Source organism: Hypanus sabinus, chromosome 8 (genome assembly GCF_030144855.1).
Source record: "Hypanus sabinus isolate sHypSab1 chromosome 8, sHypSab1.hap1, whole genome shotgun sequence".
Lineage (NCBI taxonomy): Eukaryota > Metazoa > Chordata > Chondrichthyes > Myliobatiformes > Dasyatidae > Hypanus > Hypanus sabinus.
Genome location: NC_082713.1, coordinates 77,040,465 through 77,112,553, shown reverse-complemented (window position 1 = coordinate 77,112,553; position 72,089 = coordinate 77,040,465). Strand labels below are relative to the sequence as shown.

General features: G+C 43.3%; 3 pseudogenes; 1 reads left to right on the top strand and 2 right to left on the bottom strand.

Annotated features, from left to right (window-relative positions):
- LOC132398241 (interferon-inducible GTPase 5-like) overlaps positions 1-5,630 on the bottom strand; it is a 6,532-nt pseudogene extending 902 nt beyond the window's left edge.
- A 35,317-nt stretch (positions 5,631-40,947) lies between these two features.
- Positions 40,948-43,978, top strand: LOC132398242 (interferon-gamma-inducible GTPase 10-like; annotated as a pseudogene).
- A 12,869-nt stretch (positions 43,979-56,847) lies between these two features.
- On the bottom strand, positions 56,848-64,232 carry LOC132397640 (interferon-inducible GTPase 5-like; annotated as a pseudogene).
- Between the last annotated feature and the right edge of the window lie 7,857 nt (positions 64,233-72,089).

Genomic DNA, 72,089 nt, shown 5'->3' with positions numbered 1-72,089 from the left:
TGGCTTCATTGTAGCTTCAATGACATCAACTTCAGCAGCTCCATCATCATTGTTCCGAAGTCCTCTCATGGCATTGATGAAGGTGGACTTTCCTGTACCTGACTCTCCTGTCACTGCAACGTTAAGCTCTCTCTGATCCAGTTCGGCCTTATCAGAGATGTAACTTTATTCACTCCACCTGTTTCAAAGAAGGATTTCCGTTTGTTGAGCTGTTCCATTGTGAAAAATGTGGCATTCTCAGACTGAGCGACCTGTTGCCTGAAAGGAAACAGTTTCCCTTAGAATTTCTAGACACAAAAATTTCCATTTCCACAGATCCCTATTTGGTTGTCAACAATCTCATATGGGACAACGTGCGGTAAACAACTAACCCAAAAGTCAGCTCGGCTTTGGGATGGCATGGTAACATACAGGCAAACCTGCAGGACAAAGAATGCTTGTAAATTTCATGTGGATAACACCATAGGTCAGGCTGTAACCTGGCTCTCTAGAACTATGAGTATTGGAAATTTATCCATCCATACAAATCTATCCATAAAATCAGTTCATTTCCCAGAGAAGGAGGAATTCAAAGGGGGGAAAGGGGCCACAGTGGTTGACAAAGGAAGTCAGAGATTGCATAGCATTAAAAAAAAGGAAGTATGACAGAGCTAAAGTGAGTGGGAGGACAGATGATTGGGAAGTTTTTAAGGAACAACAGAACTTAACTAAAAAGACAATATGGGGAGAAAAAAATGAGGTACGAACGCAAGCTAGCTAGGAATATAAGGGAAGATAGCAAAAGCTTTTTTTTGTTCATTTTTTTGGTATGTGAAGAGAAAGAAAATAGTTAAGAACAATGTTGGGCCCTTGAAGAATGAATTAGGTGAAATTGTTATGGAAACAGAGAAATGGCAGAAGAATTTAATGAGTACTTTAGATCGGTCTTTACTAAGGAAGACACAAGCAATCTCCCAGATGTATGGATGGGCCAAGGACATAGGTTAACAGAGCAAATTAAACAGATTGACATTAGGAAGGAAACAGTGTTGAGAAGACTGATGGGTCTGAAGGCTGACAAATCCCCAGGTCCAGAAGGTCTGCATCCTAGGGTACTAAAGGAGGTGGCCCTGGAAATTGCGGATGCATTGGTAATCATTTTCCAATGTTCCTTAGATTCAGGATCAGTTCCTAAGGATTGGAGAATGGCTAATGTTATCCCACTTTTTAAGAAAAGAGGGAGGGAGAAAACAGAGAACTATCGACCTCTCAGCCTGACATTGGTGGTGGGAAAGATGCTAGAGTCCATTATTAAGGATGAAATAGTGGTATATCTAGATAGCAGTGATAGGATTGGGCCGAGCCAGCATGGATTTACCAAATCATGCTTGACTAATCTGTTGGAGTTTTTCGAGGATGTAACCAGGAAGTTAGATAGGGGAGATCCAGTGGATGTAGTGTACCTCGATTTTCAGAAGGCATTTGATAAGGTCCCACATAGGAGATTGGTGGGTAAAATCAGAGCTCATGGCATTGGGGAGAAGATATTGACATGGATAGAAACTGGTTGGCAGATAGAAAGCAAAGGGTAACAATGAATGGGTGTTTCTCGGAATGGCAGATGTTGACTAGAGGGGTGCCACAGGGCTCGGTATTGGGACCACTGCTGTTTACGATTTACATCAACGATTTAGATGAAGGCATTGAGAATAACATCAGTAAGTTTGCTGATGATACTAAGCTGGGTGGCAGTGTGACATGTGATGAGGATGTTAGGAGAATTCAGGGTGACTTGGATAGGCTGGGTGAGTGGGCAGATACTTGGCAGATGAAGTCTATTGTGAATAAGTGTGAGGTTATCCACTTTGGGAGTAAGAACAGGAAGACAGATTATTATCTGAATGGTGTAGAGTTAGGGAAGGGAGAAATACAAAGAGATCTAGGGGTCCTTGTTCATCAGTCACTGAAGGTGAATGAGCAAGTGCAGCAGGCAGTGAAGAAGGCTAATGGAATGTTGGCCTTTATTACAAAGGGAATTGAGTACAAGAGCAAGGAAATCCTCTTGCATTTGTACAGGGCCCTGGTGAGACCACACCTGGAGTATTGTGTACAGTTTTGGTCTCCAGGGTTAAGGAAGGACATCGTAGCTGTACAGGAAGTGCAGCGTAGATTCACGAGGTTAATTCCTGAGAGGTCTGGACTGTCTTACGCAGAAAGGTTAGAGGCACTGGGCTTGTACACGCTGGAATTAAGGAGATTGAGAGGGGACCTGATTGAAACATATAAGATTATTAAGGGATTGGACAAAATAGAGGCAGGAAATATGTTCCAGATGCTGGGAGAGTCCAGTACCAGAGGGCATGGTTTGAGAATAAGGGGTAGGTCATTTAGGACAGAGTTAAGGAAAAGCTTCTTCTCCCAGCGAGTTGTGGGGGTCTGGAATGCACTGCCTCATAAGGTAGTGGAGGCCAATTCTCTGGATACTTTCAAGAAGGAGCTAGATGGGTATCTTATGGATAGGGGAATCAAGGGATATGGGGACAAGGCAGGAACCGGGTATTGATAGTAGTTGATCAGCCATGATCTCAAAATGGTTGTGCAGGCTCAAAGGGCCGAATGGTCTACTTCTGCACCTATTGTCTATTGTCAACCTCATGATATCAATGTAGAAGTCCTTACATGAGAGCTGCCAGTTCAACCAGTATCAACTCCATCATAAATGACCTTCCATTCTCTACAAGGTCCAATATCAGACAAGATTCATTTCACTTCACTTCACAATGGAAACTAAACAAATTCATGCCTGCTGTAACAAAGTGACCAAGGTGGTGAGCGGGTGGGGGGGGGGGGGCGGTGCAGTGGCACTGTTCTAAAAATGGTGCAGCGGACTGACACCACCAGTGACCTGGCTTCATCCTGGCCTCTGGTTCTGTCTGTTTGGAGTCTGCATGCTCTCCTGTCACAAATTTTCCATGTGTGATCCTGCCACTGTGTTAGTTGATAGGTTAATGTGCCTCTGTAAACTGCTTGTCCTGCAGGAGGAGGTAGGGAAGTTGGAAACTTGATGTGTGTGTGAGAGAGAATTTGTTAGATGGAAATAAGCAGGTGCATGGAAAAGGTGGGAATGCTTGGGGGGGTGGTGGAGGGTGGCATCAGAGATGAGGCTGGGTATTAAAAGACAAATAGAAAAATATTAGTGATCTTAAAGTATGAAAAAATCTATAAAACATTGATGTCTGGGATAAACAAAGACTAGTAACACGTCCTTATAGCAGGCTGTGACCATCTCCAAACAAGGAGAGTCTAACCACCTACTCTTGACATCAATTCCACACAGACTTGTCAGTGTGTGCCACATACACGTCTCCTACACTGTTTCTTCTTGGCTACTCTGACAGCAACTGACAACCCCCTGATCTCCACTAATAAAACAGGGCACTACTGATCAGGGACAATATCACAGCTGCTCTCAGAGGGAGTGGATAATGGATGGATTATCCTCTGAGCCCATAGTGGTAAAGTTCAAGGAGCAATTACTCTGAGTGGATTACATTATGGAGCCCCCATTCACAACCAAGACATTGAGGAAAAAACCTGCAGGCAGCTGAGGAAGAATTGCAAAACAGCAGGGTTGTTTTATTGTGTAACTGCCACTTCACCAACTAAACTGGGTCTTCTTTGTGCAAGTGAGTTAGACAGGGCAGGATTGCTAGGTGCATCAAAGACAGTTTGTTAAAACAATATGTGGGTAGCCCAACTAGAACGGCATTCATACTGGACCTGAGAATGGGAAATGTGATTTGTCAGCTGACTGACCTTTCAGTCAATGAAAATAATAAGAATCAGTAATTACAATAGCTTAAATTCTGATATCTCTAAGTATAGATGTTGCACAAAAGTATTATTCAGCGGGAGAATAATTCTCTGTTTTAAGCAGGAACTAGGTAGATTTATTCAGGAACAGTTGTTCCTGGGCAAATCTCTTCTGAGTAGGGTGTTCAATGGCCAACATCACAGAGTATGGAATTGATATGATCCAGTAGGTTGGAAGGATAAGTGTGGCAAGATAGGGGAGCATTTGAAAGAGGTCAAGAGGGAATAGGAAGCATATGTACAGTTTATGAAGTTAAAATAATCAGAGTCCTTGAATGAGAGAAGAACTCAAGAGGGGAATGAGGTGAGTCAGAAAGGGCCACAAAAACTCCTTGGCATGTTTGATTAAAGGGAATCCTGTACATAAATCAAGAGAATGACTGGGGATTGCTTAGGACTAGTCAAGAACAAATGATTAGAGATACAGTATGCTTTGAGGTAGAAGATGCAGAGAAATTCTAAATGAGTACCAGACAACATGTTGGAGGAACTCAGCAGATCATACAACATCCAAGCCTGACCTATTGAGTTCCTACAAGATTTTGTGTATTGATTCTGATCTCTCACATCTACAGTCTCTCTGGTGTCCCGTGAATGAGTAGTTACAGTAAGCATCCAACAAGGGGAAAGCCATGGAGAACTGTGTGCGGCATTGTGATGTGTTTGAGCATTTTTAGATAAAGAAAAAGGTAATGTTTGATCTTTTGAAGAAGGTTAAAGTGAAAGGGGTGTAGGCAATAGAAACGATCAAGGTGTTTAAAACGTTGTTTGATAAGCATGTATAATTGCAAAGATTAGAGAGTTATGGATCACGAGGAGGCAGAGTGAAACTTGGAAGGGGAAGGATGAAGTAAAGAACTGGGAAGATGATTGGTGAAAGTGACAGAAGGCCATCCACTGTCATAATGAGGCTACAAAAATGCTGGAAGAAAAACATCTTATATTCCGTTTGGGTAGCCTCCAACTGATGGAATTAACACTGATTGCTCAAACTTCGCGTATGGCCTCCCAGTCCCACCCTGCTCCCCCCCATCACCATTTTCCATGCCCTTTTTCCTCCCACGCCTCATCTTCTTGCCTACCCATCACCTTTCACTGCTGCTCATCCCCCACTTTTTTTCTTGCTTCCATGTCCTTGTGTCTATTTCACCAATCAACTTCCCAGCTCTTTACTTCATCCCTGCAAGTTTCACTGGTGTTTCTCTCTCTCTCCTCCTCCCACCATTTAAATCTACTCCTCAGCTTTTATTTTCCAGTCCTGAAGGATTTTGGCCTGAAATATCAACTGTACTTTTTTCCATAAATGCTGCCTGGCCTGCTGAGTTCCTCCAGCAGATTGTGTGTGTTGATTGGATTTCTAGCATCTGCAGATTTTCTCTTGTTTGCAGGCAAGAGAATTTGTTTGAGGTGTCATTAGCTTAAATGGTGCAGCATAACATCGTGAGCTGAAGGGCCTGTTCCCATGTTGAGACATTCTGTGTTCTGTGTCAAGGGTTTTGATGGAAGGGAATACCACCACCTACAGCTTCCCCTCCATCATTCACTGATATCATTGCTCCACACGGTCACTGGGTCCACACTCAGGAATTCCAGATCCAACCCCACAATGGGATCAGATTTATCAGGATGGCAGCTGATCAACAAAGCAGATCCCATGCACCAATGAGAATGCTGAGCACTCAGTGTGCAGTGCACTGGCAGGAGTTGCTGAGGTGGGGTTCATTGTAGAGACACACGGTGTGGCATGTTCTGACCTACCTGGAGCTTGCTCCTCCCATTCTTCATCACTGTTTCTGACAGCATGGCCTGTGTGACAATCCAGTAATCCCAGCACCAAACAGGGAGAGAGGTTGGGGGCTTGGGTCTCCTCTTTGTCTTCGTGTAACTATCTCCTTGAAGGAAGTATAAAGAGTGACTGTCGGTTCTTTGTTTCACAAGATTATTTAAGGATGCTCAGCAAATCACCTTTAATCACTGGAGAATAATGTGAGAAAGCAGTGACTAGAACAGTACAGCACAGGGTCCTTGGCTCATATTGTTCCTGCTGACCATGATACCAAAATAAACTCTTCCCATCTACCTGAACAAGATACATCCTCTGCATTCCCTGCATGTTCATGTGACTATCTAAATGTTTCCTCGGTGTTATTGTTGTGTCTGCTCCCACCACTAGCTGTGGCAGAAAGCTCTAGGCACTACCAGTCTCTGAGTAAAACATTATTTTAAACATGCCCTATCACCACATCACTACCTACTAATATTTGATATTTCTTGGAAAATAACTCCTTCTGGCCTACTCATGATTTTATATACTTCCAACAGGTTTCCCACATCCCTCCAACTCCCACAACTACACCTCTGCCACTCCCAGCTTTCAACACTCCGGAGAAAACAATCCTGGTTTATCCAAATTTTTCTCACAGCACATTGCCTCTCACCTAAGCAACATCTTGGTAAACCTTTTCTGCACCTTCTCCAAAGCCTCCATATGCTTTCTATTATAGGGCCAATGCAGCCTAAACAGAGCAGATCCAGGTTTGCCCAACTTTTCCGTCTAGCTAAATAGAAAAAAAAATGCAACTGTATTGTCTCTGCTTATTTAGTTATCCAGACAGAGGAGATTATGAGGGGAGTTATGTTTCCTCCTCAAGGTTTTAGGAAAGAACCTGCTAGAACATTGGATGCTCAGAGCTGAAGGTAAATGGAAATAAGAAAGAACATTATCTGTAGTGCACTCTACAACATGGAATCTGCAAATCAACCGTCATCTCCAAAAAGCCACACAGTTGTTTGTGATAATCACTATGAATAGTTCTAATACTAGTTATGGTTAATCTGCTTTGTTACCACTTTTGGGCAGTTTTTGAATCAAGCAACATCTACAAAATGCCGCACAGTTGCCTGTGATAATGACTTTGAATAGATGGTGTTTTTTACTCAAACTCCAAGATTCACAGGAACTTTTAGCGTCTGTGGGGTGATGATGCATTTTTGAGGTTGCAACCACAATCAAATACCACCCAACTTGATGAACATTGACACTGACTTTCAGAAAGGGGATACACCTGAATGTAAAGATAAATGAAGAAATGATTATTGAAAATACTATCACATTGGGTCAACCTGCAGAGAATGAGCACTGAGCTGAACTGTACTGAAATGTACTTTTTCATTTTCTGTTTTTATATTCCATGCTTCTGTTCATTTTTTGTTGTCATTTGTATGTGGGATGGGAGGAGTTTGATATTTGATGTTTTTGCTTTCAAGAAGGAGCTGGATAGGTATCTTATGGATAGGGGAATCAAGGGATATGGGGACAAGGCGAGAACCGGGTATTGATAGTAGATGATCGGCCAGATCTCAAAATGGTGGTGCAGGCTTGAAGGGCTGAATGGTCTACTTCGACACCTATTGTCTATAACTGGTTGGGTACATAGTCCTTTGTTTCGTGACTGTGTGTGGGGAAGATGATTTCCAGGGTTGTGTTAAAGCATACATACTTTGATAGTAAATGTAATTTGAAGTTTGAGAATTTTGAGATTAAAATATAAATATACTCCCACTACCAAGATGTTCCAAGCTCAACATGTGAGAGATGATGCTCTCATGATCTTCCACAGCTTCCCTGATTTGGAAATCTCCCTCGGATTGTAAAGTTATTTCTCACACTATTATTTCACACTGGGAAGAGAAAGAAATAAGACTGATGAAACTGACATCTGCTGTGGGAAATGTGGACATGTCAGAGTGGGACTGAGAATTTGGACACCATGTAGTGATGACCAGAGCATTTTCTCAAGTGACAATAATAAACAGGGATTCTGTAACTGGATGAGGGATGAAGCTGTATGAATTGATGATTCAGAATAAAGTGAATTTAGGTCACATCACATCAACAGGGGGATATAACTCAATGGATTGAAGTATGGTGAAAACAGCCAGCTTGCATAACAGTCATGATTCAATCTCCAGATTACCATCAACACTGAGCTTGTTCATCCTTTGTCCTTCAGTGAAACATGTGGTGATTGAAAGTCTTCAGATATCAGAAATTAATCAATGATTTTCACCTGCTCTTTTAGCCAAAATACTAATATATTCATAGAATCACTGGTACACAACAAGAGGAGAGTTCACAAAGTCAATGACACTGTGTGAAAAAGATTGATGTTTGGGCCTTTCCTCGATGGTGATAATTATTCCAGGCCTCTTCAGTTGTACAGCTATTACTGGACACTTTTTTTCTTTTGATTAACCATTGCTTTGGCCTTGCTGCAGGCAGTTGATGAGAGCAACGTTTGCTGAGAATATCTGAACAGAATGAACACTGTATAATCATCAGCAAACATCTCAATCCAGACATTAGATGTTGCAAGGATGTGGCTGTGGGGCAACTCAAGTGCTGGACACAGGCACGGAGACAGGATCGAGAGGCATTAGCACAGTTGTGAGCGTGGAATAAGTATTCAGGAGAGTCTTTACACGGAGACAAGTTTCACATAGCGAATCCAGGAAAATGATGCAGAACTTAGAACTGACAATACTAAAGAACCATGAAATGAGGTTAATCATACAAGAGTTGACCAACAAACTGGCAGCTCCTTGTTGTGATTCCAGGTTTTTTTATCCTGAATTTACTGATGGAAGGCAGGTGTGTGTAATTATTGGTACTGGGAATGATTGGAAATTAGAGGGGATTGAGGCCCAATTACTGAGCAAGGTGGGGAGTTACCAGATGGGACCATGACAGTAACCCCCACCCCCACCAGGAGCCTCCAGGCTTGTCTGAATGGACCCAATGAAAGTCCTGGATGAGGGACGGGTCCAGGATGAAGGAGCAGGGAACCCAGGAACTCTCTTTTGGACTGTAGCCTTCCCAGTCTAACAGGTATTGGAAACCCCTGCCCTGATGACGTACATCCAGTAGTTGTCAGATGATGTATGCCAGATGGTTGTCGATGACAAGGGCAGGTGGAGGCATCTCAGTCAGAGGACACAAGGGGCTGACAGAAACTGGGTTTAATTGGGAAACATGAAAGGTAGGACGGATGCGCATAGGTCTTGACAGTTTAAGTCAGACTGCTGTGGGATTGATGACCCCTTCGACCTTCAATTGTCCCAGGAAATGAGAGGCGAGTTTCCTAGGCTCATTTTTGAGCCGGATGCCCTTGAACAAAAGCCACACCATCTGCCCAGGTCAGTACACAGGTACTGGAATCTGGTGTCAGTCAGCGGTCTTCTTATTTTGACTTGCTGATCTGAGTAGGGCCGTGGTGTCCCAAGCCCTGAGGCACGGATCGATATGGTCCTGAACAGATGGCACCACAATCTCCTCTTCTTGTGCGGGGAACAGCAGGGGTTGGTACCCAAGGGAACAATCAAAGGGAGAACTTGCAATGGCAGAGCTCACCAGAGAGTGTGGGTGTACTCAACCCACAGGAGGTGGTTGCTCCAGGTAGAAGGGTGGTTTACCATTACACAATGTAGCATCGCCTCCAGGTCCTGGTTGACTCATTCCATCTGCCTGTTTGTCTGGGGTTGGAAGCCGGATGACAGGCTGACCGATGCAAATAAGGCTTGACAGAAGGCCTTCCACACCTGTGAGACAGATTGAGGACCTCGATCAGAGATTATGTCCATAGGGATTCTATGGAGGTGGAAGACATGGCAGACAAGACAGTCTGTGGTTTCCTGAGTGGAAGGGAGTTTAGGAAGGGCTACAGAGTGCATCACCTTGGAGAACCAGTCAACCACAGTGAGGACAGTGGTGTTTCCATGGGAAGGGGGTAGACTGGTGATGAAGTCTAGGGCAATGTGCAACTAGGGACGACCAGGTTCACGTAGAGGATGAATTAACCCCGCAGATGGCTGATGAGAGGCTTTCCCCATATAGATGGAATATGCCGAGACATAGGAATGGGTATCTGCCTCCATGGAAGGCTACCAAGTGTCTTTTCAAGAGAGCCAGGGTCTGATCACTCCCGGGGTGGCAGGCAAACTGAGATGAGTACCCCACTGGAGAACCTGAGATCTAATGGAATTGGGCACATACAGGGGTCAGGGTAATCCAGTTGGTCTTCGTTTACTTTGGACTCGATCTCCCAAATGAGGGCTGCCACCACTCAGGATGGTGGGAGGATGGTCTCCAGGATGGAAGTGTTCTCCTTGGAGTCGTATTGGTGAGAGAGAGAGTCCAGCTTCCCATTCTAGGACCCTGGATGGTATGTGAGGGAAAACTTGAACCGTCCAAAAAATAATGCCCAACGGGCCTGGCGGGAGTTCAAACGTTTGGCGGTCTGAATGTACCCCAGGTTTTAATGATCAGTCCACACAACAAACTGGGGTTCTGCCCCTTCTAGCCAGTGCCTCCAGTCTTCCAATGCTAGTTTGACCACCAGTAGTTCCCGACTCCCTATGTCGTAATTCTGCTCGGCGGGGGGCAGTTGGCAAGAATAGAAGGCACAGGGGTGAAGCTTTTGGTCTGAACTTGATCATTGGGACAGGACTGCTCCTATCCCAGACTCAGGTGTCCACCTCCACAACAAATTGGCGGGAAGGGTCCGGATGGACCAGGATTGTTGGGGCTGTGAAACGCCTCTTCAGGTCAGTAAGTGCCAAGTCAGCTTCGGAGTCCCAACAAAAAGGTGTGGTAGGTGAGGTAAGTCAGGTAAGTGGGTCGCCACTCCACTGTAGTCCCTGATAAATTGGTGGTAGAAGTTCACAAACCCCAGGAATCGCTTAGGTTGTTTGCGGGTGGTGGGCCAAGGCCATTCTTCCACCGCCTGGACCTTCTCATGGTTTGCTCTCACCTGCCTGCTCTCAATGATATAACTAGGAAGCTGACTGAAGGAACAAGGAACTCGCATTTCTCCACCTTCACAAATAACTGGTGTTCCCCACAGTCACCAGAGGACTAGATGGACATGGTGAATGTGTTTCTGGGGTCTGCTAGAAAATATCAAGATACTATGAAGGTAAACGAATATGAATTGATTAATAAAGTTCCTCAGCACATCACTGATTAGGGCTTGAAAAACGGCAGGAGCATTGGTGAGGCCAAATGGCATGATCAAGTATTCAAAGTGGCCCTGAGGTGTATTAACAGCTGTCTTCCACTCGTCTCCACCACCTCCCCCCCCCCCCCCCCCCCGCCGCCATCCTGACTAGATGGTAGGCATTACGAACATCCAACTTCAAGAAGATGGTGGCTTCACGCAGTGGTTCAAATGTCAAACTAATGAGGGGTAGTGGGTACTTAATTTTAACTGTTATATTGCTTAGGCCTCGGTAATCAATACAAGAACGAAGCGACCCATCCTCCTTTTCTACAAAGAAACTGGCACCTACCAGGGAGGATAAATGTCTAATAATGCCTGCCATTAGGGACTAGCTAATTTATTTCTCCATGGCATCTGCCTCCGGTCTGGATGTTATAAAGATGACTGGTGGGTAGTGAGGTCCCAGGGAGAAGATGATGGTACAATCATATGGGCGGTACAGAGGCAGGGAAAGCCCTTTGTTTACTGAATACCTGAACCAGGTCATGGTATTCTGTGGGGACTGGACAAGTTGAGGTGTTCAAAGACAGGTGCAGTCACAGTAGTCTCCCTGGGAGATGGGGCTGGCTCCAGATGGTTGATAAACCAGTTGATGGGGGATTGTTGTGGTTCAGCCATGGGTAACCTGGAACTACAGGGGCTTGAGGTGAATGCATGAGATTGAACTGTACCTCCTCCCGATGGTTTCCGGACAGAATCACAGTCAGGGCAGAGTACCATGGGTCACCTGAGCCAGCAGTTTTCCATCCAGTGCCCGGGCCTCCAGCGGGGTACATAGCAGTTCACGAGGTATTCCAGCCTGGGAGGCTATGCCTTCGTCCAGCAGATTGCCCTTGGCACCGGAATCCGCCAAGGCCGATAGGGACAGGGACTGTTGTTGATAATTCACTGTAGCCGGGATCTGCATCTGGGTTTGGGGAACAGAAGAGAGTGTCATCTGACTCACCAGAACAGTAGGAGTGGGAGCTATGTGAGGAACAGAGGGGAGAGAGAGGTTAGTGCTGGTAGAAGATGGTAAGGTGGAATGTGGACTAGCCCGAGGAACAATGAGCCTTTTCTCTCAGATGCTCGAAGTCGATTATCTAGCCTGGTGGCTAGAGAGATCAGAGAGTCCAGATTGTCCGTGTCATTCCTCACTCCCAGTTCTTCTTTTATGTTATCTTAGAGGCTCTGTCGGAACACCTCCCGTAGGGCCTTATCATTCTGCCCTGAGTCAGCTGCCAAGGTTTGAAACTGGATGGAGTACATCGCTACGCTCCACAAACCCTGACAACAAGTCAGCAAGCGTCTTGCAGTGTTCTTACCGCAACTGGGATATCTGAAGACCTTTCTCACTTCAGAGACGGAGGGGAAGGAGAAACAATCCTCTGGCTGGTTATGCCATATCACGGTGGCCCAAGCCAAGGCATCTCCTCATAACAGCCCAGTGATGTACACGATCTTTGATCTATCCGAAGTGTACTTACATGGCTGTAGCTCAAAAACCAAGAAACATTGTAATAAGATGGCCCAGCACCTCCCTAGGTCCCCAGCGTAGGCTTCCAGCTCGGGTACTTGAGGCTCTCGAGGGGATTCTGTTGCCGATCGCAGGGGTATAGCCATCCCTGGCTGTGCGGTTTGGGCAGTCGGGGTTCTTGGAGGGGACGGAGTAATGGAATTGGATACCTGGTCCACCTGTTCACTGACCTTCCTCACATTCGTGGATAGTGTATGAAGGTTTTCCGTGACCTCCCTGAGCTGTTGGTTATGGATGCCCAGCTAGTAGCCCTGGCTGATGAGGGAACTGTTGTGCAAGGTCTGTGTCTGCTGGGTTCATTCTTGGCCAGTTTGTTCTGTTGCAAGGACGTGGCTGCAGGGGAAACCCAAGTGCTGGACACAGGCACGGAGATAGGATCGAGAGGCATTAGCACAGTCATGAGCGTGGAATAGGTATTCAAGCGAGTCTTTACATGGAGGCAAGTTTCACGTAGAGAATCCAGGAAAAAGATGTGGAACTTAGAACTGGCCGTCCTAAAGAACCATGAAACAAGGTTACTCATACAAGAGTCATCCAAGAAACTGGCAACTTGTTGTGCTTGCAGGTTGATCACAGGATTTCTGCATTTACTGATGGAAGGCAGGTGTGTGTAATTAGTGGAACTGGGAATAATTGGAAATTAGACAAGGGGATTGAGGCCCAATTACTGAGGTAATCGCAAGGTGGGGAATTGCCAGATGGGACCATGACATTAGGTTGGAAGGAATGTCATTAAGGAAGCAATTGAATGTGGTTTGGATGAAGACACTACCCTGAGTAATATCCATACTGATAGTCTGGGCTGACCTCCAACGACCACACCAATCTTCTCTGTAATATTTTCCCCTTGATGCCACACCGTTGAATGCTCCCTTTATATTTCTGATCATCAGCATCTCAGTAATTCTATTGAAGTTTGCCTGAACAATTCAGGCCCAAAGTCAAAGGTGACTTCCAAAGCCATTGTGAGAATGACTGCCCTTGGCAACAAAGCAGAACTCGACTGTAGGTCCTGGTAAACTGATGTCAATAGTTATGATGATTTGAATTTAACCTTAAAAAATGGAACCTGGCTTTGGTTGTTGAGAGATTATCACACCATCCCGAGTACCAGAATCCTCCAGGGCATTCACTTGGACCCAAACATCAATGAACATTCCTTTATGAAATGTAGGGATATTTGCTGCTGATTGCACAACATTCATATCAACTCACTGTCCCTCAGATAATAAAACCAGTTGTGTCTACATTGAGCATGATCAAGTCAATCTGCAGGCATGAGGTGATAGATACTGTATCCGTGATGGGAGGCTGAGGTGAGGATAGTAAGGACCCACATGCTAAAGTATCCGAGATGAGAATTGAGACATGATTTTGAGGCTGAGACAAGAATAGGGCTCCTGAGTAGATACTTGATGAGAACCTGATGAGACTAGACAGGAACCCAAACACGACAGAAATTCTAAACACAATCTCAGACTGAACTGAAGTTGATCTGATGATTGAACACCAAACTTGAGTTCAGGAGCTCTTTAAATATCTAAATCTTGGAGACAAAACATGGCCACCAATTGTGGATGGGCCAGAATCTTTAAAGTGTCCGCACCAGTTATCCATCCTCTGGAGAATCAGAGCGTCTGAACACCGGAAGCTGGTGCGGTCGGCTGTGTACCATAACAATATCAATTAAACAATCCCTCCAGGATATTATTACCCTTTGAGTTCAGGTGTAACCCATCGTTTCTGTACAAGTCATGCCTTCCCCAAAATAGATCCCAGTGATCTAAGAATTTGAAGCCCTGCCTCCTGCACCAGTTACTTAGCCACACATTCATCTGCTTAATTCTACTATTCTTACCATCATTAGCATGTGGCTCAGGCAGTAATCCTGAGATTATTACTCTGGAGGTCCCAATGTGTCCCAATTAACTGGAATTCACTATATTTCCTAAATGCCCAGGAGAAGCTGTAGTGATGTACTTACTGGAATTGCTCTCAGTCTGGAGGTGATTCTTCATTCATCTGATCCTTATAGGTATATAGATATTTGAAAGGTGGCACTACTGACAGCTTTTCATCACCAACAGTGAAGGCAGGTAGGGTGGGTGGGACACTGGTACTCCATTGGCAAACCACTGCTGTCTTGGTGGTATTGACAGTCAGCCCCATCCTGCTGTACACTCACACTGTCACTGCAAGGACAGTCTGAAGATCCTCCAGAGTATGGCCCATAAAAGCACATTTGACTGCATACTGCAGCTCCAGGAACCGTTCTCTATGGAGTTTGGTGGTTGCATGGAGCCTCCTGATGTCAAAGAAGTTGCCACCTAATCTGAGGTCCACTGCCACACTGCTGCTATCTTCAATCTCGTTGTGGAGAAGCTTGGTAACACAAAAGAGGACGATGTTAAAGAGCACTGGTGCTACCACACACCCCTGCCTCACCCCTGTGTATACAAGAAAGGGCTCGGACTCTCTTCCTCCTATGATCACCCGAGCAGTCATCCCATCATGGAACTGGTGGATGCTGTTAACAAATTTATTGGGACAGCCAAATCTGAGGAGGACATCCCACAAGAGCACTCTATGCAGTGGTAAATCCTTTGGAGAGGTCGACTAAGGCCATAAGCAGTTCCTGATGTTGCTCCTAGTACTTTTCCTGAAGCTGCCAGGCTGTGAAGATCATGTCAATCGTACTCCTGTTCTTCCTAAATCCACACTGTGATTCAGGCAGCACTCACTCACAATTTTAAAACTGTTCTAATCACTATGTAGCGTCTAACAGCCGCACGTGCGTGTGACTAAAATTAGTTAATCTGTTCGACAACAGTCTCCTTCCGCAATTAAGTGGCTGTGTCCCAATAAAGGAAGGGAATTTCCTCCATTACGTTTTGTTCTATAAATGTTGTCCCAAATAAGTGGCTGGCCTCATTAACTGATGGCCCAATTAACAGGAACCCACTGTATCTGTATCCCAGAAATGAACAAATGCACGAGGAACCTTTCAGCAAGAACTGTAATCTGCTGTGTTTAAAGTTCAAACTTCTATATGAAGTTATTATCAAAATATGTCCATGTTACCATATACGACTATTCTGCCAGTCAACTCTGAAGCCAGGGGTTTTCTTCCATGTGTTTAGTTCCATGCGATTTGGTCTAAACATCTTACAACTAAAACTGTGCCCTTTGAGTTGACAAGTCTGTTATGGGGCAATGTTTCCCTGTATCTACGGTATCGATGTTGTTCAAAGTTCCCCTCAGCTTTTTCATTACATAAATTGTTAAAGAGCTAACGGCCATAGAATGTCGCGTTTCTCTCTGGAGGCACAGCACCTCCTCGGCTTGTGCACCCTTCGAAATGCAGATGGTTTCTCTGTTCGACTGTTCACACTCACCCCACAAAGCCTGCAAACCCAGAGGTTTGAGTTTATCAACTAGTCAATGGCCCGGTAAATCACATCAGGCCCTGGGGATTTATCCACATTAACACTCATTAGGAGCCCACACTTTCTTCTCCTCGCCCTCTAAACACCCTAATGTATTTACACATGAAGCACTGATATCTCATTATTCCTATCATTTTCCTTGTTAAATACTGACATTTGTTAAGTACATCACTCACACTCTGCACATCCAAGCAAATGTTCCCCCCTTTATCATTCAGTGGTCCCAGCCTTTCCCGAGATGTGCTTTTGCTCTTGATATATGTATAGGGTGCCTTGGAATTCACCTTCATCCTACTTGTCAGGGAATTTTCATGGCCCTTCCTGACTTCCCTAATTCCATTCCTTCTTCTCTTCTAGCTTCTTTATACTCCTCGTGTTTGCTGTTTGATCCTAAATTCCGAAACTTTACATACTTTTCCTTTCTCTCTGACTAAATTCATCACCTCTCTGGACATCCAAGGCTCCATTATCTTTCCATTCTTGACCTCCCTTCTAACAGGGACATTGCTTTTCTGTATTCTGTGTAATTGTTCTTTAAACACCCTCCACATGCCTGATGTGGACTTGCCAGAGAAAAGGTCGGGCAACTTCATACCTCCCCTGCCCTAGCAGCCATTTTACCTTCCCCTCTGTCTTTTCTAAAACTTTGAAAACCTGGGACAATATTCGGCCATTTCTGCCCCCATCACCAACCAAGTTTCAGTAATGGCCACAACATCATAGTTCCATGTATTGATCCATGCTTAAGTTCATCATCCTTACCCAGAATACTCCTAGCATTAAAATATACACGTTAAACTATCCACCAATATAAGTCAGTTGGGTTATTTGCAAGCTGTTGTCGTTCTGTTGTTTTGGCTTCAAACTCAGTGTTCCAGTCCTCATTCTGTCCCCTTCTCGGAAAAGGTGTAGTTTCACTGAAGGTCTCTGCAGTGACTGATGCCTCTCTCAATCACTCTGATCACGGGAATTCATGTTCAAAGCCTCCCAGATCCACACAATAACATGAGTGCCTCAGTCTCCCCACCTGCTTCAGTGTTTCTCTGGGTTCAGAGTCCAAGCACTGTTGAATTCTGTTTCATCAGTGATAAAGTGATGGTGTTTAGACTAGCTCAGTGCTTGTGCAGTTCACAGTCCGTGAACAGCAGGGACCCGAAGGGAGAAAGAGCATCTTGGGACCAGTGATGGCCAGAAAGGAGCAATCTGGGTTTTCAGATGTTGGCAATATTCATAACTAGCCATTAGTTCAGGGTTGCAATGTGCTTCCCCCCCACCCCTGGGAAGTAGTTTAAGCGGTACCGAGTGGACAGTCATAAGTCTGCAAGACCAGACGGCATCCCAGGGTGGGTACTGAAGATGTGTGCGGCTCAACTGACAGGTGCATTTACTGACATTTTTAATCTCACCCCCACCCAGTGTAAAGTGCCCTCCTGCTTCAAAACATCCACCATAGTTCTGGTACATAAGTAGACCAAGGTAACAGGTCTGAACAACTGGCGTCCTGCCACACTCACCTCAATAATGAGCAAAGCTTTTGAGAGGCTGGTCAAGGACTACATCTGCAGCTTGCTAACACCCACACTGGACCCCCCCACAATTCACCTACTAATACAACCAATCGACAGATGACACAATAGCCACAGCTCTACACATCATCACTGCACATCTGGAGAAGGATGCTGATGTGAGAATGCTGCTGTTAGATTACAGTTCAGCATTCAACACCACAATTCCCTGCAGGCTCGATATAAAGTTCGGAGACCTTGGTCTTGTTTATCTGGATCCTGGACTTCCTGTCAGATAACCAGCAGGTGGTAAGACTGAGATCCTTCACCTCTCTCTGTCTGACTCTCAACACAGGTGCCCCTCAGGGCTTTGTACTAAGTCCCCTGCTTTACACTCTGAACTCCTATGACTGTGTCACCACCCACAGCATAATGTACTAATTAAATTTGATGACAACACTACACTGATTTCTCTAATCTCAAATAACAATGAAGTAGCTTACATTGAAGAAATAACCACTCTGATACAGTGGTGTCAAGAAAACAACCTCTCCCTCAATGTCACAAAAAGAAACAAGCTGATTGTGGACTACAGGGGGAATGGAAACAGGCTAACCCCTATTGACATCAAGGGATCTAGCATTGAGAGTGTGAGCAGCTAAAAATTCCTCGGCAGAAATATCACTGAGGATCTCACATGGTCTGTACATACTGGCTGTGTGGTGAAAGAGATGCCATTGTGCCTTTTTCACCACAGACAGCTGAAGTTTGTTGTTTTGGCCCCCCAAATCCTATGAAGTTTCTATAGGGGCACAATCGAGGCATGACTGTGCAAGCATATGGACATCAGCAAGTTTGAACAGCAAGAAGAGTTTAAAAAGAAGACAGCTTTATAGAGGAGGCACTGGAATAGAGGGAGACAGAGTAGGAGGGCTTTGGCTCAACAGGGCTTAGGTGATAACGGGTCGAGGCAAGGTCAGTTACTTGTGAAGTAGAGAAACAGGAAGTATGCATGTGAGGCATGTGTTCTGCTCTGGGTGTCAGATGTGCGAATTCTGGGAGTCTCTCAACCTCCCGGACGATCAGATATGAGCCAGGTGCACCGAGCTGCAGTTCCTTAGGGACCAGGTTAAGGAACCAGAGATGCAGGTCAGTGACCTTTGTTTGGTCAGGGAGAGTGAAGAGGTGATAGATAGGAGGTATAGGCAGGTACAGTAGTCACACCGGGCATCTGAATACATAAAAACGTGTAACAGTCAGGAGAGGGAAGGATAAGAGTCGGCTACTAGAGAGTACCCAAATAGATGCCCCCTCTTAACAATAAGTACTGCAGTTTGAGTACTGTTGGGGAGATGGCCTACCTGGGGTAAGTAACAATGGCGGAGCCTCTGGCACAGAGTCTGGCCCTGTGGCTCAGAAGGGTAGGAAAATGAAGAGGATGGCAGCAGTGAGAGGGGACTATATAGTTAGGGGATCAGGCAGGCCATTCTGTGGATGCAGGAAAGAACATGAATGGTTGTTTGTCTCCCGTGTGCCAAGATCCGGGATGTTTCAGATCATGTCCACGATACCCTGAAGTGGGAAGGAGAACAGCCAGAGGTCACGGTACATGTTGATACCAATGACATAGGTAGGAAAAGGGAGGAGGTCCTAAAACAGACTACAGGGAGTTAGGAAGGAAATTGAGAAGCACTGCCTCAAAGGTCATAATCTCAGGATTCCTGCCTGTTCCATCTGACAGCGAGTATAAGAATAGAATGAGGTGGAGGATAAATGCATGGCTGGGGGATTGGAACAGAGGGCAGGAATTCAGATTTCTGGATCATTGGGACCTCTTTTGGGGCAGATATGACCTGTACAAGGACGGGTTGCACTCGAATCTCAGGGGAACAAATATCCAGGCAGGCACTTTTGCTAAAGCTATTGGGGAGAATTTAAACTAGAATTGCTGGTAGGTAGGACTTGAACTGACAGACCTCACTATTTTTTTTCTATAGCGGAGGATATGTGGGTTTATTTTTTAGAGTTAATTCTCAGCCTTGGTCACTTGGAAACTGCATGGCCAAAACATCACATCATTTTCTTTTATGTCTGCATTGAATTTCCACACCTGCTGGACACTCAATCTCTGCCCCTTATCATCTTGTACATCTCATGTCAGTGGCATTGCACATAATAGTACAGCAGAGAAATAGGCCCTTCAGCCCACTTTGTACATGCTGAACCACTTAATCCACTGAGTCCCAATGACATGGACCATAGCTCTCCATACCCCTGCCATCCATGCACCTATCCAAATATAATAAATTCTGTTTAAGATCTCAGCCATCTCTTTTGGCTCCATGCACAGATTACTATTCTGAACTTCCAGGTGACCAATTTTGTCCCGTGCAATCCTTTTTCTCTCAACGTATCTGTAGAGTCCCTTTGGATTCCCTCAATACCTCCTGAGAACCAAGGTTCTCTAAATTTGTTATCTTTATCCTTCATTCTGACAGGCACATACAATCTTTGTACTCAAAATTTCATGTTTGAGTGTCACCCACTTACCAAGTATGCTTCAGGAGAATACAACCTTTTCATATCCACAATTCATTAAAATTGCCTTTACTCCAGATTAGACCAGACCCATTTCTTTCCATATCTACTTTGAAACTAATGGTATTATGATCACTAGATGCAAAATGTTCCCCAACACAAACTTTTCTCACCTGCCCTGTCTCATTCCCTCATAGGAGAATAGAACAAATATTGCACACTCTCGTTTGTGTGCTGATTAAGAAAAGTATCCTGAACACATTTGACAAAATTGATTGCATCTAGTTCTTTTACATTATGCGAGTCCCAGTCAATATATGAAAAGTTAAAATCACCTACTTTAACAAACTTATGTTTCTTGCAACAATCTGTGGTTTCTCTGCAAATTTGTTCCTCTAAATCTCGTGCACCGTTGGATGGTCTATAAACAGAATCAGGTTTATTATCATAGGCATGTGTTGTGAAATTTGTTAACTTAGCAGCAGCAGTTCAACGCAATACATGAGATAAAAGAAAAATAATAATTAAGTAAATCAACTACAGTCTATGTATATTGAATAGATTAAACATTTTACAAAAAGCAAACATATATTAAAAATTGAGGTAGTGTTCATGGGTTCAATGTCCATTTAGGAATCGGATGACAGAGGGGAAGAAGTTGTTTCTGAATCATTGAGTGTGTGCCTTCAGGCTTCTGTACCTTCTTCCTAATGGTAACAGTGAGAAAAGTGCAAGCCCTGGGTACCGGAGGTCCTTAATAATGGATTCTGTCTTTCTGAGACAATGCTCCTTGAAGATGTCCTGGGTACTTTGTAGGCGAGTAACCAAGATAGAGATGACTAAATTTACAACCCTCTGCAGATTCTTTCAGCCCTGTGCAGTAGCCCCCCTCCATACCAGACAGTGATGCAGCCTGTCAGAATGCTCTCTGCCATACATCTATAGAAGTTTTTGAATGTACTTGTTGACCTACAAAATCTGTTCAAACTCCTCATGAAGTACAGTCACTTCTTTATATCAGTATGTTGGGAACAGGCTAGTTTATCAGAGATTTTGATACACAGGAACCTGAAACTGCTCACTCTCTCCACATCTGATCCCTCTATGAGGATTGGTATGTGCTCCTTCTTTCCCTTCATGAAATGTGAAGAGCCACTGAGATTGCATCTGCTTTTGATCTATTATGGCAAAAGGCAAATTGTGATGGGTCAAGGTCCCCATTACAGCCCCATGAATGTAGACCATAGTGTCAGGAGCAGACATGGAATGGACCCAAATGCAGGACTCAGGCAGTGATGTACTAGGGGTAGGACAGGATGGGGATGCCATGGTATGAAAGGGGTAATGCAGGCAGGGCAGGATCCCAGACAGAATTTGAGGCAGGGATGGAGGATCTCCCTGGGGCAGGCACACAACTCTTGGTCAGGGCTGCCTCCCAGGCAGGAACATGGGGGCCCGGGCAAGACACAGAACCCTGGGCAGGTACAGGCACAACCCTTAGGGAGCAATTGGTGGGAAGGGTCAGAGTCCTCAGGGCAGGCCATGTGGGTCCCAGGCAGGGCCACCCCCCAGGCAGAAACATGGAGGCCTGGGTAAGGCTCAGACACCTGGGCAGCTGCAAGGCACAACCCATCTGAGGTGAAGGGTAGGAAGGGGACCAAGTCCCCCCACCAAGCAACAGCCTGGCTTACCCAAAAGGCAAGGGACAGGAAGTGACAGAACCACCCAAGGGGTAACAGCAACAGCCTGGCCTACCCAACAGAAGCAAGGGAACAGAAGGGAGCTGGGTCCAGGGTGAGCAGCAGGACTACCAGGATACACCAGTACATAGGGAGAAGCAAGCAGACAGCACAGGCAAGACAAATATGGCAGAACAGGAGAAGCAGGAAAACAAGACAAACCTGGACAGAACCAATACAGAGCAGCCAGCAACCAGGGCAGAACCAAATTCAGAGCAGAAAGCAACCAGGTACCAAGTCAGTTAAACAAGATTCAAAGCAACCATTTGCAGAACAACCCCAACTAGGTTCAGTCCCCAAGCCCCTTATAAACACCTACCCCCTAATAGGCAACAGGTGTACTTCCTTAAGCCAAGATGATCCAACGGCTCCAGGTGACAGGAGGGCTGGCTGCAAGGCCCGGAGTCCGGTGTCTGCGGACTGGAGCAAGACCTGGGAGGTGGGCTCTGGACCAGACCCTAACACACAGTTATGCGGTTCCACCCATAAAGTTTCGCTATTCAACTTCCCCATACTGTCCTGATGAAGCACTGCAGTGTTATTTTCTCTGACTAACAAGCTCCCTTTCATCCCTCCCACTCTGTTCTGTCTAAAACAACAGAACCCTATAACATTGAGCTGCCAGTCCTGCCCCGTTTGCAACCAGTTCACACCAATGACTACTCTATTATAATTCCATGTGCTGATCTATGCCTTGAGCTTTTCTGTTGTTCCTAATGTACTTCTTGCATTAAAATAAACACAGCTCAGAATATTGGTTTCACCATGCACAACCTTTTGAATCCTGACATTGTCTGAGGTTTTAACAACCTCTGTCTCCACAAACTCTCCACTATCTGTTCTGTCACTCTGGTTTCCATTCACCTGTCACCCAAGTTTAAACACCACCCACTAACTGCCCCGCCCACCCAAAGAGCTCTTGCAAGCCTTCCCACTTGGATATTATTGCCTTTCCAAACTCACTCCATCCATGTACCTATGCAAACTTATATTAAACCTTTCAATTGTTTCTGCATCTACCACATCTGCTGCCAGCTTGTTACCCACTCAAGCTATGGACTGAGTGAATTTACCACTCCAATTCCCTTTCAATATTTCACCTTTCGCCCTAAACCTATTACCTCTATTTCTTGTCTTCGAGGAGAAAAGGTCTGTATGTGTTCAAACTATCCACACACCTTGTAATTTTGTATCACCCTATAAGATCCACACATTCTCCTGCATTCCAGGGAATAAGTTCCTAAGCTATTCAACCTATCCTTATAATTATGTCCTTCAGATCACAGCAATGTTCTTGTAAATTTTCTCTGCACTCTTTTAAGCTCATAGATACCTTTCCTGCAGGTTGCTGATGAGAATGCACACAGTACTCAAAACTCAGTTTCAACAATTAGATTCTACCACTCACCTGAAAGGCCCAACATTAACAGTGTAAGTCTTACCCTGACTTGTCCTCCCAATTGCAACCCTCACCCTTGTCTGCACTAAAATGTATCTACCATTTTGTGTGCCCATTTTCCTAGATGGTCAAATCATGCTGCAAGTTCTGATAGCCTTCCTCGCTGTCCACTACGCCCCCAGTCTTGGTGTCATTTGCAAACTTACTGCACCAGTTTACCTCAATGTCATTAAAATCATTCAATCGGTAATAAGCAACAATGGATGCAGCAGTTTTGCTCAAAAGAACAAGTAGGATCGAAGGAAATAGATGAAATATTTAATGAATATTGCTCCTCAGTTTTACTTTGTGGAAAATGATGCATGCTAATAAAATGGGGAAATTAGCAGTGACGAGGTATTGGAGGCTGCAATGTGTACAAGCATGGATAAATCCCATGGCCTGACCTTGTGCATTATCAGATCTTATGGAAAGATGGAAACAAAATTGAAGAAGCAGTTGCAGAGATTTTTATTTCATCTCTTTCTACAAGTGAGTCCAGCAAGTGCCTAATGTGGTACTAATGTTTTAAATGACTGGCAGAAACTAACCAGGAAACTACAGGCCTATGAGTCTGAAATCAATTATGTGTAAGTTTCTGGGGGAGATTCTGAAGTACAAGAGACAGATTCTGTTTTGAGACAGTCAGCATGGCTTTGCTCTTTGATGAGATAATCAAGAGACTAAATAACAGTAGGACAGGGATATCATCCACATGAACTTTAACAAGGCCTTAACAAAGTCCCAAGTGGCATGCTCTTCTAGAACATTAGATCACATGAGAGCCATGGGGAGATTGCTTTGGATTCATAACTGGCTTAGGGTTGAAAACAGAGGCTGATGGTAAAGGTTCATTTCTCAGACTTGAGCCTTTGTCTGGAGGTGTTCCACAGGGTTGGTAATACAGATAAACAATTTGGATGTGAATATCCAAAGCATGGTTACAACATCTGTGGATGATACAAAAATCTGTGGTTTTGTAGAATGTTACAAAAAATTACAGGGAGATCCTCGTCAAGTATGTATGTGAGCCGGGGATTAGTAAATGGCTTTCAACCCAGGAAACTGTGAGGAATGGCACTTTAGGAGAGCAAACGAGGATAAGACTTACAGAGTGAATGAGAGAACCCTGGGATGTGTTATGGAACTGAGGGAACTAGGATTGTAAGTGCATAGTTCACTGAAACCAGCGTTACAGAAGGTGAGAGAGAGTGATGAAGAAAGTATTTGGCACACTGGGCTTCACTAGTCAGGGTAATGGGAACAGGAGTTGGGAAGCTATGTTGCAGGTTGATAGACAATGGTGAAGACACTTGGAGAGGTGATGCAGTTTGTTAGGATGCTCCCTACTGTGCAGCTGTGGAATGACATTAGTACAGATATGCATAGACCAGCTCTCTTCAGCCAGCTCAGAGTGTAGAGGTGTTGGTGAACTTTCCTGACTGTGTGGGATGTGTTCTGGGACCACGAGAGTTGGTTCAAGATCTACACTACAGGAGTTTGAAACTGCTGGCAGTTTCTACTGCTGTGCCACTGATGTAAAGAGGGGTGTGAGTTTTGTGAGTTCTTTTGAAGTCGATAACCATCCCATTTGTCTTTTTGACATTGAGGAAGAGGTTATTTACCTGGCACCAGGCCTGGAACTCTTCCATCTCCACCCTGTAGACAATCTCATCATTTTTGCTAACTTTGTTGAACCCCATCACTGTCGAGTCATCGGCAAACTCGGCAATGTGATGACTCAAGTGTCTGGCCTTGCAGAACTGTGTGAGCAGAGTCTACAGCAATGAGCAACGCACACAGCCCTGAGGGCATCTCTGTGGAGGAAAACGGGGAGGGAGGGCACTTGTGCATCCTGTCTACGTGACGTCTGTTCACCGAGTCCAACACCCACATGCACAGTGGGGTATTTAGACAGAGGAGTAGGAATTTGTTATCCAAGGTCTGTGGAAGCAACTTCAGTCGTGTCGCTGCTAGTCTGGAATAACACAATATCCTTACCCGCCGACTGATCCAACCGCTGTTCAACCAGCGTAACGTTCCCCAAAAGTCTCACTGAGTTTAGTACTCTAATCAGCAAATCATCAGGGGTGAGGATATCCACCCCACTCGAACACACTCATTAATTGTGGGTAATCTCTTTGAATCACACCAAAGTTTAATCCCTGTGGCATTCATAATAAATTGTTTAATCGTTTTCCTCGATAATAAGTTAAGTACAGGTTTGAAGGCACAAACCACTTAATTAATCCTCACAGCAATTACACAGCATTCAGCAAATCGCTGAAGGTGAATGCTCGTACTTGGGGGGTGTGAATAACATCGAGGATAATGCCAGATACCTCCTCTATGATGGGTTATTCACGAGACCAGTGATTCCCAAACATTTCTGTGTTACCGCCTCCTTGTCTCCCAGATCACATCCCTGCTGCTCCCTCTCCCTTTTTGGCCATTACATAACAACCGTAAAAGAAAGTGAAAGAAATTAGGAACAGCAATTCAAAGCAGTGACAAATAATTGGAAAAATAATTCAAGTTGATGTAAATTTACAAATAAAATTATTTATGTATGTAATTACAGTAAAAACAATTTTCATGAACAATTTGGAGTGTACATTAGTTGTCCAACTGATTCATTGCTTTTTCACCTTTCAGTGAGATGGGTGGGCTTGGGGCAGTGATATCAGATTCTCAGAACAGGCTGAGTGTTACTCAGGAGACTCAGGTCCCCACGTTCAGTCTGCTTCGTTACTTTGAAACTGCACTGCACTGAACCAATGCCCCACTAAGTATGATGATGGAAACGCAATAAAGAACGTCTTGACCTTTTTCCCCAGTACAGGATAGAGTTCTTTCTGCATTTACAAGTCTTGATATGATTTTTGAACCTCAGCTTCAGCTCAAATTCATGTTCATCGAGATCATTTCTACTCCCATCCTTCCTGCTAATTTCTCATTACAAGTATTCAGGAAAGAATTCATTACCCAATCTGGAATTTGAAATGAGAGAAGATCCTGAAATCTTTCTGATATGTCTTTATGCAGCTCTTCCGGGTGGACACAGAATACTTGAAGATCATCATCCGGTATTCGTTCTTTGTCTTCCAACTCAGAGAGGATCAGAAATGGGAAAAGATTGTGACAGACAATGTTGCATTTAACTTGGACAGAACTGTGGAAAGACTGTCCCATGGTGGGTGTGGCTTATTTCACACTAAAGCTGCTTCCATCATGTTGATTGGTTCATTTAAAATCTGCAACCCTCTTTCCCATTGGTTGGTAAGGGTGCCATGGTGCCCATTTCCCGTTCTGTACACTCTGGGGTTTATAAAGGTAGCACAAGCATAAGGTTCACTCTTTTCCTTTTCTGACACCAGCAGAGCTCACTTCAGGCAGAGTCGTGGAACACCGGGAAGGAGCAATGCAGATGCAGCTGGACCAACACCCCACCCCTGCATTTGCTTAGCAATGTATCAATTCGTAGCATGCTTACTCTTGTGTTTTATAAATTGGGGAGTTATCAGAGTAGTCACTCAATTAAATGTTAACTGAATGTACAGTGTAGTGGTTTTGCATAGTTTAGATGAACAGTTGTTTCGCTCGAAGCCCAATGTATAAATAAATACCTGTTCTTAAATCTGAGTCTCCCATTTCACTCATTGGATCCTCGAACCTGCTCTCCCGTATTACAAAGACTGATTTGACTTTGATAAGATTGATATCATTTAATTGTAATTTAAGATTGATTTCATTGAACTTTGAGATTAATTCTGACAATGTCCAATAAGCCAATTATGCCTCCTACTCCTGAGTTGATTACTGAATGAAGCATTCCTGTCTTTAAAGTATTTTATCACAATATCAGAAATGTGTGAAAGCACCTCAGGCGTTTTTCTTTTGAGAGTCATGGAAACATAGAAAACCTACAGCACAATACAGACCCTTCGGCCTACAAAGCTGTGCCGAATATGTTGTTACCTTAGAAATTACCTAGAGTTACCCATAGCCCTCTATTTTTCTAAGCTCCATGTACCTATCCAAGAGTCTCTTACAAGACCCTATCGTTTCCACCTCCACGACTGTTGCCGGCAGCCCATTCCATGCAATCACCACTCCCTGCATTAAAAAAAACTTATCTATGACATCTCCTCTGTACCTACTTCCAAGCACCTTAAAACTATGCTTTCTCCTGTTAGCCATATCAACCATGGGAAAAAGCCTTTGATTATCCACATGATTAAAGCCTCTCATTATCTTATACCCCTCTATCAGGTCACCTCTTATCCACCAAAGAGAAAAGTCCGAGCACACAAGCTATTCTCATAAGGCATGCCCCCCAATCCAGGCAACATCCTTGTAAATCTCCTCTGCACCCTTTCTATGGTTACCACATCCTTCCTGTAGTGAGGTGACCAGGACTGAGCACAGTATTCCAAGTGGTGTCTGACCAGGGTACTGTATAGCTGCAACATTACCTCTCGGCTCTTAAAATCAATCCCACGATTGATGAAGGCCGATGCGCAGTATGCCCTCTTAAACACAGAATCAGCCTGCGCAGCAGCTTTGAGTATACTATGGACTCAGACCACAAGATCCCTGTGATCCTCCACACTGCCAAGCCTCTTACAATTAATACAATATTCTGCCATCATATTTGACCTACCAAGATGAACCACCTCACTCTTATCTGGATTGAACTCCATCTACCACTTCTCAGCCCAGTTTTGCATCCTATCAATGGCCCACAGTAACCTCTGACAACCCTCCACACTAGCCACAACACCCTCAACCTTTGTGTCATCAGCAAGTTTATGAACACAACCCTCCACTTCCTCATCCAGGTCATTTATAAAAATCACGAAGAGTAGGAATCCCAGAACAGATCTCTGAAACACTCCACTGGTCACCGACCTTCATGCAGAATATGACCCGTCTACAACCACACTTTGCCTTCTGTGGGCAAGCCAGTTCTGGATCAATTCCCCTTGGATCCCATGCCTCCTTACTTTCACAATAAGCCTTGCATGGGGAACCTTATCAAATGCCTTGCTGAAATCCAGATACAATACAGGAGATCGGATGTTACATTGAAGTTGTATAAGACATTGGTGAGGCCTAGTTTGGAGTATTATATGTAGTTTTGGTCATCTACCTACAGGAAAGATATAAATAAGTTTGAGGAAGTACCGAGTTTACAAGGATGTTGCTGCATTTCGAAGACTTGAGTTATAAGCAACGATTGAATAGGTTAAGATATTATTCCTTAGAATGTAAAAGATTGAGAGGAGATTTAATAGGGGTATATTAAGCTATGAAAGGTATAGATAGGGTAAATGGAAGCAGGCTTTTTTGACTGAGAATACAATTGGAGTTCATCAGTTAATGATGAGAGGTGAAAAGTTTCAGGGGAACATGAGAGGAAATTTCTTCACTCAGAGGACCGTGAAAGTGAGGAATGAGTTGTCCATTGAGGTGGTGCATATGAGTTCTATTTCAACATGTAAGTGAAGTTTGTATAGGTACGTGGATAGTCGGGGTATGGAGGACTATAGTCCCAGTGCAGGATGATGGGAGAAGACAGATTAAATGGTTTCAACATTGATTACGTGAGCCAAAGGACCTATCTTGTGCTGCACTCTTCTGTGACTCTATTGGTGTTAAAAATGACGGCAAATTTAATGTAATTAAAATTTTTAATTTGTTAATTTTACTTCAGTACTTTGTCTTGATATGAAATAGTTTTCTCCAGTGCAATTTTAAAAGTTTCCTGATTTTTAATATTTCTAGGATGCTTGACAGCAAAGCAGCATAATGATTTACATTGCCAGTGATCAGTAGGTTGGTGTTTAATTCCTGTTACTGTCTAAAAGAAGTTTGTGTGTACTCCCCGTGATTGTCTGCATTTCCCTGGATGCCCTGGTTTCCTTTCATATGCACAGGTCGGGGTTAGTAAGTCATGGCCATGCTATGTTGGCACCAGAATCACGGCGACAATTGTGGGCTGTCCCCAGAACATCCTCAGACTGTGTTAGACATTGACACAAAGGATGCATTTCACTGTGTTTCAATATTTCAATGTACTTTTTAATCAACATTTCAATCTTTAACCAATCATTTTCATTTTTTCCAAATGTATTCTCAGTTTTTGAAAGCTGAGACAGCAACAAGAAGTTGTGATTTAACCATCTGAAAGTTGATTCAACATTTCTATGAGCATTGTCTCTTTACCCCTCCTGTGTGAAAGTGTTACAATGTAGAAATCACTCATCGACCCAGAAACCCACCAATGAAAAAATTGAGAAAAACTTGTGTGAAGATGCTTCACAGGTGAACATAGATATTGTAGATCAGTGACCAACACTGTGAAAACAGCCCATTGTAAATCTCAATGGTTACTATGATTCACTGGATTGTGGAGTCGTCCTTTTCTTTATTCCACATGACATTAAGGATGACCTATATCTAATGGAAAAAGGTAATTCTACCAAATATCTGATCAACCATTGTAATGAAAAGATGTTTGTGACTGGGTGGTCTAGAAGATATCAGCTGTGTCGGTTGCTCTGAATTCTAGAGGTGCGGTGTTCACATCTGGCAGATCCCTTTACACATTTATATTCTCATTGAACTGCACACCCCAGCAGTATGAAGTACCATGTGTATCACTGGCCATTATTGCAACAAAATTATTCATTGTCACATTGGTACTACACCCTTCTCCTTTCCTCACGTTGTGTCATCCAAAACCTGCTTCTCCACAGGCAACACTGACAATTCTTTATCAATGCCAATTGGAAGCAAGAAGTGCTGACGGAAACAATATAATTTCTGGACTGCGAGTAATCAGTTGGTTGTCTGATGGTCAACATGGACATGGGAGGCCAAAGAGCCTGTTTCCACATGAGATCACTCTGTGACTCTTAATGTGTTCCTGTTAATGGATAAGCTGCAATTTATGAACCAGAAGTGAAACATACAAAAGAATATTAAAATACAATTAGTATTTCGTGCACGGCAACAATGCTTTTGCTTCTGACTTCCTCCCCCGATCTCCTGCTCATTTCACTCATGTTTTCTGCTCACTGTAGTGTTTCTGCTTCTTCCAAATTTGCCAGTAATGTCCAGAATCATTTTTCTGTCTAGTTCTAATTTGTACATTTCTCGTTCTCCCAGTTCTCCTGCATCACACAATTTCTCTTACAGTACAGTATTTCAATACAATATTCAACCAATCCATTTGACATCTCCCCATGGGTCACATTCTGGTCCCCTGCATTGAGGTAGCTTACCTCACTACACAAATACTCAGAATTCTATGGTTCAGTCCCTTCCTATCTTCATCTCTGACACATCACATGCTCTCAAACTCCTCAGTCATTAACCTCCCTGGCCTTGATTACCTCGTATTCACTGTGGAAGTTCAGTCCCTATACAGTTCTCTTCATCAACAGGATGGATTTAAACCTCTCTGCTTCTTTCTGAACAACAGACCTGAACAGTTCTGCTCCACCACCACCTTCCTCTCTTTGGCAGAACTGATTCTTCTTCAGCTTCTCCCACCTTCTCCAATCCCAAGGTGTTCCCATGGGCACCTGCGATGATCCCAACTATGCCTGCCTTTTTGGTTGCTACAAGCCTACATGGGTAACCCCTCCCAACTCTTTCGACACTACATCAGTGACTGCATTGGTTCTGTTTCCTGAGCTTCTCAGTTTCATCAACTTTGCCTCCAAATTCCACCCTGCTGTCAAATTCACTTGGCCCAACCTGGACACCTTTCTCCCCTTTCTCAATCCCTTCCTCTCCATCTCTGGTGACAGTCAATCTACTGATATATTTTATAAACCTCATGACTCTCCCAGCCATCTTGTCTGGACTGCAGCTTTTCCCATAGGGTTCCCCTTGTCCTTATCTTTCACTCCACAAGCCTTTGTATCGAGCATATCATTCTCTGTAACATTCATGATTCCCAATAGATTCCTACCACTAAACACCACTTCCTACCCACTACAACCCCCCTCCCCCACTGTTAGGGATTGGTCTCTATGTGGCTTCCTTGTCCACTCATCCCTCTCCACAGACTTCCTTGGTACAGCTAATCCCTGCAAACAGGCATGCTAAACCTGCCCCTATATCTCCTCCCTCATCACCATTCAGGGAGAAGTCGTCCTTCCAGGTGACACAACATTTCACCTGCAAGTCTGTCAGTGTCATCTACTGTATTTTGTACATCAGAGAGACCTCATGTAGAATGGGGATCGCATCATCGAGGTCCTTCGCTCTGTCTGTTACTAAAGGTGTGATCTACTGGTGGGATCTGTCCATGGTCTCCTCTGGTGCCATGGTGAGGTCACACTCAGGTTGGAGGAACAACACTGTTATGTTTTGTAAATCCAAGTCATAAAAATAATTTTTTAAAAACTGGGGGACTGGAACAAACATGTACTCTTCATTTTTACTTTTATCAAGCCGTGCACTTATGATGTGGTGATGTGATGATGTGATTCATGCACTGTTACATATAGCCTACACAAACACATGTGCCATTTACTATAAAACACAACTGCTCTACGCACACCTACAGAATAGCTGGTGAGTTGTTGGTTGTGCAGTGTGTTGCATTATGACATGCAAGAAGGAAATTGCAAAGTTTTTGATTCAAGTTTCAAAGTACATTTATTATCAGAGAATGTATAAATTGTACAATCTTGAGATTTGTTTGTTCACAGCCAACCACAAAGCAAGAAACCTAAAAGAACCCAAAAAAATGAAGACCAACACTCGATTTGCAGGGGGGGGCGGGGGGGGGAACACAAATTATGCAAACAATAGAAGAGAGCGACAGCATTCCGAACTGAAATGAGTCCTGAGATCCGAACCCTGGAGCAGCCTGGAGCAGCCTGGAGTAGGCCCAAAGCCTCAGTATCAGCTCATTATATTAGCAGGTACAGAGCACAGCAGCTGGGGCAGTCTTCATAGCCTCCGTACCATGAAGAGAGGAGTGAACATCACGGGACAGCGAGTGATATTGGCTCTTACTTCCAATCCCAATACTATGCCTTTCCAGTCTGTCTGGGCCAGTGTTTAAATTGTCCAAACAGCATATCATTCCTTGTACTAGGACCCAGGCAGCACTGACGTGAAAGGATATTGGGAACATCTCTGACCACTTTGTAGCTGCATCCACTTCTACCAAAAAACTTGTGCCTCTGAATGGTCTAGCAAAGTCCACATGAATCCTCTGACAGGGATATGAGGACATTCCCAGGGATGGAGAGGCACTATAAGTGGAATTTTCTGGAGTATTGTCATCCCGAACAGAGCATGACAAGCTGCACGATCTGTCAATCTATCCCAGGTCACCAGACAAAACTTCAAGCCAGTGCTTTCACTTTGACCATGACTAGATGCCCGGTATGTAGCTCCTCTAACACTTCAGCTCTCAGTTTGGATGGTACAACTATTCTTGATCCCCATTTAAGGGAAACTCTGTCTTGGGCAATTTCATCCTGGCACTGGTATAAATGGGAGAATGGGAATTTCTGCTAAACTTTCCAGACATTTTGAGTGGCCTTGTAGACCTGAGAGTGTGGGTTTTTTTCTGGTTTTGATTTGAATTATTTGTGCCAATACAGAATTTGAACATTTTTTTGTTTGTTAGTCCTTTTTACAAGTGTAAATGGGACAATCCATCAATATTTTCATGATTAGTCACCCACTTGAATTCAATCTTGTAATTGTGTCCTCCAAGAATCAGAGCCCAGCTTTGCACTTGTGCTGCTGTTGTCAGTGGAATATCCTTCAGTGGATTGAAAATGGACCCCAGTGGTTGATAATCAGTAACGATGGTAAACTCTCTCCCATACAGGTAGTGTTTGTACTGTTTTACACCCCAAACCAGACTCAGGACTCTCTCTCAATTGTACAGTATTTTTCTCTGCAGAGGAAAGGCAACATGATGCAAAAGCTACGGAGTGTTCATTCTCTTCACTCATAACATTTGATTTGACTGAGCCTGTACCCTAAGGAGAGGCATCACAGGCAAGCTTCCCTGGATGGGGTGGATTATAATGTGTGAGCACAGTGTCTGATGTCATTATCTGTTGCTCAGCTTCAGCTAAATCCACAGCTGAAATGCTTCCCTGCAGAAAGGGTTGCAAATATATCCTCTGTCCTGGGCAGAGGGCATTGACTTACTTTCAGGAATGGGTAAGAGGTACCCTTAAAATCACCACAGATCCTATCAGACCCATTGTTCTTGGCTGCTGGAGCCACTGCTGTTGCCTCTGGGCTCTGCTCAACTTTGAAAATAATTATTCAGCCTCCAGGCTGATCTCACTCACTCGAATCTTCATCACAGATGATGTGAAGAACTAGTTGGGCTTTGTAGAACTTTGGTGTGGCATTTTCATTTAACACTATTTTACCATTGATATGTTGGAGTTTCTAGTGGCATTCTTGAACACTGCTGTGGCATCAGCCAGTATCTTTCTTCTGTTGACTCTGCAGCAGAGGATATGGCATGTAAGTGGTGGCTGGATGTTCAGCAAAGTTGTAGTTGTCTCAGTCACTCACATCCCCTCCTATTTTTACCACATATAGGCCCAGTGTAGATTGTTGCTTGTTTTTTCTGTTACAAATGTCAGAAGTACATGCAACTAAAGAAATTTTACCTCTTTGACAACAGTCTCCTTCCCCTATTAAATGGCATAATGTCCCAAATAAAGGAAGGGAATTCTGGCAATTTCCTCCATTAGGGTTTGTTCTTTAAGCATTGTCACAAATAAGTGGCTGACCTGATTAACTGATGGGCCAATTATCACAAACCCATAGTATCTGTACCCCAGAAATGAACAACAAGAAAATTCAGCTTCTTTCTTCCTTCATTTCATTGACAACTGTAAGAGGAACCTTTCGGCAAGAGCTGTAATTTGTTGCTTTCAAAGTTGAAACTTCAATAAAAATTTATTATCAAAGTAGGTCTATGTTACCATGTACGACTTTTCTGACGGTCAGCTCTGAAGCCGGGGTTTTCTTCCATGTGTTTAGTTTTGGAGAAATATTGTACTGCACAGAAATAGCCCATCATCCAGTCATCAAGTACTCAACTGGTATAACCCCCTTTTCCAGCACGTGGTCAAAAAAAAACATTCTGGAAGGTATCCTTCTATCCTTCAGTTAGTTATTTAAATGTTCTGTGAACCTCTGCCTCCAACACCCCTCAGGCATTGTGTTCCCCATTCCAACCACTCTCTTGTCCAGTGGATTGGTTTCCTTCGGACTCCCTCTAAACATCTTACCCTTAAACCTGTGCCCTTTGAATTGACAAGTCTCCGTTATGGGGCAACGTTTCCTGGAATCTATGGTATCAATTTTGTTCAAAGCTCCCCCTCAGCTTTTTCATTACATAAATAGTTAAAGTGCTAATGACCATAGAATGCTGCCCTCTCTCTCTCCGGATACACCGCACCTCCTTAGCCTGGGTGCCCATGGAAAAGCGAATGGCTTCTCGTCTCTCCCCTCGAAGCCCGCAAAACCAAAGCTTTGATTTAATCTACTTAAGCTGCCGGTCAAGGCCCCAGCAAACTCGTTTCTTGCCACCTTCAATAACTTAGGGTAAATCACATCAGGCTCTGTGGACATCCACATTGATACTTGTTTGGGGCCCAACACTAGCTCTACCCTGACCTCAAGGCGCCCAATGTACTTCCACACGAAGCACTGATCACCCAGTTCTTCCTACCATTTTCCTTGTTAAATACTGACACTCGTTAAGTACATCACTCACTTTCTGTGCATCTGAGCAAATGTTCCCATCTTTATTCTTGAGTGGTCCCAGCTTTTCCCGAAATGTGCTCTTACTCTTGATATAAATAGGCTGCCTATTAATCCTACTTTGCCAGGAACTTTTCATGGCCCCTCCTGACTTCCCTAATTCCATTCCTTCATTCCTTTTTGGAAAAGGGTAGTGAAACTCCACCTGCCCCCCCACCCCACTTACCATCTTCTCTATTTTTTCTAAAACTTCAAAAACCTGGCACAGTAATTACCCATTCCTGCCCCATCTCTCAACCAATTTTCAGTAATGGCCACAGCATCGTGATTCCATGTACTGATCCACACTTAAGTTCATCACCCTTACCCAGAATACGCCTAGCATTAAAATATACACATTGCAAACTATCCACCCAATCATACTAATTAATTGGATTTTGCCTTTCAATACTTCTGTGCTCAGACAGTTGTGTTTTGTCAAAGCTGTTGCCTTTCTGTTGTATTGACTTCGACTTCAGCTCCATGAATATTTTAGTCCTCGTCCGAACTATTCTCGGAAAGGGCGTAGCTTTATTTTCGGTCAAGCATTTTCACTGAAGATTGCTGCAGTTCGCAACAGCATCCCTCTGGTCACGATAATACCGCACAACCACCCAGATCCAGAGAAGCAAGTGAGCAGGGAAAATTCCAGACAATTAAGAGTGTCTCAGTCTCCCCGCCCGCTTCGCTGGTCCCGTAAGATTCTCTGGGTTCAGAGCCGGAGTGATGTTGAATTCTGATTGCTCAGTGATAATGTGATGGTGCCGAGAGCAGCTCCGTGTGTGCGTGATTCACAGTCCGTGAACAGCAGGGTCCCGAAGGGAGAATGAGCAGCTTGGGACGAGTGATGACCCGAAATGAACATTCTGGGTTTTCAGATGTTGATGGTATTTATGACCAGTTGGGATGGGGATCTGGGTTTGGAGACCTACAAACCACCCCCCGCCTCCCCCCCAGGAAAGAGTCTAAGCTGCAGAGAGGCAAAGCGCACATCAACAGAGGTTGTCAGCAATTACAGGGAATGTCAGCTCAGAGAACAGGGGTGACAGGCATAAAGTTACTGACTGTTGTTCAGAGATCTGAGCGGTTAATCTGGGAGACGCATTTTCAAATCCAACACCATCCATGGGAAATTTAAATCCATCAAAATAAATAAATCAAGCCGCGTTAGCAGCGTGGTCAGTGGGACTGCTGGATGGTGCAAAACCCCTCGAATCACTGAGGCCACTGCCGTCCTCTCTCCACATGCGCCTCCCTCCGGTCCCGGAGCAATGTGGTTAACTTTTGACTCTCTTTCGTTCTGACCCAGCAAGACGCTCAGAACAGTCGGCAAGTATAGAAAGACACCGGGTTATGGTTAGGGTTCAGCGTTTGCGAGCAGACTGAGGCAAAGAATGGATTCGCTCTGCGGCGGAGCGAGTCACTAATTTAGGATCCGGGGCGGACCCTTCCTGAATGGGGAAAACGGGAGAGACCCGCTTCAGGGCTCCGTGAGAATGAAATTCACAAACTGGGACAAAGGGAGCCAAACAGGCTAATGGGGTGGAGGTTGTTTTATAATCTGGATTTGAGGGATTGTGTTAACATGCCGAAAAGAGCTATCATTTGTCTTTGTAAGCATAATGGTGGACAAGTCACATTGGCCTGATACAGTGCTGACCAGGCTCTGCTGGGACACACGAGCTACTGTGCTTTGACAGATTTTTAAGTCTTTACTGGGCGACAACTAAAGTGCCAGCTGACAGGAGGTGAATAAATTGTTTATCAGCTACATTCTTGAACCACTGCAGTCCTTGAAGTGGGGAAGGGAGTTCCAGTTTATTGACCCAGTTCAGTCTTTATCCATACATGTGTATGTTTCTTTAACTTTAAATTCCAGCAAAGACCATTTCATAGTTACCTCAACCATCTGTTATTTACTAGGGGTGATTGATAAGTTTGTGGCCTAAGGTAGAAGGAGTCAGTTTTAGAAAACCTAGCACATTTATTTTTCAACATAGTCCCCTCCTACATTTACACACTTAGTCCAGCGGTCATGGAGCATACCGATTTTGGACCTCCAGATAGTGTCCACAAATGGGTGATTGATAAGTTTGTGACCTAAAGAAGGAGGAGGTGAGTTATATAGCTATCATTATATGTAGATGTAGTTCAACTCTTTGAGTGATTATGCAGAAAGTTTGAAGTTAATAACTTATTTCTTTCTACCTCAGACTTGCATGAAAGCAGCTCATTATCTGTACAAGGTGTCTGCAATGATTTATCTCATTGCGTACACTGAATGAATTCCCCTATCAATGACTATTAGGAACCAATACACAGTTTCATAGTACTGTTGTTCTATTCATAGTGTTCTTATTTATTCTGTATTTCATTTAAATATGTAATTTTTTAAATTTTTTAAATTCATTTTTGAGTTTTTCCATGAAACTTTGGCTAATTGGGCCAAAAATATAAAGGCAGCATTTGACAGAGTGTGGCATCAAGGGGGAAATATAATAGAGAAGATTGGTGTGGTTGTTAGAGGTCAGACCAGGATATCACTGAGGAAATTAGTTGGAATAGTGTCTTCATCCAAACCATTTTCAATTGCTCCCTTAATGACCTTCCTTCCACCCTAAAGTCTGAAATGAAATGTTTAATGTTTAAAGATTAAACAGTGTTCATTCTGTTTCAAAAATTCCCTGTAAATATTGTTCCCATCAACTGCCTGCAGCAAGGCCAAAGCAATATTTAATCAAAGGAAAAAAGTATCCAGTAATATCAGTACAACTGAAATGGCAGGGAATGACCATCATCAACTAGAGAGTTTCCCAACCATCACTCTTTCTCACAACACACACAAAATGCTGGTGGAATGCAGCAGGCCAAGCAGCATCTATAGGAAGAAGTACAGTCGATGATTCGGGCCAAGACCCTTCGTCAGGACCAACTGAAAGAAAAGATAGTAAGAGATTTGAAAGTGGAAGGGGAAGGGGGAGATCCAAAATTATAGGAGAAGGCGAGGGAAGGGAGGGATGAAGCTAAAAGTTGGAAAGTTGATTGGCAAAAGGTATACAAGGCTGGAGAAGGGAGAGGATCATGGGACAGGAGGCTGCAGGAGAAAGAAGAGGGGAGAGGAGCACCAGAGGAAGATGGAAATCTGGCAAGGAGTGATTGTGAGAGGGGCAGAGTGAGAAAGAGAGAGAAGAATAAGCAGGGAAAAAATATTAAATAAATAAACAAACAAGTAAGTAAGTAAGTAAGTAAATAGATAGATAGATAGATAGATAGATAAATAAATAAAGTGCGTTTGGGTTAAGAAGGGGAGGAGAGGCATTAACGGAAGTTAGAGAAATCAATGTTCATGCCATCTCATTGGAGGTACCCAGATGGAATGTAAGGTGTTGTTCCTCCAACCTTAGTGTGGCTTCATCTTGCCAGTAGAGGAGGCCATGGATTGACATACCAGAATGGGAATGGGACGTGGAAATACAATGTGTGGCCACTAAGAGATCCTGCTTTCTCTGGCGGGCACAGTGTCATTGCCATTGTGAACTCTGCTCTTGGTGTGTACCAGTGATTCTATGAATATATTAGTACTTTGGCTAAAAGAGCAGGTGAAAAGCATTGGATAATTCCTGACATCCAAAGACTTTCAATCACCACATGTTTCAATGAAGGGCAAAGGGTGAACAAGCTCAGTGTTGATGGTAATCTGGAGATTGAATCATGACTATTATGCAAGATGGCTGTTTTCACCATACTTCAGTCATTAAGTTATATCCCCCTGCTGCACTGATGTGACCTGAACTCATTTTAATCTGAATCATCAGTTCATGCCTCTTCATTCCTCATTCAGTTACAGAATCCCTGTTTATTATTGTCACTTGAGAAAATGCTCTGGTCATCACTACATGGTGTCCAAATTCTCAGTCCCACTCTGACATGTCCACGTTTCCCACGGCAGATATCAGTTTCTTCAGCTTTATTTCTTCCTTTTCCCAGTGTGAAATAATAGAGTGTGATTTCAGTCAGAGGGAGATTTCCAAATCAGAGAAGGTGTGGAAGATCAGGAGAGCATCATCTCACATAAGATGAGCTTGGGATCCCTCAGTAGTGGGCATATGTTTACATTTTAATCACACTGTATTTTAAAATTTTGAAGTGCATTTATTATCAAAGAGTTGCTTGTCTGTTGTTTCCAATGATGACATAAAACCTGTGCAGGAGGAGATTTATAGTGAAAAATCCATTCCACTAGGGCAGTTCCACTCTTTCAGTGTCAAAAATCGTCATAACTGGACACTTTCTCGGCTGCAGTGGATAGCCATGATGCCTTTTGTGCCTGGTCATGCCCTCCACTCTCCACAAAACATTGCAACACCCCCTTCTTCACTGTTGGATCTTGCAGTTCATCTCATCCACCCAGACTGCTGGATCTGGGTTCAGATGCTAGGGTAGGCATATCCCTATCTCACCGGGGTAGGAGGTTCCTGGCTACCCTCCTCTGGTTTAACCTGCCTGTCAAAGTGGTGTACCAGGGTGTGGCCACTGTTGCATGCAATCAGCTACTTGGATCCACAGGTGAGAGCTGCGTGGCAGGTGGGGACCAATGATGGATGAGCTGCCCTTGGTGGAGCACGACAAGCCCACCACCAGGAGTACTACCCCTCCTTGGACACCCAATACTCCCCAAAGTATATATGTATTGTACAACTCTGACATTTATCTTCCCCACATACAGTCACAAAACAAAAAAGAACTATGAAACCAACCCAATCAAATCAAAATCATCAAATTATTGAACTCCCTCCCATGCCACGTTCAAAAAAAATCATGCAAATGAAAAGAGAAAAATGAACAAAACCACAGAATATTAAAAACAGAAAATGAAGAGGCATATTTCAGTACAGTTCAGCTCAGTGTTCATTATCTGCACGTTGACCTGATTTGATTGTAGTTGCAATGTCACTGATGCATCTTCACCCCTCAGATACACCACGTTCCTGTGAATCTTAGAGTTTGAGTAGAAAACACCATCCATTCAAAGTGATTATCACAGGCAACTGTGTGACATGTTGGAGATGATGATTGATTTGGAGATTCCATGTTGTAGAGTGCACTATGGACAATGCCCTTTCTTATTTCCATTCACCTTCAGCTCAGAGCATCCAGTGTTCCACCACATCCTTTCCTGAAACCTTGAGGAGAAAACACAACTCCCCTCATATTCACCTCTGTCTGGGTGACTAAAATAAGGAGAGAAAATACAGTTGGGTATTTCTGTTTAGCATAAGGAAAATTAAGCAAACATGGATTTGTTCCAGCTTTCTAATGATGCAGCTCTGTTTAGGCTGCATTTGAAGGATTGCATTCATGTTTCGTTGCCCTATTTACAGAACAATATGGAGGCTTTGGAGAAGGTCTAGAAGAGGTTTACTGGGATGTTGCCTGAATGAGAAGCCATGTGCTGTGAGGAAAGTTGGAACAAGCCAGAGTTGATTTTTGGGGATGGTTGGAGTGTTGAAGTGTTGAGTGTTGGAGTTCTTTTCCCAGGTCGAAATATTAAATACCGGAGGGCAGAGATGGGGGTGAGAGGACATGATTAAAGGAAATGTTTTTACACAGAGACTGGTAGCGCCTGGAGCTTTCTGCCACAGATGGTGGTGGAAGCAGACAAAACAGTAGTATTTAAGAGACATTTAGACAGACATGTCAACATGTAGGGACTGCAGAGATATGTATCTTGTTCAGGTAGGTGGGTTGAGTTTATTGTGGCTTCATGGTCAGCAGGAACAATATGAGCCAAGGACCCTGTTTCTATGCTGTGCTGTTCTATTCACTGATTTCCTGCATTATTCTCCAGTGATTAAAGGTGATTTGCTGAGAATCCTTAAATAATCATGTTTGACAAGAACCGTCAGTCACTCTTTACTTCTTTCAAGGAGATAGCTACATGAAGACAAAGACGAGACCCAAGCCCCCAACCACTCTCCCTGTTTGGTGCTGGGATTACTGGATTGTCACACAGGCCACACCGTGAGAAACAGCCATCAAGAATGGGAGGAGCAAGCTCCAGGTAGGTCAGAACATGCCACACCGTGTGTCTCTACAATGAACCCCACCTCAGCAACTCCTGCCAGTGCACTGCACACTGAGTGCTCAGCATTCTCATTGGTGCATGGGATCTGCTTTGCTGATCAGCTGCCATCCTGATAAATCTGATCCCATTGTGGGGTTGGATCTGGAATTCCTGAGTGTGGACCCAGTGACCGTGTGGAGCAATGATATCAGTGTATGATGGAGGGGAAGCTGTAGGTGGTGGTGTTCCCTTCCATCAAAGCCCTTGTCACAGAACACAGAATGTCTCAACATGGGAACAAGCCCCTCAGCACATGATGTTATGCTGCACCATTTAAGCTAAAGATGCCTCACTAAACCAATTACTCTTCCTTTACATGCTCCGTATCTCTTCATTCTCTGCAATTACTTTACTTATCAAAGAACCTTTTAAACTCCTCAGTCATATCTATTGCCATCACCACACCTTTCACCTTACCATTCTTCAACAGTTCCAACATCACCTTTTTATTTCTCTCAAAATGCTGTAACACATTAATATGCTCCACACCGCTCATACTGTTCCCCAGGACTTTCCCCTTGTTGAATGGTTGCAATATGCACTAAGTTACTACTGGGGGTGCAATATTATCCAATCAGAGTAGTTGCATTTTGAGTTTTACCCCTATGGGCTCAGTGGATAATCTGCCCATTATCCACTCCCACTGAGAGCAGCTGTGATATTGTCTCTGATCAGTAGTGTCCTGTTTTATTAGTGGAGATCAGGGGGTTGTGAGTTGCTGTCAGAGTAGCCAAGAAGAAACAGTGTAGGGGACGTGTATGTGACACACAGTGACAAGTCTGCGTGGTATTGGTGTCAAGAGTAGGTGGTTAGACTCTCCTTGTTCAGAGATGGTCACAGCCTGGGCATTTGTTGCAAACATGTTATTAGTCTTTGCTTATTCTATACATGAATGTTTTACAGCTTTTTCATCTTTTTAAATCACTTGTACATTTTAATTTTTTCTTTCCCTCCACCCCCCCCCACTGAGCATTCCCACCATTCCCATGCACCTGCTTATTTCCATCTAACAAATTCTCTCTCACATACACATCAAGTTTCCAACTTTCCCACCCCCACCTGCATGACAAGCAGTTTACAGGGGCACACTAACCTACAACTGACACAGTGTGGCAGGATCACCCATGGGAAATTGACTTGGTCACAGGAGAGCATGCAGACTCCACGCAGACAGCACCAGAGACCAGGAGTGAAGCCAGGTCACTGGTGGTGTCAGTCCACTGCACCACTTGCAGTACAGTGCCACTGCACCACCCTGGGTCACTTTGTTACAGCAGGCGTGAATTTGTTCAGTTTTCATGATGAAGTGAATTGAATCTTGAGTAATTATCAGCAAACCTCTGACATCTGACCGTGTAGAGAAAGGGAGATTACTTATGATGGAGTTGATACTGATTGAACTGACAGCTATCATGTAAGGACTTCTGCATTGATATCGTGAGGTTGTATGGATAGATTTCCAATACTCACAGTTCTAGAGAGCCAGGTTGCAGCCTGACCTATGGTGTTACCCACATGAAATTTACAAGCATTCTTTGTGGTCCAGTAGGTTTGCCTGTTTGTTGCAATTACCACCCATATTCCAAAAACCTGCTGATTTTTGGGGTAATTGTTCACTGCAAGTTGTCCCAAATGAGATGATTACAAGAGAATGGGGATCTGTAGAAATGGAAGCTTTTATGATTAGAAATTCTAATGGAATGTGTATCATTTCAGTCAATAGGTGGCTCAGTTTGAGAATGCCACATTCCTCACAAAGGAAGAGCTCAACAAACTGAAGTCTGACTTTGAAAGAGGTGGCGTGGAAAAGGTTAAATCTCATATACAACAGAATAACACAGAGCTTAACATCGCAGTAACAGGAGAAACAGGTACAGGAAAATCCACCTTCATCAATGCCATGAGAGGACTTCGAAACACCGATGATGGAGCTGCTACAGTTGGGATCAGGGAAAGTACAGTGAAGATAGTCAAATACCAGCATCCCATCCTGCTGAGTGTCTGCTATTGGGACCTGCCAGACATCTGATCTATAAAATCTCCAGCTGGTGAATATCTCAAGAACATGAAATTTGAAATATATGAATTCTTCTACATAATATCAGCTGGTCATTTCAAAGAAAACAATGCAAAACTCGCTAAACAGATTAAACAGCTCGGGAAAATTTTCTACTTTGTCTGCAACAAAATTGAAGCTGACTTTCATTCAATGAGAACAGCGGGGAATGACATTAATGAGGAAGAAGAACTGGAATATATTTGGAATGACTGATTCAATAATTTGAGAGAAGCCGGGATTCAGATCCCGACTGTGTTCCTGATATCCAGTTTTGAATGGATCAATATAATTTCAATCGGTTAAATAAAACACTTGAAGGTGATCTGCCAAGTATAAAGAAAAGTATTTTTGTCCTGGCTTATGGAAACCGATGTGTGGGGTTGTTCAGCAGAAAAGTAAGATGCTACAAAATCATATCTGGATGTTGGCAATGCTTTCAGGAGCTGTGGGAGCAATCCCCATTCCTGGTCTCCCTGACGTTTGCAATATCAAAATACTGCCTAAGCAATAATCGATTTCTGTAAATGCCTGGGTCTGGGTGAATCTTCTCTTCAAAGACTGGCCAACGTCACAAAAAAAAACTGTGGAAGAGCTTAAGGCATTTGGTAACCCTCACCTGCTGGGGAAAATAGTAATAGATATAATTGCAAGGTTTGAGAATTATTCTTGACATCATCCCTGTCATTGGTTCCATTTTTGAAGCAATATTATCATACCGCATGACCTACACAATACTGACCAATGCACTGAAGGACCTTACAGACAGCACAGAGAGGGTGAAGGTTGCATATGGCATTGATTAACTGGTCAGCACCAACAGCAATACAGTGAGCTAATATAATGCTGTGGTTAAAATATTTAAGAGTCCTGTCACTAAACCTTGATGTAATTCTACATGACAACTTTCCCCTTTGCTGCTTTCCTTTCTGAAATATTTCTTAGCCATTTCTGAGGAACACTTGTGCCTGACGGAGGGAGTGCGACTCTGTTAAAGACATGAAACAGGTGGACATAATGACACGTCATCCTGATCTGAAGAGGAGCTGAGAAGTTATCTCCAGGTGCCTGAATGTTGCTCACCCGTAAATCAATAGCCCTGGGGCAGACTGTGTGGACATTATAAGGTCACAGAAGGTCACAGTGTATGCAATATTGCTGTGTACAAACCAGTGGCTGTGTTTTCCCTTCAGTATCTATAAAGATCTGATTGTGACATCATTAAAAAGGGCAATCAAAAGGTCTTGCAAGAAATCATTAAAAAGTGGCTCCCAAATCAAGCACAACTCACATTTTAAAGAGCTGTTGAATTCACCGAATCAAATGAAACAGCAAACAAAGACACAATGGAGTTGCATTCAGGAAAGAAAGTGAGCGTCAACAAAATTGAAATGTCTGAACAGAAGATAGACTGACCGATCAAATTGTTTTACTGCGGTGGCTATGGCTCACATACACCAGATCATACCAGGTTTAAAGATGAAACTTTCAAAAAATGCAACAAAGTAGGTCACAAAGCATGTCCGGCAGATGACAAAAATATGAGGAGTTTGTAAAAATATGATAAGTTTGTGGCCTAAGGTAGATGGAGTCAATTTTAGAAAACCTAGCACATTTATTTTTGAACATAGTCCCCTCCTACATTTACACACTTAGACCAGTTGTCGTGGAGCACACAGATCTCTCCTTTGTAGAAGTCAGCGTCTTGGACCTCCAGAAGTGGTCCACAGCGGGGCTGATTGATAAGTTTGTGGCCCTCGTAAATAGACTGCACAGGGAAGAGGAAAAGATAAAAAGTCAAACAAAAGTTTCAAAAAGAGCACTAATTTGCATACTATTAACGAAAATCCTAATAATGATAAGAGTGATACAGGACTGGGTATATGACATTAACAATGTGAAAACTGACAAGAGACAAGCAGTGTGGCTTACACCAGAAATGAACAACAAATTAATTAAAAAGGAATAGGACAATGGCTCAGCTGTTTCAGTCATGTCACAAAATTAATTTGACAGGCATTTTAACAATACTGAACTGAAGCCTGCAGATATCCAACTAAGGACTCATACTGGAGAAAAGTTAACTCCTGTTAGAGTGACATTTTTAACAGATGCAATAACCAATGAGACACATTGGGTTTGTATCTGGTAAAAACAGGAAGCCCAGTATTGTGGGGATGTGAGTGGCTGAGACAACAACAACTGGACTGGAGATGTATCCTCCATTTGCATGCCACATCCTCTGCCATAGAGTCAACTGAAAATGAATTAAGAAAAGTGCTGGGTGATATCATAGCAGTGTTCAAACATAGCATTGGATAACTCAAACATATCACTGGTAAAACAGTGTTAAATGAAAATGCAACATCCAATTTTTGCAAGGCCCATCTGGTTCCTTATACCATCTGTGTTAAAGTATCTATTGAGATCAATCGGCTGCAGGCCAAGGTTGAGATGAGCCCATGATCAAGAGCAGTGGTTCCAGCAGCCAAGAAGAATTTCGTCTGACAGTATCTGTGGTGATTTTAAGGTCACCACCAACCCAGTCCTGAAAGTAGATCAATGCCTTCCAGCCAGGATAGAGGATACCTTTGCAAACTTTTCTGGAGGAAGCATTTCAACTGTGGACTTAGCTGAAGATGACCAACAGATGATGACATGTAGGAGAAGCGACATACTGGGCATCTAGGCATGGTCAAAGTGAAAGCATTGGCTTGAATTTTGTCTGGTGACCTGGGATAGATCAGCATATCATGCATCTTGCCATGCTCCTTTTGGGATGATAACGCATCCAGAAATTTCCACGTGTAGTGCCTCTCCATCCCTCGGAATACCCTCACTTCCTTGACTGAGGATTCATGTGGATTTAGCTAGACCCTTCATGGGCACAAGTGTTTTGATAAAAGTGGATGCAGCTACAAAGTGGTAAGAGGTGTTCCCAATATCCTTTCACGTCAGCAGTGCCTGGGTCCTAGTGCAAGGAATGATTCACTGTTTGGACAATTTAAACACTGGCCCAGATAGACTGGAAAGACAGGGTATAGGGGTTGGATGTAAGAGCTGATAACGCAGTGCCGTAATGTTCACTCTTCTCTCCATGGCGCTGAGGCTGTGAAGACTGCGCTGGCTACTGTGGTCCTATAATGAACTGATACTGAGGCTTTAGACCTTCTCCGGGCTGCTCTGGGATTCAGAGGTCAGGGCTCATTTTGGTTCAGAATGTTGCTACTCGCTTGTATTGTTTGCATGATCTGTGTTTTTTTTTTCTCCCTCTCTCTGCACATTGGGTGTTGGTCTTTATTTAATTTTCTTATCATTGGGTTCTTTCAGGTCTGTTGTTTTATTGTTGCCTGTAAGCAAACAAATCTCAAAATTGCATGATTCTTACATTCTTTGATAATAAATGTACTTTGAAACTTGAATCAGAAACTCACCAATCTCCTCCTGGTATATCGTAATGCAACACACTCCACAGCCAGCAACTCACCAGCTATTCTGTGGATGTCTAAAGCAGTTGTATTCTGTAGGGGTGTGCGTGTTTGTAACAGGTTATACATAATAGTCCGTGAATGTCAAAACATAGAATGTCATACGTCATCACATCACCATGTCATAAGTGCACACCTTGATAAAAGTAAAAATGAAAAGTACACATTTATCCCAGTCTCCCTGTGTTTTTTTTTTATTATTTTTATGTTTTGGAGTTACAAAACATAACAGAGTTGTTCCTCCAACCTGAGTGTGGCCTCATCATGGCACTAGAGAAGACCACTAACAGATCCTACCAGTAGATCACACCTTTAGTATTAGACAGAGCGAAGGTCCTTGATAATGCGATCCCCATTCTACACGAGCTCTCTCTGATGTACAAGATACAGTAGATGACACTGACAGACTCACAGGTGAGGTGTTATGTCACCTGCAAGGACTGCTTATCCCTGAATGGTGATGAGGGAAGAGGTCTAGGGGCAGTTTTGGCTTAAGTTGTAGCAGGGAGATCAGTGGAGATGGATGTCAGGACAAGGGAACCACATGGAGACCAAACTCTAACAGTGAGGTGGGGTGTAGTGGAAAAGAAAGATGTTTTAAGTGGTAGGGATCTATTGGGAATCATGAGTGTTACAAAGAATGAAATGCTCGATACAAAGACAACAAGAACCCTCTGGCAAAACCTGAAGTATCATCAAGATAGCTGGAAGATTCACTAGATTTATAAAACATATCAGTAGATTTACTGTCTCCAGGGATGGAGAGGAAGGGATTGAGAAAGGGGAGAGAGGTGTCCAGGTTGGACCAAGTGAATTTGACAGCAGGGTGGAATTTGGAGGGAAAGCTGATGAAATATATAAGCTCAGGAAACAGCACCAATGTGTCATCCATGTAGCATAGAAATTGTTCAGGAGGGTTACCCGTATAGGTTTATAGCACACAAAAAGACAGGCATAGTTGGGGTCATCACAGGTGCCCATGGGAACACCTTGGGATTGGAGAAAGTGGGAGAAGCTGAAGGAGAACCAGTTCTGCCAAAGAGAGGAGGGTGGTGGTGGAGCAGAACTGTTCAGGTCTATTGATCAGAAAGAAGCAGAGAGGTTTACATCCTTCATGATGGGGAAGAGAACTGTTTGGGGATTGGAATTCCACAGTGTATACAAGATGATCAAGCCCAGGGAAATTATTGTCTCAGGTTTTCAGGAGCATGTGAAGTGTCAAGGATGAAGATAGGAAGGGATTGAACCAAAGAATTCTGAGTATTTGTGTAGTGAGGAAAGCTACCTCAATGCAGAGGATGAGAATGTGCCCCATGGGGAGATGTCTGATGGATCATCTAAATGTTAGACTCATAACCCACTGCAAGCCATGATAGTCTGTCTCGCTGTTCACTACACCCCAACAACATTGTCTATCCTGCAGTCCTTTGGTAACTATCCTGACACTAAGGCTAGGGCCCCAGAATTTCTGCACTTGCCTCCCGCTGGAACCCTAGAAACCTGAGTTGCCAGTCCTGCCCATCCTGTCACCAAGTCTCACTAAAGTCTGCAATATCATAATTCCACATGTTGATCCTTGCCCAGAACTCTTCCACCTTTCCTATGATTCTTCTTCCATTGAAATCTCACCATGCTCAATCTTTTGATTCCTGAGCTAACCATCATCTTACCATTTCCCTTATCTGAAGTGAATGGTGTCACTGTTCCTGGCAGTCCAGACAGCCTCAAGTTCAAAGTGCAAAGTAAACTTGTTATCATTGTATGTATATGACACCGTGTTCTACCCTGAGATTCATTTACTTGCCGGCATTTGCAGTAGAACAAAGAAATACAATAGAATCGATGACAAACTGCACACACAGATGGACAAGACAGCTCTGCAAAAGAAGACAAACTCTGTAAATACAAATAAATAAACACAAACATAAATAAATGAATAAATACATAAACAAACACAGATAGACAGACTAATAAGGAAAGAAAGAAAGCTAAAAACATGAGTTGTAGAGTTCTTGAAAATGAGTCCATTGGTTGTGTTCAGTGATCAGTTCAATGTTAAGGTGAGTAAATTATCCACGTTGGTTCAGGAGCCTGATGACTGAAGGGTAATAATTGTTCCTAAACCTGGTGGTGGGGGACCTAAGGCTCCTGTACCTCCTTCCCAAAGGCAGCAGTGAAAAGAGAGCATGGCCTGGATTGTGAGGGTCCTTGATGATGGATCTGTGTATAGATGTAACAGTGTCATTTCAGCAAACTGACAAAATTTCACTGATCATCAGGATGTTGCCTCCTGCACAATATGTTTGGACCAGGAACATCAGGATTACCATCAATCAAAACTTAAGTTGGTAACTGCAGACATAATGCACTCTGCTGGTTGCCACCAGGGTCATTGAATCAATGTTCAATGATGGTAAAGGTTACTCTGTGTTTGAAAATGTGATAATCAGCAGGGATCAGTGATATGAAATCCTTGGGACTGAGGGGAGGGAGAGGAGAATAACCTGATAAAGGACCCGGAGAAGACTGGTTACACTGGGAACAATGGTGCCATCGGGAAGTAGATGCTGGTGAGCTGGACTTTGAAGACAAGAAAATCCTCTTCTTGTTCTGGATGGGTGGAAAGTGTGTGAGAACGGAAGTGTGGGATGAAGACTGAAAGTTTCAGAGGGATGAGGACAAATCACAGCCGGGATCCAGGAAAAGAATCTTAACAAATTTCAGAGTTCAAAGTATATTTATTATCATAGTACATTTATGTGACCATTTACAACCCTGTGATTTATTTCCTTATGGGCATACTTAATAAAATCTTAATAGAATAATAGCCACAATAGAATTCATGAAAGACCACACCAACTTCTGTGTTCAACCAATGTGCAAAAGACAACAAGGTGTGCAAATACAAAAAGAAAGCAATAATAAAAAATAATTAAGCAAGAAATATCAATAAAGAGTCAGGACAATTGAGTCTGTGGGCTGTGGGAACATCTCAATGATGAGGTCTGTGAAGTTGAGTGAAGTTACCCCCTACAATTCAAGAACCTGATGGCTGAGGGGCAATAACTGATCCTGAACTTGGTGGTGTGGGTGCCAAGGCTCCCGTACCTCTTTCCTGATGCCAGCAATGAGAGGAGAGGATGCTCTGTGTGATGTTCTGATTTGTGATGATAGATGCTGCTCTATTGCTCAGTGGTGGGGAGTGCTTTAACTGTAAAGGACCAGGCTGTATCTACTAATTTTTGTAGGATTTCCCATTCAAAAGCATTGGTATTTCTCTACGAGGCTGTGATTTAGTCAGTCGATATACACTTCACTACAGATCTAAGGATGTTTGTGAAAGTTTTAGATGTTATGCCAAATCTTCATAAACTGTTAAGGAAGTAGAGGGGCTGCCGTGCTTTCTTTGTTACCACACTTGGGTGCTGGGCCCAGGACAGATCCTCTGAAATAATAACACTGAGGAATTTAAAGCTACTGACCCTTTCCAACTCAGATCCTTGGATGAGGACTGGCCCATGGACCTCCAGTTTCTCTTCTATATGTCAATGTTCAGCTCCTTTGTCTTACTGACATTGAGTAAGAGGCTGTTGTTATGGCCTCACAGCCAGATTTTCAATCTCTCTCCAATAACCTGATTCATCATCAGCCTATGATAGTGGCGTTATCAGCAAACTTGAATGTGGCATTGGAGCTGTGTGTAGCGACTTGCCAATCTGAATCATATCACCCAGTACAGGAAGGAAAATCTCTGAAAATGGGGTTAGAGATTTGCTGATGTGTGAAAATCCTGTTGTGGTTCCCACATAACCATTGACTCCTCCACACTGGCTGCTATCTTCTTCACTCAGTTCAATCAAGTGAATAAAATAAAGTTCAAATCATTCCCTTTCTGGTAGCAGGTGCTTTGCTGATTCTCCCTTAAAATTACACAAATTCGCCCTCTCTCAGAGGATAAATATCCTGCTGGAAATACTGTCAGACAAATGGCCTCACACACTGGCTGACGTTCACCATTTCAACCAAAATAATCAAAAGCAATGTCCGAGGAAATCTGCAGATGCTGGAAATTCAACCAACTCACCCAAAATGCTGTTGGAACACAGCAGGCCGGGCAGCATCTATAGGGAGAAGTGCTGTCGATGCTTCGGGCCGAGAACCTTCATCAGGACTAACTGAAAGGAAAGACAGTAAGAGATTTGAAAGTAGGAGGGGGAGGGGGAAATGAGAAATAATAGGAGAAGACCTCAGGAAGTGGGGTGAAGCTAGGAGCTGGAAAGCTGATTGGCAAAAGGGATACAGAACTAGAGCAGGGAGAGGACCATGGGACGGGAGGCCTAGGGAGAAAGAAAGGGGGAGGGGAGCACCAGAGGGAGATGGAGAACAGGCAGAGTGAAGGGCAGAGAGAGAACAAAAAGGGTTGGGGAGAAAAATAAATAAATCAGGGATTGTGTAAGAAAGGGAGGAAGGGCATTAACGGAAGTTAGAGAAGAATATTCGGCTAGTGGCATAGTGGCATCAGCGCCGGGCTTTGGAGTGAAGGCTCATGAGTTCAAATCCAGACAGCTCCCTTGCACACTTTCCATCCATGCTGGGTTGAGCGTCAAGCTAGCAACTCGACCTCGAAAAATAAGAAAGCCTGCTAAAACTATACCATCACAACAGCATCCCGATGACTCCACTCAGAGTTAAGGGCTCTCTTCTTCTTCTTAATCAAAGACAACGTAATGTATTCTGCAGCATCAAGCAGAAATTTTAATAAATGTGGTTAAAGGAAGCAAAGTCTCCCAACCAGCAAATAGAGGACTTAAGTGAACTAAAGTTGATGTATCGTGTTTTTAGCCAATTGAACAGTCATGACTGTGATTCCCAAAATGGGTGATATCACTCCAATCAGGACAGTAAAAGTTTATTAGCAGGTGATAAAGATAAAGGGGGCAATTGGGGTAGGGGCACTCAGTAACAAGGTGGGTGGTGCAGCTGAGGGATAAAGAAATTGCCATAAGAAATTAATTACTTGTTATAAGCATTTGATCCTCATACTTGTACCATCGTTCACATAATCTTTTTCTGAAAAAGCTGATGATAAATGGTCTCCAAAAACAATGAAGAGATTCACGAAGTTGAGGCTGCTTCAAATGTCAAAGCTTGTGGATGCAGTTGGAAAGGTCAGGGATGTACTGGAATATTGCAGCAGGGTCCAAACCCAAAGCACATCAATACGACAGGACCAGGTCCTAGTGCGATGTATTACCCAATGTGCAGATAATTTAAATGCTGGAGCAGATGGATTATAAATGCAGAGTGTTTGTACGAGAGGTGAGGGTCAAACCCATTCTGTTCACTGGTCTGTGATGTTTATAGTGCTCCACACCGAACTGGGGCTCCGGCTGGGGCCTGCTCTAGCTGCTCTGGGCTTTGAGTCTGAGGTTCACTTCTTTTCTAAATACTACTTACTTACTTTTATTGTTTGCATGATTTGTTTTTTTTCCCCCTCTCTGCTCAAAGGGTGATTGTCAGTTTTTAATGGGTTCTTTTGCATTTGTTTTGTGGCTGCCTGTAAGGAGACACATCTGAAGGTCATATAATAGAAAAAACATAGAAATCATAGAAAACCTACAGCACAATACAGGACCTTCAGCCCACAAAGTTGTGCCGAGCATGTCCCTACCTTAAAAATTACTAGCATTACTCATAGCTCACTATTTTTCTAAGCTCAATGTACCTATCCAGAAGTCTCTTTAAAGACCCTACCGTATATGTAGGAATTTAAGGTGGGGGGGGGATACATGGGAGGCAGGGTTTAAGGGTTGGTACAACATTGGGGGCCGAAGGGCCTGTACTGTGCTGTACTAGTTTATGTTCTATGTTCTGTGTATCTGCCTCCACTATCGTTGTCAGCATCCGATTCCATGCACTCACCACTCTCTGCGTAAAAAACTGACATCCCTTGTGTACCTACTCCCAAACACCTTAAACTTGTGCCGTTTTGTGACAGCTATTTCAGCCCTGGGAAAAAGCCTCTGACTATCCACACAATCAATGCCTCTCATTATCTTGTACACCTCTATCAGGTCACCTCTCATGCTCCATCACTGCAAGGAAAATTGGCCAAGTTTACTCAACCTATTCTCAGAAGGCATGCTCTCCAATCCAGGCAATATCCTTGAAAATCTCCTCTGTACCCTTCCATGGTTTCCACATCCTCCCAGTAGGTAGGCAACCAGAACTGAGCACAACAGTCTGACCAGGGTCCTATATAGCTGCAACATTACTTCTTGGATCCTAAATTCAATCCCATTATATGAAAATGTTGAATAAATGGCCTTCAAGTTTCTTCAAATTTAACCAAAGGGTCGATAGAGCCACTGCTAATTTTTTCCAAGTTTAAACATGTTATAGTTTGGGAAAACCATTGATATATTGTGGGGGGATTAGAACCTTTCAATTAAAATAAAATAGATCTTTTGGATATTAAAGTAACAAATGTAATCAAATGGCAAGCTGAAGGGGATAATTGACTAGAGTCCTTCGCTAGTAATCCAAAAAATGCAGTAATAGGATGAGGTTGTAAATCAATATGCAAAACTGCTGAAATAATATCAAAAATATCTTTCCAATATTTTTCCAAAAGAGGGCAAGACCAGAACATATGTGTCAAAGAAGCTAACTCAGACTTACATCTGTCACAGACAGGATTTATATGGCAATAAAAATGAGTTAACTTATCCTTTGACATATGGGCCCTATGAACCACCTTAAATTATATTAAAGCATGTCTAGCACACATTGAAGAAGTATTAACTAATTGGAGAATTTTCTCCCATTTCTCTATACATAAAGATACCTGAAGTTCTCTTTCCCAATCATTCTTAATTTTATCTGATGTACCTAGATGTATTTTTGTAATCAGATAATAAACAATTGCTATTAAACTCTTCTGACAGGAGTTTAAACCTAATTTTTTTCTGTAATTTCAGTTTGATGTGATATCAGAAAAGTAGGTAAGACAGTATTCAAAAAAATTCTAATCTGTAAATATCTGAAAAAATCTGATCTAGGAAAATTATATTTATTAGACAACTGTTCAAAAGACACGAGACTGTTATCCATGAGTGAGTCATGAAAACATGTGAGTCCCTTTGTTTTCCATAAAAGAAAAACTTGATAAATTCTGGATGGTTGGAAGAAAAAAATAGATATAATAGGACTTGTTAGGATAAATTTATTCAATCCAAAAAAAATTACGAAATTGAAACCATATTCATATTGTATGTTTAGTTATTGGATTAGTCATTCGTTTATTCAGTTTAGTAAGTGCAAAGGGAAGGGAGGCCCCTAAAATAGAAGCCCATGAGAACGCCAGTATAGACTCGCGCTCGAGGTTCACCCATCGTGAACATTGAATTTCATCCTGATCTTGTGTCCCGAACATTAAATATCAAATATTAGTTGCCCAATAATAGAACCTTAAGTTCGGCATTGCCAAACCACCATGCTTTTTTTGATTTCTGTAAATATTTCTTACTTAACCTAGGATTTTTATTTTGCCATATACATGAAGGAATTTTAGAATCAATAATATCAAAAAAGGATTTAGAAATCACAATTGGTACCACCGAAAATAGATACAGAAATTTAGGTGAAATAATCATCTTAATTCATTCTACCAATCAACAATAAAGACAATGGGGACCATTTAGCAAGCAGCCATTTAACATGATCAATTAAGGGTAAAAAGTTAACTTTAAATAGATCCTTATGCTTCTTAGTAATTTTAACACCCAAACAAGTAAAGTAATCAGTAAATCTTAATGGTGATTGTTTATAAATTGGAACTTGCATATTTAATGGAAAAAGCCTTTTCTCCTTTGAGCGACAGAGGATGAGAGGTGACCTGATAGCGGGTATAAGATGATGAGAGGCATTGATCATGTAGATAACCAGAGCTGCTTTCCCAAGACTGAAATGGCTAACAAGAGGGGGTGTAGTTTTAAGGTGTTTGGAAGTATGTACTGAACAATGAGAATGTCAGAGGGAAGTTTTTCACACAGAGTGGTGGGTGTGTGGAATGCACTGCCAGCGAAGCTGGTAAATGCTGGTAGAATAGGGTCTTTTAAGAGACTCTTCGATAGGTACATGAACTTAGAAAAATAGAGGGCTATGTGGTAGGCAAATTCTAGGCAGCTTCTAGAGTAGGTACCATGGTCAGCATAACATTATGGGATGAAGGGCCTGTAAAACGCTGAAGACTTCTATGTTTCATCAGCATTCTGGGAGAAGCAGTCCTTCCAGGTGACAGAACACTTCACCTGTGAGTCTGTTAGCATCATCTACTCTATCCAGTGCTCACAATGTGGCCTCTTGTACATCGGAGAGGCTTACTGTAGAAGGAGAACCAGTTCATTGAGGACCTTTGCTCTGTCTATTGATCACCTATTTCAATTCAACTTCCCATTCCCATTCCGAATTGTCTGTTCCAAAATGCCTGTCCATGGTCCCCTCGATTGCCATGATAAGGCCACACTCAGGTTGGAGGAATAACACTGTTATATTTTGTAACATGAAAACATGAAACTAAGCAAAAGAAAGACACGGGGAGACTGGGACAAATGTGTAGTCTTCATTTTTATGTTTATCGAGGCATGTACTTATGCTGCGGGGATGTGATGATTTATAACATTCATGCACTGTTACATAAAATCATAGTTCATTATTAAATAAAAACAATAAACACACACACACACACACACACACACACACACACACACACTTTACTGCAGAATGCAACTGCTAATAAGACATCCACAAAATATCTGGTGAGTTGTTGGTTGTGGAGTGTGTTGCATTGCGACATGCAAAGAGGAAATTGGTGAGTTTCTGATTGAAGTTTCAAAGTGTATTTATTATTAAAGTTTGTACGAATCATACAATCTTGAGATTTGTTTGCTTACAGGCAACTACAAAGCAGGAAGCCCGAACAAACCCAATGATAAGAAAATTAAATAAAGACCAACACCTGGTGCGCAGAGAGAGGGAGAAAAACACAGATCATGCAAACAATAGAAGTGAACAGCAGCATTCTGAACCAAAATGAGTCCTTTGCTCCAAACCCCAGAGAGGCCTGTAGTGGACTCAAAACCTCAGTATCAGTTCATTATATTAGCGGGTAAAGAGCACAGCAGCCAGGGCACTTTTCATAGCCCCAGCACCATGGAGAGAGGAGTGGTCATTGCAGGACAATGAGCAATATCGGCTGTTGCCTCCGATCCTGACACCTTGTCTTTCCAGTATATCTGGACCAGCATTTAAATAATCCAAACAGTGTGTCATATTTTCCACAGGGACTCGGGCAAATCTGCAGTGAAAGGCTCTGAACCCAGACCACGTTGTCTAGCGACTCGCTTCGTATCCAGATTTCACTGCCCATCCCTAAGTTACTCTCGATTTCTCCAAATTGGCTCAGTGCCCAGAGTGATCCAACCTCACACTTGGGCCAGTTTCATGGCCATCGAAACTCCTCTGCCTCGATTTCTTCTCTCCACATGCCTCATTACATCGCCTAAATTCTGCAAAGTAGCATTATGGTTCATTCCTCAAATTTGCTTTGCCTCACGTCTCTTCATTGTTTGCGGTGGAAATTTACCACAGATTGCTCCAGAAAAGGGGTAATTAGTGATGTTTTGAGTTGGATTTCTTGCCTTTTAAACGACTAGTCAGCTGCCACATATTTTCTGTAGCAGATTCAGTGTTAGAATAGTATGTTCTGCTGACATTGCTCGCAGTGCAGTCTTTAGACTCTGGACAAACCTCTCCACTAAACCATTTGTTGCTGAGTGGTGCAGTACAGATGTGCTTTGTCTTAATCAAGAAGAGCATCCTTTTTTCTAAATTGTTTTTAGGAACTTCCTTTTTCCAAGTGTTAACTGGGCAACCCATCAGCTTTTCCACGATTTATCATCCTCTTGATTTCAATCTTGTTATTGGGTCCTCCAAGAATCAGAGCCCATTTTTGCATTTGTGCGGCTGAAGTTAATGGAATACCCTCCTGTGGTTTTAAAATGGACACCAGTTGTTGATAATCAGTAACGATGGTAAACTCTCTCCCATACAGGTTGTGGTCGTACCTGTTTACTCCCCAAACCAGATTCAATGAAACCAACAAAGGGGAAAGTTGTCTTTTAGAATTCCAGCAGGGTTCAGCGACAGGCCAATTGAATATTTTTACCGCAGTATAACATTAGTTCATTATATTGATGTTGGTGCTGACCAGTTAATCAATGCCATATGCAACCTTCACCACCCTCTCTGCACTCTCTGTAAGATCCTTCAGAGCATCGGTCAGTATTCTGTAGGTCATGAGAAAGGATGATCCTGCTCCAAAAATGAAACCAAAGATAGGGATGAAGTCAAGACCAACTTCCAAAGCTGAAATGGCAACAGCTATAGCACCCCAACCTAACCTTCTAATTATGTCTTTATTTATTATCCCCAGCAGAAGAGGGTTAACAATGGCCTTAAGGTCTTCCACAGGTTTTTCTGTGTTATTGGCCAGTCTTTGAAGAGAAGCATCATCAAGACCCAGGCATTTACGAAAATAGATTATTTCCTGATTCAGAATAGTGATGTCACAAGCAAGGGAGAGACCAGGAATGGGGACTGCTCCTACAGCGCATGAAATTGTTGCCGACATCAAGACAAGTTTCTGCAGAATTTTTCTTTTCTGCTGAACAATCTCCACACTTGTGTTTGCAAAGGCCAGAACAAAGATACTTTTCCTTTGAATACGGCAGATCATCTTCAAGTGCTTTATTTAAACGATTGAAATCATATCGATCCTGTATAAAACTGGATATCAGGAACATAGTCAGGGTCCAAATCCCTGCTTCTCTCAAATTATTGACACATTTACTCTGAATATCATCCAGCTTTTCTTCTTCATTAATTTTATTACTTCCCCCTTTTCTCATTGAATATAAATCTTGATCAATCTTAGTGTGGACAAAGTAGAAATGTTTCCTGAGCTGTTTAATCTCTTTAGCAAGTTTTGCATCATTTTCTTTGAAATTATAGGCTGATATTATGATGAAGAAATCATATCTTTCAAATTTCATTTTCTTAAGATAAGTAGCAGCTGGAAATTTTGTGGATCCGATCCCTGGCAGGTCCCAGTAGCAGACGTTGAACTGATTGGGATGTGGGTACGTGGTTGGCTTCATTATAGCTTCCATGACATCAACTTTAGCAGCTGCATCATCATTGTTCTGAAGTCCTTTCGTGGCACTGATGATGGTGGATTTTCCTGCACCTGTTTCTCCCGTCACTGCAGCGTTAAGCTCTATTTTATCCTGTTCCGCTAACTTCTGTTGTATCAGAAAGGTAACTTTTTCCACCCGTCCTTCTTCGAAGTAGGATTTCAGTTTGTTGAGCTGTTCCATTGTGAAAAATTTGGCCTTCTCAGACTGAGCACCCTGTTACCTGAAAAGAAACAGGTTCCATTAGAATTTCTAAACAAAAAACTTCCATTTCTACAGATCCCTATTTGGTTGTCGACCATCTCATATGGGACAACTTGCAGTGAACAATTAACCCAAAAGTTAGCACACCTTTAGGATGGGGTGATAAATGCAACATACAGGCAATCCTACAGGACAAAGAATGTTTTTAAATTTCATGTGGGTAACACCATAGGTCAGGCTGCAACCTGGCTCTCTAGAACTATGAGTATTGGAAATCTATCCAGACAACCTCACAATATCAATGCAGAAGTCCTTACATGATAGCTGTTAGTTCAACCAATATCAACTCCATCATAAATAAGCACGAGGAAATCTGCAGATGCTGGAAATTCAAGCAACACGCACAAAATGCTGGTGGAACACAGCAGGCCAGGCAGCATCTATAGGAAGAAGCACTGTCAACGTTTCGGGCTGAGACCCTTCATCAGGACTAACTGAAAGAAAAGGTAGTAAGAGATTTGTAAGTAGGAGAGGGAGGGGGAAATGCAAAATGTTAGAAGACTGGAGTGGGTGGGGTGAAGCTAAGGACTGGAAAGGTGATTGGCCAAAGCGATACAGATCTGGTGGAGGGAAAGGATCATGGGACGGGAGGCCTCAGGAGAAAGAAACGGGGAAGGCAGCTCCAGAGGGAGATGGAGAACAGGCAGAGTGATGGGCAGAGAGAGAACAAAAAGGAGAGGGGGGAAATATATATATATATATCAGGGATGGGGTAAGAAGAGGAGGAGGGGCATTAATGATCTTGCTTTCTCTGGTGGACAGAGAGTCAGTGTGGCCTTCTATATATTGGTGAGACCCAATGCAGGCTGGGAGTCCATTTCACTGAACACTACGCTCAGTCCGCCAGAGAAAGCAGCATCTCCCAGTGGCCACACATTTTAATTCCACATCCCATCCCCATTCTGATATGTCTATCCATGGCCTCCTCTATTGTCAAGATGAAGCCACACTCACATAGAAACATAGAAAATAGGTGCAGGAGTAGGCCATTCGGCCCTTCGAGCCTGCACCACTATTCAGTATGATCATGGCTGATCATCCAACTCAGAACCCTGTACCTGCTTTCTCTCCATACCCCCTGATCCCTTTAGCCACAAGGGCCATATCTAACTTCCTCTTAAATATAGCCAGTGAACCTGCCTCAACTGTTTCCTGTGGCAGAGAATTCCACAGATTCACCACTCTCTGTGTGAAGAAGTTTTTCCTCATCTCAGTCCTAAAAGGCTTCCCATTTTTCCTTAAACTGTGACCTCTCGTTCTGGACTTCCCCAACATCGGAAACAATCTTCCTGTATCTAGCCTGTCCAATCCCTTTAGAATTTTATATGTTTCAATAAGATCCCCCCTCAATCTTCTAAATACCAGTGAGTATAAGCCTAGTCAATCCAGTCTCTCTTCATATGAAACTCCTGCCATCCCAGGAATCAATCTGGTGAACCTTCTCTGTACTCCCTCTATGGCAAGAATGACTTTCCTCAGATTAGGGGACCAAACCTGCACACAATATTCTAGGTGCAGTCTCACTAAGGCCTTGTACAACTGCAGTAGAACCTCCCTGCTCCTGTACTCAAATCCTTTTGCTATGAATGCCAACATACAATTTGCCTTTTTCACCACCTGCTGTACCTGCATGCCCACCTTCAATGACTGGTGTACAATGACACCCAGGCCTCGTTGCATCTCCCCTTTTCCTAATCGGCCACCGTTCAGATAATAATCTGTTTTCCTGTTCTTGCAACCAAAGTGGATAACCTCACATTGATCCACATTAAATATCATCTGCCATGAATTTGCCCACTCACCTAACCTATCCAAGTCACCCTGCATCCTCTTAGCATCCTCCTCACAGCTAACACTGCCACCCAGCTTCGTGTCATCCGCAAACTTAGAGATGCTGCATTTAATTCCCTCGTCTAAATCATTAATATATATTGTAAACAACTGGGGTCCCAGCACTGAGCCTTGCGGTACCCCACTAGTCACTGCCTGCCATTCTGAAAAGGTCCCCTTTACCCCCACTCTTTGCTTCCTGTCTGCCAACCAATTTTCTATCCACATCAATACTGTACCCCCAACACCGTGTGCTTTAAGTTTGCACACTAATATCCTGTGTGGAACTTTGTCAAAAGCCTCTTGAAAATCTAAATATACCACATCCACTGGCACTCCCCTATCCACTCTACTAGTTATATCTTCAAAAAATTCTGTAAGATTCGTCAGACATGATTTTCCTTTCACAAATCCATACTGACTTTGTCCGATGATTTCACCTCTTTCCAAATGTGCTGTTTTCACATCTTTGATAACCGACTCTAGCATTTTCCCCACCACCAATGTCAGACTAACCGGTCTATAATTCCCCAGTTTCTCTATCCCTCCTTTCTTAAAAAGTGGGGTTTCATTAGCCACCCTCCAATCCTCAGGAACTAATCCAGAATCTAAGGAGTTTTGAAAAATTATCACCAATGCATTCACTATTTCTTGGGCTACTTCCTTAAGCACTCGGATGCAGACCATCAGGCCCTGGGGATTTATCTGCCTTTAATCCCTTCAATTTACCTAACACCACTTCCCTACTAAGATGTATTTCCCTCAGTTCCTCCATTTCACTAGTCCCTCGGTCCCTTACTATTTCCAGAAGATTATTTATGTCCTCCTTAGTGAAGACAGAACCAAAGTAGTTATTCAATTGGTCTGCCATGTCTTTGTTCCCTATGATCAATTCACCTGTTTCTGACTGTAAAGGACCTACATTTGCCTTGACCAATCTTTTTCTTTTCACATATCTATAAAAGCTTTTACAGTCCGTTTTTATGTTCCCTGCCAGCTTTCTCTCATAATCTTTTTTCCCTGTCCTAATTAAGCCCTTTGTCCTCCTCTGCTGGTCTCTGAATTTCTCCCAGTCCTCAGGTGTGCTGCTTTTTTTTTGCTAATTTATATGTTTCTTCTTTGGACTTGATACTACCCTTAATTTCCCTTGTCAGCCATGGGTGCACTACCTTTCCTGGTTTATTCTTTTGCCAAACTGGGATGAACAATTGTTGTAGTTCATCCATGAGATCGTTAAATGTTTGCCATTGCATATCACCGTCAACCCTTTAAGTATCATTTGCCAGTCTATCTAAGCTAATTCACGTCTCATACCTTCAAAGTTACCCCTCTATCAGTTCACAACCTTTGTTTCTGAATTAACTATGTCACTCTCCATATTAATGAAGAATTCTACCATATTATGGTCACTCTTACCCAAGGGACCTCGCACGGCAAGATTTCTAACTAACCCTTCCTCATCACTCAATACTCAATCTAGAATGGCCTACTCTCTAGTTGGTTCTTTGACATGTTGGTTCAGAAAACCATCCTGCATACATTCCAAGAAATCCTCTTCCTCAGCACCCCTGCCAATTTGGTTCACCCAATCTATATGTAGATTGAAGTCACCCATTATAACTACTGTTCCTTTATTGCATGCATTTCTAATTTCCTGTTTAATGCCATCCCCAACCTCACTACTACTGTTAGGTAGCCTGTACACAACTCCCACCAGCATTTTCTGCCCCTTAGTGTATGCAGCTCTACCCATATCATTCCACATCCGCCAGGCTAATGTCCTTCCTTTCTATTGCGTTAATCTCCTCTCTAACCAGCAATGCTACCCAACCTCCTTTTCTTTCCTGTCTATCCCTCCTGAATATTGCATATCCCTGGATGTTGAACTCCCATCCTTGGTCACCCTGGAGCCATGTCTCTGTGATCCCAACTATATCATATTCATTAATAACTATCTGCACATTCAATTCATCCACCTTGTTACGAATGCTCCTCGCATTGACACACAAAACCTTCAGGCTTGTTTTTACAATACCCTTAGCCCTTATACAATTAAAAAGTGGCGCTTTTTGCTTTTTGCCCTGGATTTGCCTGCCTGCCACTTTGACTTTTCACCTTACTACTTTTTGCTTCTACTCTCATTTTACACCCCTCAGTCTCTCTGCACTTGTTCCCATCCCCCTGCCACATTAGTTTAAATCCTCCTAAACAGCAGTAGCAAACACTCCCCCTAGGACTTTGGTTCCAGTCCAGCCCAGGTGCAGACCGTCCTGTTTATACCGGTCCCACCTCCCCCAGAACTGGTTCCAATGCCCCAGAAATCTGGATCCCTCACCCTTGCACCATTTTTCAAGCCATGTATTCATCTGAAATATCCTCCTATTTCTACTCTGACCAGCATGTGGCACTGGTAGTAATCCAGAGATTATTACCTTTATGGTCCTACTTTTTAGTTTATCTCCTAGCTCCCTAAATTCACCCTTGTAGGACCTCATCCCATTTTTTACCTATATCATTGGTACCTATGTGCACCACGACCACTGGCTGTTCACCCTCTCATTCCAGAATGTCCTGCAGCCGCTCAGAGACATCCTCGACCCTTGCACCAGGGAGGCAACATACCATCCTGGAGTCTCTTTTGTAGCCACAGAAACACATATCTATTCCCCTTACAATTGAATCCCCTATCAGTATAGCTCTCCCACTACTTTTCCTTCCCTCCTGTGCCGCAGAGCCACCCATGGTGCAATGAACTCAGCTGCTGCTGCCTTTCCCTGATGAGACATCTCCCCCAACAGTATCCAAAACAGTATATCTGTTTAGGAGGTAGATGACCTCAGGGGACTCCTGCATTCCCTGCCTACTGCTACACTGTCTGGTGGCCACCTCTTCCTTTCTGCCTGTGTAGCCTTTACCTGCAGTGAGGCCAACTCACTGAACATGCTATTCACAACTTTCTCAGCATCACAGATGCTCCAGTATGAATCCAATTGCAGGTCCAGACACTCAATGCGGTCTGCCAGAAGCTGCAGCTGGACACACTTCTTGCACACGTAGTCGTCAGGGACACTGGAAGTATCCCTGATTTTCCACATGCTGCAAGATGAACAAACCACGGGGCCAATCTCAGCTGCTATGACCTACCTGATACTTGCCTCAACTTTTGAAACTTTCTCCTTTGGAAGGAACTTACCCAGCCTTACCTCACTTGGAGTGAAGCTCGTCCTCCGCCTCTTCTTGTTGAAGCCTCTCGAGTCAAAGCCTCACCTTATATTCCATCTGGGTAGCCTCTAATCTGATGGCATGAACATTGATTTCTCTAACTTCCATTAATGCCCCCCTCCCCTTCTTACCCCATCTCTGATTTATTTATTTTTCTCCTCATTCCTCCCCTTTTTTTCCTGGGAGAGACTGTCAAAGGTGTAAGGTTCCTAAACCTCCTTCCTTACCACTATTCAGGGAACTAAATTGTCCTGGCTAGTAAAACAGAGATTCACTTGTACCTCCTCCAACCTGGTTACTATATCCTGTGCTCCTGATATAGTCTACCTTTTATCTGTGGGTTCAACTGCAGACAGACCTGTTTGCTAAACATTTGCACTCTGTCTGTGATGGTATCTGGGGCTCTCGCTTGCCAGTCATTTCAATTCTTCTAACCTCTCTCTCACTGACCTTTTAGAGTGAGATTGAGTACAGACTTGAGGAATAGTGCCTCATATTATATGTGAGTGTCCTTCAACCCAATGGCATGAATATTGGATTCTCTCACTTCAGATAACCTTCTCTTCAGCCCCTTCTTCTTCTACACAGACCTTCCTGTCATTCTCCTATCTCCCCCTTCATAATTCTTCCACTCATTCCATCTTGTATATCCAGACCACCCCTGCTACTTCTACCCACCCACCCTCTGTATTTGTGTTTTTCTGATCCTCTCCCTACAGCCTTTCACTATTTACATTGAACACTTGATTATCTTCTACAGTTAATACTTCATTGTCACACATCTTGCCTCCAAACTATCTTTACACACTTGCCTATCACCATGTGTACCAGTCACTGCTGGCTCTGGCTGCTCTTCACCATGCTGAGCTATAACTGGACATCCCCTCCCCGTCTCTCAGTCCAGATGAATGGTTTTGGTCTACAATGTAAGTCCAGTGACATCATGATGCCCATGCTGAACCGACATGTGGCTCTGGATGTCCTCACCTTTCTGTCTCATTACATCGAGGAAGAAGGTCATGTTTAGGTTCTGGACCAGCAAGCTGCAGGTGAAGACCAAGCTGAGGGTGGATGTTAATGGTGCCATTACCAACCCACCATCAGAGTTTGCACAGTTGTTTGGTTTCAGAGATGTGCTGAGCTGTGTCCACAATCCTTTACAGTTTCTTGAGGTCACATGCAGATCAGTCACCACGCTGAGCCATTATTCATCCAGATAGAATGGTTTCTATGGTGTGTCAATAACAATTGATGAGGGTCAATAGGGATATGCCAAATTTCTTTGCCTCCTAAGGAAGGAGGGACATTGGCAAGCTTTCTTGTGGTTGTGCCCCTTCTTGAACTCGATGACCAAATCTTTTGTTTGTTAACATTGTTGTTGAGACACCAGGTCATAACCTCTCCATCTCATTCCTATACTCCATCTCTTTGTCATTTTAACTGTAGCTCTCTACAGTAATCATTGTCATGCATTCAGCCTTGGCATCTGGTGTAAGGTGCTCTTGGGGCTGCTGTACTTGATGCAGGCACGGCCTACCCTGCTCCACTGGAAGGAAATCACCCATGGAGGCTTCCAGTTCATTGTGATCCAAGGCAGGTCACAATGCCTAAGCCCATGGTCCATGGAGAAAACAATATGAATACCTATGTCAGGCTGCTGTAAACAGATAGAAGGATAGAGAATGCAAAAGAGGAATAGTGAGGGAGAGTTCATGGGTTCATAGACAGTTTAGAAACCTGAAATCTGATGGTTGACTGAGACCTCAATTTATTTTGCCTGATTCCATAGCAGAGCTTTGAGAGAGGCATGGACTCTGTTTCATAAGCAATATATCTCTTTCTCCTTCTGTGAGATTGTCTTGTGCCACAGTTTGCTGTGGCAGTCAACAACCAGAAAGCACCCATCTGTTTCCCCTTTCTCTCTGTCCTTGTACAGAGCACAGAGATGATGTGGTGTCCCATTTTCACCCCGAGTGATTCCAGCTCGTCAGGCAGCCTACTGATGTATCATGGCCCTGCAGGAAGTTGGCAAGTCTTCTAAACCCTACACTGTTGCACCTTGTACGTGGCACTCTTTGCATGGGGTTTCTCTTTCTCATTTTTACCTTTATACATATCGATCTTCTGTCAATGACCAAACACGGCCCACTGGTCCTGTTATGTGTTCACAGGCTCGTGGGCTCAGTGAGTGGGACAGATTCTACTCACTACTGGTAAGTAAGTTAATGATTTAGTTAGAGGACAAGACCAACATTAAACATTCAGTGAACTCTTCAAATTAAACCCAGTTACAAATACTGACCTATTCAGGCCCCATCTCATTGTATCTCACTTTCACTGTTCCCACGGCACGAGTTCTGACCCAATCCATGGTGACCCAGACAGCATAAAGACTGAGTGCTTTAAGTGTGCCAGATTTATACTCTGCTGGCACCATGACGTCAGCAACAGGCACCGTGGTGCCAGATGGTGGCCAGTGGGCCAATCTACAGCTCATACAAGGGAGTGGCTTACGATGAACAGGGAAGATTGACACTGACTGCAACAATGGCTGAGGAGGACAACACAGAGGTGCTGGACAGGGAAGATTGTTTATGTGCAGATATTTCACACAAATACCATAGGGAGCATCTTACCTAGTGTGGAAATGTCAAATCCTGCATGGCACAGTTTAGAGTAGAAGGGCTAATCTTGAAGGAGATTTAGAAGGTATGGTTTTAGACAGGGGGAGGAAAGTACCTGTAGTGTGCTGCCAGGGGTGGTGGTGGAAGCAGATATGACAGTGATGTTTAAGTGGGTTTTAGCCAGACACGTGAACAGAAAGAAAATGGAGAAGTATGCAGGCAAGTGAGCTTAGTTAAAGTAGCACCACGGTTGGCACAGACACGGTGGGTGAAAGAGCCTGTTCCTGTGCTGTTCTGTTTCTTTGATGTTCCATTTTGTTCCCTTTCCCTCATTTGTCAGTACCATTTTCATGTTCCTGTGGTAGAGACTCAAGATTTCCTGGATCTCTTCTACATTTAGAGTGGTCACAGCACGAGCTGCTGGCAATGTTATATTTGATGGCAAGGAGACTGTGAGAACATCCTTATCCTGCAGAATACTGCTTCAGTACCTGTTTCTGGAGTCTGCAGTTAGCATGCGAAGGATGTGTGCTGTTTGTGTGTCCCTCTCCTGTCTTTGTTGTGAGGGAATATGTCATTGGTTTCCTTGCCCCATAGAATTCTCTGTGTGAAAATCTGTCCTCTGCTTCTCCTTTAAACTTTCCACCTCTCATGTAAAGTTATACCATTTAGAATTCAACATTTCTACTCTGGGAGAAAGGTTATGACTTTCTATCATACTTATGCCTTCCCTGATTTGATAAATTTCTATCAATTTTTCACTAAGCCTCCAATGATCCAGAGTAACCTCAACATCAGTGTGTTTACGTGGTGTACCATTAGTTGTACCTTCCCCTTGTATTTGATCTCCCGGAATCCAACAATTTTGTCAGAATGACTGATTCTTCCAATGATGTACAGTGTTTACCATGAGCAGGACATTCCACTTAGTGGATTAATTACCATCACAATAATAGCACTAGACAAAGTTCTACCTGTCTTGCTAATGCTGGAGATGAGTTTGAGTTCTAATGTGTTCTTCCTCTTCAGCCCTGATTCTGTGCATAGCTCTTCTTTTAAGTCTATGCACTGACAGTAATAATAATATTGTGAACACAAGCAGACCAGTCAGTTCAGAAATTTACGGTTGAACTTATCTCCTTCAACACCTTGTGTTTTCGGCTCTCAGTCAATTCTGGTAATTTTTCTGACACAAACCACAATCATTTATGTTTCCGTTTGCCTTGTACATTGCAACACAGTTGTGTCAGGAAACCATTAAGCTGTGCAAACAATTTTGCTCCCAAGTTATCTTTAGCTGATAATGTTTGCAATTTACCAACTGCATCTTTTAGTTACATCAGTTGATTCCAAATCCTGTCAAGTAGACAAGGCCACATTTCCTAGCAGACAGAAATGAGGATGCTCAGAATTCCCATGAAATTTTGCATGATTAGATAACTTTCATGCATCTTAACAGTTGCATGTGTACACTTAGAGTACTGACCATCAAGTATTACTTTTAATGTTCGATGTTTTGCACAGATTCAGTTTATTCAGTTTAACCATAATTTCTCCAAATCTCTGGGCAGCTGACTCAGTTAGAGAGATAACTGAAAGACCATAAAGTGCTCATTTACAGCAACAGCATTTTCCTCTCACTTTGTACCCACCAGCTTTCCAATTCAGCGGATCATCCTTCACAATTGCCACCAGCTCCAGCAAGGTTTCATAAGCAAATTTATATTCCCCTCCCTTCACCTTTCAATATTTAGAAGAGGTTACTCCTTTTGTGACTCCCTCATCTGTTTTATGTTGCTGCCTCCTGATCTCCCCATTATGTGGCACTTTCTCTTTTAACTACTGGTGCAACACCTATCCTTTTACCTCTTCCCTCCCTTCCTCTACCCTGCCCCCGCACCAAAATCTTCAGGGTCCAGTTGAAACTGCAATGAATTTTCGCTACTTCTAATCAAGGGTACTGTATTTAGTATTCATAATGTGACATGTTCTGCACTGGAGACACCAAACACAAATGGGGTGACTTGGTTACAGAGTATATGCATTCAGTTCACAAGTGTTCCTGGGGTGTCAGTTGCCTGCACTTCACAATCTCACTGCCACTTTTTTTGTCTGCATCCTCCTGTACTCAATGTACAAAACTCATCCTTCATCTGTGGATACTGCAGCCTTTTGGTCTCAATGTAGTTTCTCCAACTTTATATAACTTGTTCTTTTATTCTGTTTGAATCAATTCTGGGCATTTTTGTCCGTCATCTTATTTACATTCATTTGTATCAACTGGCAAGCTGGACTTGTCCCAGAAAACCCTTTCTACAGCCTCTTCTTCTTCTACACAGACACTCCTGTCATTCCCCCATTTCCCCTTCGTAATTCTTCCACTCATTCCATCTTGTATATCCAGACCATCCCTGCTACTTCTACCCACCCACCCTCTGTATTTGTGTTTTTCTGATCCTCTCCCTACAGCTGTTCACTATTTACATTAAACACTTGATTATCTTCTACAGTTAATACTTCATTGTCACACATCTTGCCTCCAAACTACCTTTATGCAATTGCCTATCACCATGTGCACCAGTCACTGCTGGCTGTGGCTGCTCTTACCCCTGCTGAGCTATAGCTGGACATCCCCTTCCCATTTCTCAGTTCAGATGAATGGTTTTGGTCTACAATGTCAGTCCAGTGACATCATGGTGCCTATGTTGAACCAACATTTGGCTCTGGATGTCCTCACCTGTCTGTCTCATTACATCGAGGAAGAAGGACTTGTTTAGGTTCTGGACCAGCAAGCTGCAGGTGAAGGCCAAGCTGAGGGTGGATGTTAATGGTGCCATTACCCACCCACCATCAAAGCTTGCACAGTTGTTTGGTTTCCAAGATGTGCTGAGCTGTGTCCACAATTCTTTACAGTTTCTTGAGGTCACATGTAGATCAGACGCCACGCTGAGCCATTATGCATCCAGATAGAATGTTTTCTCTGGTGCAACAATAACAACTGATGAGGATCCATGGGGATATGCCAAATTTCTTTGGCTTCCTAAAGAAGGAGGGACATTGGTGAGTTTTCTTGTGGTTGTTTCCCTTCTTGAACTTGATGACCAAATTTTTTATTTGTTAACATTGTTGTCAAGACACCAGGTCATAACCTTCCATCTCATTCCTATACTCCATCTCTTTGTAATTTTAGCTGTAGCCCACTACAGTCATCATTGTCATGCATTCAGCCTTGGCATCTGGTGTGATGTGCTCTTGGGGCTGCTGTACTTGATGCATGCATGGCCTACCCTGCTCCTCTGGAAGGAAATCACCCATGGAGGCTTCCAGTTCATTGTGATCCAAGGCAGGTCACAATGCCCAAGCCCGTGGACCATGGAGGAAACATTGCACCCAAGGTTACCCTTATCCTGATGACCACCACTGTGTGTGGCTGAATCAGGCTGTGTGGGGAAGCAAGTGTCACAACCTGTTTGCTGTTCTACTGTCCCTAGTGTAGTGAAGGATGGATGGGTTCTGTTGCTGTACTACTTAATCATTATTGCAAGGTTCCTTCTGACACACATGTATGACCTCAAGTCCCTCAGGTACTGGTCAGCATCAAATGCCCTGCAGTTACCTCAGTAGAAGGACTCGATGATTACTGTGGGGTGATTCCCTGAGCAGGCTGCCCAAAGTATCTGTCAGAATGCCTCGTGTTTGGTTCTCACCCATATATACCAAGACCTTGTTTCACTGGGGGTGAGAGGGGTTCTCCCAGTTGGATCCTTTCTGCAGGGTCTGAACAGTACTCCCAATGTATGCTTTCCCCAGATTGACTGACTTGTAATGAGGTGGTCACTGACCTCTTTGCAGACTGTGGGATTGTGAAGAGGGTATGGAGAAAGGTATAAGGGTCCTTGGCTCATTCCGAGCATCAGTGTAACAGAGGACTCAGATATATGGATTTTCCCCAGGATACACACAGGTGGTCACCAAGAGCTGCTGGAAGATCATCAACTCTGTGAAAGACGCCCTTTGATCTGCTGAAACTTGTTGGTCTCCCAGTATTTTGAATGGGTCAGTAGGGATTCTGCTGCTGATGACACATTCCAGGTTGCAGGAGTACATGTTTAAAAAAGTCTAAACTGGTCTGCTAAGTTCCTCCAGTAACTTGCTATTGGCTTCAGATTCCAGCATCATTCTTGTATCTTTAACCTGTTTTGTCTCTATCTCAGCTCTGTTGAAGACTTTTCAACCCAAACTGTTAACTCACTGATTGTGGTACTCAATTTTTATATTTATTGTTTCAGATTTCCAATACCTACATTGTGATTCTTTGTGCCTTATTATGGCTAATTTATACTTGTGCATATGGGCTATGCCGTAACCTACGCTGCAAGACTGATCTTCACTTCTGCGTAGGCTCTACACCATATCGAGCATATGTTGGTGTGCATCAAAACACTAGTTGGCAGTGGAGTTTCTGTGCCACTGTGTTGAGTTTCTTCATGAGAGACATGGATGAGGAAATGCATTTCAAACATTTTCACATGTCGGCAGGTAGATTTGATGATTTGGTTCATCTATTTCGCATTGATGTACAGACATGGCGGAGAAGAAGCAACCGGAAATGCGTAGGAGGAAATGTGATGCTACCAAGTGGACCAATTACAGTTGTTGCGATGTGTCGCCGTGATGCATGAGTTACTTTTTGGTGGGGGGGGGGAAGAGAGAGAGAGAGATTGATTTGATGGGCAATGAATGATTACATTTTTCACTGCAGCTTGTTTATATTTTACATAGCCACACACAGACACACATATTTAGAATCAAGATGGATTCGGTCAATGGAAGAGTTGGTTGCTGGTTTAAACTTTCAGTAGCCCAAAAGGGCTGAGTTGAGATTGATCCAGAATACTGATAAATGACTCTCACAAGTTCACTGCAACCGGAAGAAGTTTGCAAACAGAAGAAACCTAGTGACAAAGAGATCACTGTTTGGACTCTTCCTCTTCCCAAGTAGACGATGAGGGTGAGTTTGTTTCCATTTGAATAGGAAAGTGTGATTGTCATAGAGTTAATGCACAGGACTGGGTTCTCTGGTGAGCGAAACCTTTGTGAGCACCTTTGTCTGGGTGTGGTGGTTCACTGAAGAAAGGCACCCCGGGGCATATTTTGTATGTCGTGGAACTGGATAAGTGGCCATCACATTGTGTGTGATTGGGGTAACCGTGGAATGTACCGGTGTGTCAACCCTTGCCTGGGTGGTGGTTCCCTTGAAGATGGTCCCCTTTGTGATAAGCTACTGATGGTGATAATACATTCATGGATTCTGTTTGAGTTTCCTGCTGAACATTGTTGATACACAGTCAAGCACTGTTGGTCCACAAACTAATCCCTCTTGACTGGTATCAACAATTCCCATTACTGCCTGGAAGGAATTTCTATGTTGCCCCTGTTAACATAAGGGCCTTCTCTGGGTGCTCCAGTTTTTTTTCACAGTCCAAAGACATACCAGCTAATATGTTAATTGGTCGTTGTAAATTGGTCTGTGATTAAATGAGGGGATTACTGGGTAGTATGTCTTGAAGGGCTGGAAAGGCCTATTTCCATGCTGTATCTCAAAAATAAGTGAAAACAATCATCCTAAATGTTACATTGAAAATGAAGATCTAGAGGATGAAAGCATTGTATGAAGGCAGTCCATTATATGCACTGGGTGTCTGCACTGATTTTGTTCATTTATGGTCAATCAAAAGATCATGGCGCAGTATACTGGATGAATTTTTCCATCAAGAACTAGTAGGATGTACAGATCAACAGGTCTTGAGGAGCAGAATGAACTTTCTCAATGACTTGCCCAGTTGCACTCACATCTACTGTGATGAAGTTTTTTGAGAGGTTGGTCATGTCCAGAATCAACAGCAATTTGTCTATCACCTACAGTGGATGGAACCTCACGACTTTCCACTCGGCCTTGGATCACCTGGACTATATCAATACCTATGTCAGGCTGCTGTAAACAGATAGAAAGATAGAGAGTGCAACAGAGGAATAGTGAGGGAGAGTTCATGGGTTCATAGACAGTTTAGAAACCTGAAATCTGATGGTTGACTGAGACCTCAATTTATTTTGCCTGATTCCACAGCAGAGCTTTGAGAGAGCCATGGACTCTTTGTTTGATAAGCAATATATCTCTTTCTCCTTCCTTGAGATTGTCTTGTGCCACAGTTTGCTGTGGCAGACGACAACCAGAAAGCACCCGTCTGGCTCCTCTTGTTAAGTACGGACATGTTGTGGTGTCCTGTTTTCACCCCGAGGGAGTCCAGCTCGTCAGGCAG